This window comes from Lathyrus oleraceus, chromosome 4, assembly GCF_024323335.1.
Source record: "Lathyrus oleraceus cultivar Zhongwan6 chromosome 4, CAAS_Psat_ZW6_1.0, whole genome shotgun sequence".
Classification (NCBI taxonomy): Eukaryota; Viridiplantae; Streptophyta; class Magnoliopsida; order Fabales; family Fabaceae; genus Lathyrus; species Lathyrus oleraceus.
Genome location: NC_066582.1, coordinates 424,616,809 through 424,677,756, shown reverse-complemented (window position 1 = coordinate 424,677,756; position 60,948 = coordinate 424,616,809). Strand labels below are relative to the sequence as shown.

Sequence of the window (60,948 nt, the reverse complement as noted above, 5' to 3'; positions counted from 1 at the left end):
ATTAACCCCGATGTTCATTAACTTAAAAAGGTTCATATTGATCTTTTAATTTTTCAAAATATATCAAGTTAGTCATTTTTATATGATTATTGACGAAAAACTCAAAATTCAGTTGATAAATTTGTCGCTAATTTGACAAAAATGATTAACATACTATGTTTTGAAGAGTTTAGAGAATAATATGGATTTTTTTTAAGTTAAGAGAACAAAATAAAACTCTAAGTTTAGATAATAGACTAAAAAGATATTAAAATTAAATGATCCGTTCCTTCGATTACAATACTAATTGAGGAGGTTTGATACTCAAATTTAACTTAAAAAAACATTCATTCGTTCATTGTTTACCTTTTTTCTTAATTTTTATTTTTTTTAAAATACCATCTCTATCCTCGATTAACAAAGATGACCGAGGGGAAAACTAATTTATGAGACATATTTGGAGTCCCAACAACAAAAACTTATTTTTTTATTTCTTAAAAATGATTTCTTCCCTTTTTATTTTATTTTTTATTTAAAAATTAAATGACTATTCCTTCGATTATACTACTAAGTGAGGAATTTTATACCTAAATTTAACTATAAAAATATCCGTTCATTAAATTTTGCTCTAAACTTATCTTATCTAGAACCACTCAAAACTCGTAAACATAATTTTTTGGGATAGCTTGCAAAACATAATTTTTTTCATGTTTTCTTAATCAATTAAAAAATCATTTAAGATTGTGTGTTGTTATTCTTCCATACATGTATTGAAAAACTAGTTTTACCAATCTTGAACAAAATATTTTTATGTTCTTGCAATCTATCTCACATAATGTTGTTGTTATTGTTGTTTTCACCTCTTGCAAAAACATTGTTATATTTTACAATAACTTCATAATGTTGCCGGTCAAAGAAAATAATCTATAATTTATTACTTTCCTAGGCCAATAACATTGAGAATTTTATCTTTAATAATATGATAATATATTGCAAGCAATGTTGTTGTTTCACAAAATAAGATCTTGAAAAATTTATTTTGAATATAGTCATTTGTTTGAATATTGGAACACACAAATAAATTAGTGAATGATAAAAAAATGAGAAAGAAAACAATATTTTTTACTTTCAATTTTTTACATTCATTGTTTTTTATTTTGCAATTGAAGTAATTTATTACCTCGGTGAATTTAGACACCGAGTGAAAAAGTCCCTATTTTATTTATTTTAAATTATAAAAAGAAATAATCTTTAACCTGGATTTTACTTAAGAACCAAGGGAACAAGTATCCCATTTTTCTCTATAACGAATCTTTATTGTCCATTTATAAAGTTAAAATGCTAAGGATATTGTCATCAACCACAAAAAATCCTATACATTTAATCCGAACGCGAACACCACAATTATATATATTGGGCACTACGTTCTGAAACGCAAACATTGATAATGAAAGCATTTTAATTGAAAACAATGAAACTTAAAGAAATTTAGAAACAATCTATGCGATAAATTACAAAAGTAGAATTTTTTTTAATGCAAGGTTGGTTTTCTTACATAATCTCTTATTTGTCTAACATTTTTTTAGTTTATATTATAAACAAATGCATGCAATATATATATATATATATATATATATATATATATATATATATATATATATATATATATATATATATATATATATATATATATATATATATATATATATATATATATATATATATATATATATATATATATATATATATATATATATCCACCTGGGTATTTTAAAAATCGAGAGGTAAAGTAGCATGTTTTTAAAAAAATACGAATCTGAAGTTGATGGAGATCAAATCCACTATCAGTTTCACATTTTTCCTGTGTTGCAGAAAGACCAAGGGGAAAAGTGACGAGTTTCTACGACATCCTTCGTTACGTCGCCCATAAAAATTAGTTAATAACCCTTTCTCTAATGAGGTAAAATAGGTTTTTTGTAGTAGTGTTGATTTCGAAATTAATATGATAAAATAAAGGCATACCATGATACTCATCGTTAACTTTGATCACTTAATTGAATAACCTGCAAAATATGGTTCCACATTCTCCCCATTTTTTATGATGACAACATATCTGTTAGATAGAATTTCGACGTTGGAAAAGAATATATTATTTTTGACGAAGAATTGAGAATACATAGTCGAAGAAGACTTTTGTTGAAGAAGGTTTGGTTTGGGACTTGGAAATATTCTTGGATTGAGATTCATTTTTCAACGAAGGTGTCCGTTTGGAGTTGGGTTCGACGAGCGTGATTCAAATAAAGGCTCATAACCATTTTTGGCCTTATCCGTTTCTTAAGAAGACACGTGGAAATTAGTGAGTAACGAAGTCCATGCAAGCGAGAACGTGTCATCTTTTGGAGAAGAGATCGTTTGTTACTGTTATTTTCAATTTATTAAAAATAAGGATCTTAGTGATTAGGATTGGGGTGTTCCGTTTTGTATAAAAACTCCCATATTACTCAAACTATATGTGTTTTTGAGAAACCAGTTCTTGAGTGCAATATACGTGTGATCACCATTCTTATACTTTTGTATCAAACCATTTATAATTTTGTTATTTACTTTCTTTGTAAATTTACTTTGAAGTTATTTATATTGCCACTTACATTTATGCGTTTCTTTATAAACGTCAACATTATTTTCAACGAAAAGAGCATTGTCAAAATGTTCATAAGTAATAAAACTTGAAGAGAATTAAAGCACATGTCCTCAGATCAATCTAGTCGATCATGTGAGTTATCAAAAATATAGAATTTGGAAGACTAGCGTTTGTTTACCAATTTTGACGGTAAACAAATTGACACGCTCAGTGAGACCAGTGCTTAAATCTTTGAACTATTTAAAAGTTATTCATTTATAATTTCTCTAACTTCATTGCTTGAGATTAAGAAGTGGTAAAGTAGCCACAAATAACGAAGCAATGCCAAAAAGGAGATACGTAAGAAGGAAGATGAATCCAGCAAATAACAATGGAGAACAACCTCCTCGGTCGGAAGGGGAAGCTACGACTGCAACATCTGTGTCTGAAGCAATTCCATCCATGGCGAGTACGACGATCATACCGTCGAGCACTTACAGTGGACCAATTTTATCTCCTGTGAGGATGCAGGGTCAACCGTTGACCTCTCCTATAGTAGGAATTGGTGCACTCATGTCCTATGTGACTGATTTACAATGCCTTTGAACGGTCGCGAACAGTCATATGGCATGCCAACATCGATGATGGAAAATTTTCACAATGTGAATTCAACATTCGTTGAGCCATTGGTGAACACGTTCTCGCATTTACAAGGGTTTGGGTCAGCTGTTAATAATATGGGTCAAATCAACCAACCGCCAGAGGTGGGATTTTTTGCCCAATAAATGCCCAATTTTACTATAAACCCTACAACAGTTTTAACACAGCAAATGGACGAAAATAACCATGAGATAATCCATATGCTTGCCCAAAAGACGGGTACAATATGCAATCCCTTGATTCAAAATATCACCCAAACAAACCAACAAATGGTAGCGCAAATGATGCGAATTACAGACTTCTTTAGGGTTCCACAAGCGCCTCGACAACTTCGAAGGGAACGGGTAGTATAAAACCATGGAGTAATTCTTGAAGAGGACCCTACCATTAACCAAGCCCATCGAAATGCACCCCGTGCAGACGTGGAAAATCAAGCGGTTGGAGTCTAACCTCCCAGGGTCGAACAACTAGTGTCGAGGGAAAGGGAACCAAGGGTGGTAATGGTTAATAGGAATCAAGACGCAGACGAAATCATACATCAAGTTCGACGCGATGATGTGGCAGGAGATAACAACTTAGCTGTCATGGTCGAAAGGATTATGTAACGAAATGGGGTGAACATTGTCCACCATAGGCTAAACTATAACTCCCCATTGTCAGAGTATATTTTGTAGATCGAATTCCCTAAGGGATTGAAGGTCCCAAAATTCACGAAATTTTCTGGAGACACTAATGAATCTACCGTTGAACATCTGGAAAGGTGCCTAACTGAGGGAGGGGACGTCGCCAATAATGAAAATTTGAGAATAAAATATTTCGCCAGCTCTCTCACTAAGAATGCCTTTACATGGTTCACCATGCTCCCGGGGAAATCGATTCATGATTGAACTCGTCTAGAAAGATTGTTCCGTGAACAATTTTACATGGGACAATCGATGATTAGTCTGAAAGAATTGGCTAGTGTTAAGCGCAAATTTACTAAGCCAATAGATGATTATCTCAATAGATTTCGTTTGCTGAAGGCAAGGTGTTTCACACAAGTGCCTGAGCACGAGTTAGTCGAAATGGCCGCTGGCGGTTTAGATTATTCTAGCGGGAAGAAATTAGATACTCAATACTTAAGGGATATGGCCCTAGAGATTTATCTCTTCATCTCTAAGGGTTATCTAATTCAAATTGGACATATTGCATATACACAAGAAAATATATATCTGGTTCTTGTTTCTACGTAGGGTCTTCTCTCATATCGTGGCGAACTAAGAAGCAAAATATTGTATTACGTTCTTCTTCTAAAGTTGAATATAATGCTTTGGCTGCAAAAATTCTCTTTTGTGACAGCTAAAGCTCCCTTCATATAGCCGCAAATGTAGTTTTCACAAAAGAACTACTCACCTTGAGGTTGATTGTCATATTGTTCGAGAAAAGCTCTTGACACGTGTCATGAAGCTCATTCCTGTCTCCTACAAAAATCAACTTGCTTGGTTTTTTTACCAAATCTTTGTTTTTGAAACTTTTTCGAGCACGCGTGTCCAAGTTGAACTTAATTTAATTAAGTTCAACTTACAGGAAACTCTTAAATGATATAGAAAATAGTTAGTGTTAGGTACAGTTAATTACACTCTTTTTTAGTTATTTAAGAAGATTGCATGTATCCTAAGTAACTATTGAATTACTAACTCTTATATATAAGCTACACTACAACTTAATCAATAGATGGGGATTCACTTTCATTTTGCCATCACTTTCTTCTTCTTTTTTATGCTCAATATCATAAATTCATGCTTTTTCATATCATAATACAATTAGTGTTTATTTATACAAGCTTTTGGACTTGGAATTCTATCATAATACTGTGTCTCGGTTATGTCCTATTTTCTCTCTTTCGTAACGGTAAACAAAACAAAACAAAAGTAACAAAACATTTTCACAAGAATGCATTGAATTACATACCAAAAGTGAACAAAGGTAGTGTAGAGAGACACTTGCACAATAATGCACTAAAATTCATAACAAAGTATAAACCAACTTGTTAAATTCCATAAATGTTACAGAAAGCCAATACACTAATTTTCATAGCATTTTACAAGACTTTTACAATAATGCAAAGAATGCTTGTCAAAGCTTTCAAATATGCAAGTGCCTATACTTAACAATATCATATGCTAAATACAATACTGCTTTGTTCCCATACTTCTGTATAATGAATTATTAACAAATGAGTAATTGACTAATATAAAAATAGTACAAGCTAGAATTATAAAACATTATATGTACGAAAATAGAAAAGGCATTACTTATTAAAAAGAAGAATCAAAAAGCTTCTGATGGGACATAATTGTGATGTATACACTTGAGGACAAATTGCTACGTTTACGACTCCTTATTGGTTACTTCACATAAGTTCCTGTACAAACAAAAGTCACTTTGTATCATTTTCTTTCTTTGTTTATTCCGCATACATCTTGCAAGTTGCACTACTATCTTCTCATCTATTATTATTATTATTATTATTATTATTATTATTATTAACATAATTTCATAGTTCATCCATGACGTAGAGATTGAATAATGTTTTATGTTGGCAGTTCATTGCGTAACACAACCCTATCATTTTATTCGGGTTTGAGACTGATTATATATAACAAAGTTAACATAGGCAGGATTGGATAGAAAAACAAATTCAACTTTCATTTTATAATTTAGAATATTGCGTAATACAACCTCTAACTGTGAACAAGGTCAAGAGGTCGTATATGGCCCTCAACATCTCCATTAACTCAAACTGATGGATAACTCCTTTATCCACATTTAATTCCAACTTCTTACCATCTCTTAAACCAAGCGTTTGACACAAAAAAATCCTAAAAAGACTACTAGAAACCCCTCTACTTGGTTAGAACTAAGTAAAATTTCTTCATATAATAGGAAAGTTGATAAAATCCATCTAGGAAATGAAATTAGTGAACCCAAGAAAATCGACTTTCCTTATCATGACGAACACAACCATCAACCCTAATTCACTCAGTAGCACAACACAAGGTTATATCATGTTCATCATTAAATGACACCAAGGTGTCAAACTTAGTAACATGCCACCTCCGATAACTCTTCACCCTATGTCTGTATAACAAAATTCATTATTAGATTGAATGTTATTATCATATAGATCATGCCTATAAAATTTCATATCAATAAAAAATCATTTGATATATTAAAAAGAATGATAAAAGTTAACGATTTTGATGAAGTTTTGTAAGAAGTTCGTTTTTAGATATCTTGTTGAGATATAAAATAATTTCCGATTGATATTAAATTTTATAAACATGATGTATATCATAATATATATATATATATATATATATATATATATATATATATATATATATATATATATATATATATATATATATATATATATATATATATATATATATATATATATATATATATATATATATATATAAAATATCATGAATAATTGATAACACACTACACATATCTGTTCTTTTTGCAATATCAAAAAAACCTCTATCTGTCCTTCCTTTTTCTTTGATATAAAACTTGGCATTATCATTTTCGAATTTCTTTTGACTTAAATTTATAAATTTCTATTTTTGGTGAAGTAGAGTCTGATTTTACCCAAAACAAGCAAATAATGACGTTTCAATATTTTAATTAAATAAAATGATTTGTTTGTTAATATGGTGGGGTAACCCTCTGTGTTTGCTTCACTCTTAGCTCTTATTTATACGTATTACTACTTTTGGGGATGCATTGTTTCTTCTTTCTTCTGATTCCTTAGCTCTTATTTATTTTTAACCTTCTTTTCCTTTTTTAGACTCAACACTTTATTCCTATCTCTTCTCTCCTTCATTTTCCATTTTGAAGTTGCTTTTGTTGCTGGTATGTTCAAATAAATCACGTATTTTCAATGAGATATAAATCTATAACCTAGGTGTTTATAATAGACCCTTTTCATAGGAACCTATTTCACACAATTTAATTTTCTCATCAAAGTACTTTGACAATTTTGTAACTTTTTTTAGTTGACAACTTTATGATAGAACTTTATTTTCTATTTTTTTCAGCTTTAAGATTTTTGTTTCATTGGTTGGTAAGTGTTTCTAATAATCTTACAATTTTTTCTCAAACAGTTTTTGTAGATCTTAAAAGCTTTTATACTTTCATCCCATTTTCCTTTCAAGGTTTGAAGTTTGTGCTTTTCTTTCTTCTCTTGTAATTCCATTTTCTTTCATATCTTTTTGTTGTTTGTTGTTATTTCAGCAAAGATGGTGAGAGGAAAGACAGAAATGAAGCTTATAGAGAACCCAACAAGTAGACAAGTAACATTTTCAAAGAGAAGAAATGGTTTGATGAAAAAAGCTTTTGAATTATCAATTTTGTGTGATGCTCAAGTTGCTCTTATTGTTTTCTCACAAAGAGGAAGACTTTATGAATTTGCAAGTTCAAGGTATCTATGTCATGCATTTGTTTTATATTTAATATGATTTTCTATATTTAAAACAAACTCTTATATTATATATTTAAGTGTGCTGATAAAAAGAGCTTATAACTTGTCGGTAAATCCTAATTCAATTAAAAAAAAACGATATTTTTATGTAGACGACAACACCAGAATTCAAATCCTAAATTTCGTATGTATGAATTTATAGTAATTCTTAACACTTCGTCAACCAATAAAATAAGAGCTTAAAACTTCTTGTGGCTTCTAATTTAGTAAGCTTTAGGTTTTTTTTTATGTTACAATGGAATCATAGATTTTTCAAACCTAAAGAAAAATGGAATCATAGATATGAGTAATAAAGACAACATCGATTCAATCTCTCTGGACTAAAATTTATAACTATATAATCTTTGTTGTTTAGAAAAATTCATGTGTAGAAATAAAAAAATATGTATCTAAAGCTACTAATTTTTAACCTAAATCCATAGCCAAAATAAAAAATTAACAAAAAAAACATAATAACACCAACACAAAATATATAATCAAAACTATCATATGTTAGAAAATCATTTTTATTTCCTAAGTAGTTTAATGCTTAATCTCACCCAAAATTAAGATTTGATTTCTCTCCTCCAATATCTCATGATTAATATTAAAAATATCTTAATTTGATTTATGTTAAGGATCGTATGCTAGTACTTTTGTTTCATCATTTCTAATATTAATGTGCAGTATTAATATAAAAGAAAATGCAGTGAGATCGCATGTAAATAACACTTTAGGTCACCAAAACATTAACATCCCAAGGCTGTTAAGTAATATATATATATATATATATATATATATATATATATATATATATATATATATATATATATATATATATATATATATATATATATATATATATATATATATATATATATATATATATATATATATATATATATGATTTTATTATCATCATATAATTATTATCATCAAACTTACGCTTATGCGATTATTATCTTTTGTTGTTATCTCTTGTACTTTTGTTGGGTCTGTGTACCGGTAGTAGCTGTAACCTTTTATTCTTTGTGTTAATTTTTAAACATAACTAATATATTAATAATTATTAGTTAATTATTATTTTTCAAGTAGTTATTTTATTGTTGGCTTTGTTACCATAACTTTTCTCCTTATTTGTTATTTAAGACCCCTATTGATGCATTTTATGTAATTTTAACATTGTATTATAAAGATCAATGATACTTTTGGAGTCAGCAGATCATTTGTTTGTATAATTCGAAGTTGTTTTAGCTATTTGGTATATGTTTTAGGTCGGTAGGATGGTTTTGTCCTCTGCCGCAATTGATTTTAGAGGTGTTTGAGATGTTTCATGGTTTATGTCATGGTAAGACAGTGTTTTTCAATTTGGTGTTGATCTGTCTATCTGTGGTCTGAACAATTCGGAAATTGCGGAACACATTCATTTTTTTCGAGAGCAGTTGATGGTTAATCATTGGATGTCTTCGATTATCAGTTTGCCGTGGAAGTGGGTCCATGCCCATTGTCGGAGTTTTGTCGTTTCTTGGTTAGATTGGGAGTTTGACCCGCGTTCGAGTAACTAGGTATTTAGGGTGTGTTGGGTGGCCATCAAGCCTCATTTTGTTTTTGCAGGTGGTTAGGTCCTCCTTCTTCCAAGTTGTTCTTTCTGGAGGTTTGTGGTTAGGTCCTCCTCCTTCCAAGTTGTTCTTTCTGGAGGTTTGTGGTGCATGTGGCTTTAGTATAGATTGGATTGCTGTTTGGTTGGCTTGCTTTTCTTTTGTAGATCGGTATGGTGTTTATTGGCTTGTTATTTTTTGCTCTTTGGTTTTTTTTTTGACTTGGCTTTTTCCTTGGTTTATTGTTCTTGGGTACCTCTGGCGCTCTTTGTTTCTATTTATACCTTTTTATTACTCTTTTTATTATTTAAATATGGTTCCTACTTTGCTAATAATAAAAATATATTTTCGAAATTATTACAAAATGTTGTTCGTAATAATTCTTCTTTTGCATTTACATATTATTTGTTCTCATGGTATTAGTAGACATAGTCTCTGACTTTTTTTCTCTTTTCTCTTCTTTAATTTTTTTCTAACACGTGCCCCACTATTTAGCATCTTTTTTTTCTCTCTGAGCAAATACATATCACATTTTCCTCTTTCTTCATGTTTTTGTTCATGCTATTGCTCTTCTTCACCTCCCTTGTAATGGAACACGACGATGAAACTATAAAAAATGTCGTTCACTTGAAATATCCACACCACCTTGTACCATACCACACACTCCTCTTATCACCAGTGATAACAAAACAACAAACACTTTCAAAACTTATCAGCTGAATAAGTTAAGCCCATATTCCATGCATCTAAGCAATAATCAGAGAATCACAATTGTCTCTTCATTCCCTAATAACAAAAATTACCATTTTTGGTCTTGACCTATAATGGGTCTCATTCGCTCATATTTAGGGTTTTTGACTAAACCCGTCTTCTCATAGTCTTTCGCATATTTTTTGATTTGCTTTTGAAAAATATGGTATTACTTAGGAATTACGACTCTAGTGGTAACGTAGTTGAGCCTGATATCCAGGATGGGAAGTGGGAGTTTTGGCGTTATTGTTGTGATAGTTTGAGGTAAGTAGGTGGCAACATGAGATGAAGATTAGTCTAAATGGAGACGTTTTTTAGTTATGATAGTTATTAGAGTATCTATGATAACTAAGAGGTTTTAGAACAATTCCATGTTATGAATGTTAGAGAGTTAATGTAGTGTGAGGAGGATAAGTCAACGATTGATGCTTATTTAGATAAGTCTGTTTTGTTTGTATCACCTTTAGTTCTTCCTTATTTATTCTTTTTTTAACCCTTAATGTTTTTATGTACTGAGGACGGCTTCTGTGTTAGTGTTATAAAATAAAGTGTTTCTAGAGAAAGTTAGGGCAAAGAAAGGCGAGGAAAAAGTCGCTACTCAAAAAATCAACCCACCTGGTTTGCTGACTCATATTCTAAATAAGGAAACCTGTAGACGGATCTGCAAGACCATTCAGGCTACACCTATCTTTGCTATTAGAGATCCGATTGCAAACACCAGGTCTTTTCTTAGGGCACAGAAACATAAGGCCAACTCGGGGAAGGTTCATATCAATTTGGAAGTGGGTGCCTCTATAGACCTGGAGAAGGGAATTTCCATGGAAGATGGTATTGCAAGCTCTCCCTAAGAAGCAACTTCTATAACCTCTTGTAGAAGTCAAAAGGTGTCCTCCTTATAGGAAAAGGACTTCTAAGACATAGAGTTCATATATGATCACCTTGATGCACCAAATGACCTGTAGAGGATGGGGGAAATGGGCTAGAGGGATTTTTATCAAAAGAATGAGACCTTTTATGCAGAGGGGCGCTCTTTTGGGAAGAACTACTTTGAATAATATGACCTAACAAAGAGGGCATTCGAAAAGTGGAATGTTGATCTGATTAATATGAAGGAAAGGTTTGACCATAATAATACATTTTAGATTCAACAACTGAGAAGATTATTACCCTTGTGAAGTTACATAAGGAGAAAAAGGAGAAGGATGATTCTTATAAGAAGTTAGGTGATTAATTGGGTGAGGTGGGGGAAGAGATAAAATCCTTGAAGGATACACTTGTTGCTCATGTGATCACCAAAATTGTGCTACAAGTCAACTTAGAAGAGTTTCATATAGAGTTTGTATACTACTATAATTATCCATTTGAGAAGGCAAATGCACACGTTCTCCTCTGGTATCCCAACATCGATTTAAGCGAGTTGGTCTATTTAAGGTTGTCCAAGATGAAAAACTTGTAGAAGAAACTAAAAAAGGGGTTATTTTTATGGATAAGGTTCCCCTATAATTTGTGGAGGAAATCCCTCTTACGTGTGCATATCCAATAACCACATGTGCGGGTGGTCCTAATCACAGATCCCTAGTAATTAGGTAGTCAACAACTTCCCTAGTCAAAGTTGAGCGGTTAGTGATTCCCAAGAGTTCCCCAAAATCCAGGCTCATAAGCCTCTATAAACAACTTAACTCTAGGGTTGAGGAACACCTCAAGTACACACAAAATACCACTAAGAACAGAGAGCTTCTCACCTCAAGTGAGTTTTCTCTATCCATAGACAAAAACACGTTGGGACAGGGTTTCTCCCTATCGTGAGCAAGCACTAAACCACCGAAAATCACTAAGGTCTTTGACCACCCTTACTAGCATAGAGGCGCCATGCATTATGTACTTTTTGACAAGTACAGTGGCACCCACCATGGGGCACCAGTAAAACTAACTCATGCCACACCTTCAATTGTCACCTCCATTGTATCACTCGCCAAAACCTTCACTCATAACCCTAACTGTTTCTAGTCAGGGAGGCTAGAAGAGCATAATCTCCCACAGAAAAGTATACTAAAGGTAGCATCAATCCCAATGTCATAACGAATATGTGCGCCATCTTGGACGTATTACACCGTCATAATGAAAACCCAGAGGATAATGTCCTTAACATCCAGCAACACCAGAAGGAAACCATATATGTAGAAGAAATGGAAGTGTTGGACCCCTAGCCACTTTCAGACAAGATATAGGAAACACATGTCCCCAAAGGTTTCAAGTCTCCCTCATTGGTGAAGTTTATTGGGCATAGTGACCCTTACAATAGTGCCACCTCCATAACATCATAAGAGCCCCTGATTCTTTGAATTGCAAGCTCTTGTCTGCAACTTTCAGAGATGAAGCCCTATGATGATACATTTGGCCTACTTCGAGCTTCCATTTCCAGTTACCAGAAGCTGGTGAAGAAACTCATGCGCCACTTTGCATCCAATCAACGTAGGAATATATCCACGACTATCGTGTTTAATATCCGACAAAGTCCCTTAGAGTCATTAAGAGAATACCCCACCCATTTCAATAAGGCCACCATAAGAGTTGTCCATCAAAACCAGTAAATGTTTGTAGGGGAATTTTAGAATGGTCTCAAAGCAGGGCATTTTAATGAATCCCTCACCTAGCAACCAACCTCTCTCCTAGAAAAGGTGGTCACAAGGGTGGAATGCTATATAAAAGGTGAATAGAGGAACACCAATAAGAATGCTCATGAAGTAATGGAGTGTGTTCCTAACTCCTAAGGCACATAACACACATGGAGAATCAACTACACCAAGCCTCTCAAGGGCAAGGCGGCATTTAAGCAAAGCAGAAGGGATGTGGAGAGCTTCACGCCCCTGAACACTCGTCGCGAGCAGATATGGTATGAATTTCTCCACTTACATGATATTCTTATACATATCGTTCCAAAGGAATATGTTATGTGACCTGAGTCTAACAGATGGTGTAAGTTTCGTAGAGGAAATGACACCACACCGAGGAGTGCAACCAACTTAGGAAAGAGATAGGCTACCTGATCCAAGAAGGCCACCTAAAAATATATGTCAAAGGAGACTCCTCTAAGGGGTCGGGCGTAACCGGCTCTCGTGGGCATGATTACACTAGAACCCTCAGACCCATAAAGAGAAAGGAACCATCCAAAGAAGAGAACGACTATACCATATGTCAAACACTTAAAACTATTGTAGGAGGATTTACATGGACAGAGAGACTAGCTCCGTCCAGAAAAGGTATGCCCACCAGGTATTAAATATATAGGATCTTCCCACACAATCAATGAAAGGCGAGATCGAGACGCTAGAGGTCGAGATCTATTTTTCATAGAAGGATGCAACATGTATCAATCCACATAACGACGATCCCATGGACATCACTGTGAGGTGTGACGACAGAGAAATCAAAAGTGTCTTGGTAGATCAAAGGAGCTTTGCATATATCATTTCCTTTCATTCTCCAACGACAAAACATTTTTTTTTCAAAATATGCTAGGAAATTCTCTTGTCACACCTCAATGAACCCTAATTTTTATGAAAAAACAAAACATCTCGATAATAATTGTCACATTGTTGGATAATTACTTAATGTTGGTATTTTTCATCTACTTCCCATTATCTCTTCACCAAATTGCAAATTTATCATCCAAATCTCTACGACCTGCATAGTACTTCACACTATTTTCCCAATCTAGGACTGTTAAATATATATTCCCCAATTTATGAGGCATTAAAAGGATTAATTTTCATATGTTACTTATTTTAAATTAATTCCTTCTTTTGTGGCTCTTAGTTACACCTCATGGTCTTGTATATATATGCCGATGTATTATCCCTTTCTTCATTTCAATAAATGTATTTTTCTCATTAACCATTACAATATATAAGCCTGGATTAACCTTTGAAGTGTGCATATTTTTTCATAACAACTACTAATTTAATTCAAAAATATCTATATTCACTTGTTTTCATAATAGTATAAATTACATATATTTGAACATTGTCAAAATATGATTCAAATATGTAATTTAGGAGTGTTGGTTAATTTGTAAGTAAAAAGTTACATGTGTTCATTATTTAAGAGGAACTAACTAAGTTGATGTCAATTCAATATCTTTAAATGGTTTTATTGATGAAGAAGTTTACGTTGAACAAACTTAAGAATTTATTGTGAAGGTTCACGAAGACAAGGTATTGAACTTTAACAATGCTTTTTATGGCATAAAACAAACTCCAATAACCGGGAACGAGAGAGCAAATGAGCCCTTCAACAAATTTGGTTAATCTAAATACAAAGTTAAACATGGAATCTATGTCAAATGTTTGAATCTAGGAAGTTGAAAAATAGTGTGGTTATACGTGGATGATATACTCATAATTGAGATTTATTGAAAGAGTATTTTTCTGTATAATGTTGTGTGTCTAATGAGATCACAATAGAATATATTTATATTTGTATGAGTTGTATACAGTAAGGAAATACAATAATTATAATTTATTTGAATTGATACACATTGATGATGATTGCTTCTTAACACTCCCTCTTAAGGTGGGTCATATATGTCATATGAGTCAAACTTGTTACAAATGTAACCCACTTGAGAATCCATGAGAGGCTTAGTGAACACATCAACCAATTGGTCTTCATACTTGATGAAATCTATGGTTATTTATTCATAATATACTTTGTCTCTTACTTAATGACAATATATTTCTATTTGTTTGGTTTGTTCATGGAAAACCGAATTGGATGCAATGTGGAGTGCCGTTTGATTTTTGCATGAGTTTTATGGCCTGAAAATCTCCCAACCTGAGCTCTAAGAGTAAATTTTTAAGTCATGCGAGCTTCTTTAAGGTTGCTACCATAAAACAGTGTTCAACTTCAGCATTAGAGTGCAACTGTGTATAGTTTTTTGCTTCTCCATGAGATCATATTTTTTCCAATAAGAATATAATATCCAGAAGTGGATCTTCTATATGATGGTAATCCGGCCCAATCTACATATAAATAACAAGTGCTTTTAGCACCACCCTTATATTCATATAATATTCCTCTTCCTAATGCATTCTTTATATATATATATATATATATATATATATATATATATATATATATATATATATATATATATATATATATATATATATATATATAAGAATCTAAATAACTGTGTTCTAATGACTATCACAAGGAGAGTTCAGAAATCTTCTCACAATGTTCACTGCAAACCTAATATTCGGTTTGGTGACAGTAAGATAATTAAGTTTATCCACAAGACTTTGATATCTTCTCGAGTCTCCCAATGGCCCCCCTGGACCAAAAGAAGATTGACATTGGGATCCATAGGAGTATCAATAGTACGACAATCAAGCATACAAGTTTCATATATGGTGTCTAATTCACACATACGTTGGTTAGTTGTATTTCCTGATGAGGAATGGGAAACTTCAATGCCTAAGAATCATATGAGTGGACCCAAATCTTGTCTGAAAGTTTTTGAAAAGATGTGTTTTGAGTCGTTAGATACCATATGGGTCGTCGCTAGTAATAACAATGTCATTAACATAGACAACAAGAAATATACACCGACCAGTAAAGGAGTGAAGGAAGAAAACATAGTGATTTGATTCACATCTAGTCATACCAAAATGTCTCAAGGAAGATCTGAAGATATCAAACCAAGCTTGTGGGACTGTCTTAAATCATAAAGAGAATGCCAAAACCGAGAAACAAGTTTAGAGTTTTCCAGGAATAGTAAAACCTAGAGGTTAATCCATATACAGTTCCTCCTCCAAATCTCCGTGTAAAAAGGAATTTTTAAAGTCTAATTGATGAAGCAACCAATGGTGAATATCAACCATTTCAAGGAAGAGACAGACTGATTTGATCTTGGGCACCAAAGATAAAGTCCACCAAAATCGAAACCAAATATTTGTGTGTATCCTTTAACTACCAAACGAGCTTTGAAATTATCAATCTGACCGACTGGTTTAACTTTCATTGTATAAACCCATTAGCATACAATATAGTTTTGTCGTGAGGTAAAGAGACAATGTCCCATGTGTTATTTGAATGCAAAGCAGTAATTTCTTCCACCAGTGCCTGACGCCAATTGGGATCAATCATAGCTTTACTGGAAGACTTAGGAATAGACACAGAATCCAAAGCAGAAACAAAAGAAACATAGAAAGTAGAGAGACAAATATAATTTAAAACACAATAATATTTAGGATTAGGATGATGAGACTGAATACCTTTTCGTAATGCTATTGGAAGGTCAAGCTCAGGCGACATAACTGGAGGAGCAGTTGGAGCATGAAATGGTATTGGTGGTGGATCAATATCATCTCTTACTTCCGATAAAGGGTGTGTCTGTTGCTGGTAGACACATGATGGAGGTGTAGGGGTTGCAATAGGTGTGGGGGATGACATAAGGGATATCTGAAACATCAGAAGTATAATTGTTATCAGGTAACCCAGTGGCAGAGGTAAATGGGGAAGTTTTAAAGAACGTGACATCGGAGAAAATAATGTCCCGTTGAATTTCGGGACAAAAACAAAAATATCCTTTTTGAATATGCGAATAGCCTAGAGAAATACATTTTAAAGATTTGGCAGAAAGTTTGTCTTTACCTGGATTGAGGTCATGAACAAATCATGCGCAACCAAAGACACAGAGAGGAATGATATAGAGATCGTGTTGTCCGTTCAAGATAGAGTATGAAATCTAATCTTGAACGATTGGTGAGGGATTCTTTTGACAAGGTAAGAAGATGTGAGAAGAGAATATCCCCAAAACAAGAAGGGACATTGTGATGAAGTAAAAGAGTTCGTACATTTTCAACTAAATGACTATTTTTCCATTCATCGACATTGTTTTGTTATAGTGTGTAGGAACATGAAGATTGATGAATAATCCCCTGTGATTTTATAAAATATTGAAACTGGGATCACATATATTCACGAGAATTATCAGTGCATAAATTTTTAATGGAAGTATCTAAATGGTTTTTAATTTCGACATAAAATTATTGGAATATAAGGAAAATCTCTGAACAATCTTTCATTAAAAATATTCAAGTACATTGTGAAAAAGCATTGATGAAAGTTACAAAGTAATAATATCCCAAAGTTTTCTCGTTACGATTGGAACCCCAAATATCACAATGAACTAAAGAAAAAGGTGACACGACACTTTTATTTACTCATTGATAATAGGTGTGATTAGTATGTTTGCCTAATTAACACGACTAAACTCAAATGACGAAAGCTTAGAAAACATAAGAACTAAAAGAGGCATTTTATTAAGGATGGGGTGACCCAAATATTGATGTGTAAGTATTTGAGAAATAATGGAAGCACATGTCACCGGTGGAGATATACTGTATAATCCTCAAGAATCATTCACTGTTGTCCGTCCTGTACGTCGATCCTGAACATAAACAGAAGTATCAATAAAAAGAACCGAATTATCAAGAGTACGAGTGAGTTTGTTGACGAAAATTAGATTAAAATGTAAACCATGAGTGTAGAGCATAAAATCTAAAGACATGTTTGGAAGTGGGTGTACCTGACCAATGCCTTAAACTTTGTTGTTAATGAACTATTGCATCACTCATAAACGACATTAGGTTTGAAAAATTAGCCTTCAACTAATAAAGCTTACTCAGATACTATTGCATATATTCATATTCTCCAATTTCAAAGAATTGAGATTAATAATGACAACAATATAGAGACAGTGGACATTGACATTGTTCGAGAAAACTTTCTTAACCTTTTTCCAAACCTTATAGCAAATGAAGATATTACGTTTAAAGATTAGGCGCTATGGAAAACCATATATATATATATATATATATATATATATATATATATATATATATATATATATATATATATATATATATATATATATATATATATATCAGTTTTCTTCTGTGATGAAAAGGAAACAATATCCTTGATTATTTGGTCAAGTGATCTTCAAGTCCTTGACCAAGAAACCATAACTTGACGGCGCCGACCCATATGTTATAGTTGGTTTTTTCGGTTAGTTTCTCACACTGGATGAGCGGAAGTTTGGTACAAATGATGGAATCCGTTGCGAATGGATCTCCCATGGCATCTGATGGCTGAAAACCGTGAAAAAAAGGGTTACTTAGTGGTGGGGAGGACAGTGACGGTCGAAACGAACAACGAAACAAGGAGAAAACACGCCGGAAAAATTGATTTGTTGCAGTGCGCGTGGGGCTCACGTGCCGGGACTGTGGCTGCGCGTGAGGGCGCATGCCACGTCAGCTAGAGGTAGGAGTTGTGGCGCTGGGTTTGCCGAAGTGTTACAAACCTAGTGGTGGTGGTGCGACAATGATCGAATGCGCAGTGGCAGAGAATGGAGACCTGCAACATAGCTTTGTATTGTGGGCGACAAGGTTTCTAGGGCACAAAAGAAAGGATCTTGAAACCCTTTACTTCTGATACAGTATTGAAAAAGTATTTTTCTGTATAATCTTGTTTGTCTAATGAGGATATACTAGGGTATACTTACATTCGTATGAGTTGTATACAATAAGGTAATACAATAATTACAATTGATACAAATTGATGATAATTTATTCTTAACCAGAGTAATCATACAAAGAATGAAAACCTCAAACTGCAGATAAGGCATTGAGTTTAACATGAATGGCCTAAACCTCAAACTGCAGATAAGGCATTGAATTTAACATGAATGGCCTAAGAGCCTTGGGGTAGTTTTTTTGGTCTGGATTTATCTGAAACTAAGAAGGGATTGGTAATCCACAAAGGAAGTACATCATTGATTTTCTGAAAATACTTAACATGTTGAACTGCAACACATCATGCACTCTTACCGAAGCAAACTCAAAATTAGGCAAAGTTGAATATGGAAAGCACCTAAATATACAAAAAGATTGTGGAATGCTTGAGATATGCTTACAATTATTAACCTAATATATGTCACAATCTAATTGTGGTAAACAAATTTATGCAGGAACCTAAAATGTCATATGCAAGCAGTTATCACTCGGTGACATATATCTCTCTTACCATAACTAGATTGATAATTTAAACCTAAAATGTTCACATTATGATTACTTATGCACATCATGAATAGAACCTAAAATGCAACTAACTAACAAGTTATTTTAGTTAGTTATGTTATATTACTTGATATCTTGAGCCCTATTAGTGCTTTGTAAACCTAACTCAAGAGCATAAGTACTCACAATGTTATCATGAATAAGAAATACAAAATGCATAATCAAATTCAAAACATCTTTTCTATCTTCAGTTCATGTGTGTTTAACAAGTTGTCATTTTCTTAATTAGTACATTGCTTAATTATGCTAATGCGAGGTGTGTAATCTGTATGTAAGGGAAAGAGTCATTACTTGCTATTCAAGTAACAAATTAACTGTAGCTTGTTATGCACGCCAGAGAGTTAATTTATTATTTCTAACTACCTAACAGTGTGATTAACAACATAACTGAATCCTGAGTGAGTTTTTTACTTTTCAGATTCTCTTCTTTTTACATATCCTATTGATATTTCATTTTCTCACATGTATCCTTGTGAGTTTTTCATTTTCTAACCAATTATTAGCAAATGCCTACTTATATATTTGGACCTTGAATTAATCAATAACATTTGCTTTATTGTTACAGCATTCAAGAAACAATTGAGCGATACCGCAGTCATACAAGGATCCATAATACTCCAACAACATCTGAATCTGCTGAAAATACTCAGGTTTATTTAATTACATATACTCTCCTCCTATTAATTTTTCTAGACCCTCTACTTCAACTTAATAAGAGACTTGAAATTTGTATGAAATTGTCATTAATATTACAGCGTTTGAAGGAAGAAGTAGAAAACATGATGAAAAAGATTGATCTTCTCGAGACTTCAAAACGGTTAAACATCTTGAATTTCTATTCATTTTCACAATTATGTTTACAAATTCAATGTCTAAGATGAAAACATGTCGCGTTTGCAGAAAACTGTTAGGAGGAGGCTTAGGGAGTTGTTCCATTGATGAACTACAAAGGATGGAGCAACAGTTGGACAGGAGCATAACCAAAATTCGAGTTAAAAAGGTTAGAATAATTAAAAAAAAAATCATATAAAGTTTAAAAGTTTATAGATTTTTTTTACTGATGATCTTTATAATTTTAAGGCTGAGGTTTTCGAGGAACAGATTGATCAGCTTAAAGAAAAGGTAAGCTATCTTTATATTATGTATATAGAAAAAACTCCAACCTAGCATTACATTAAAAAAGATTCTGATGTTGAAGAAATTATTTTGAAAACAATTCAGGAAAAAACCCTAGTTGCTGAAAATACCAGACTCTCTGAGAAGGTGAGTTCATTTTCTACTTGATGAATTAATTCTAGTCCTACCCTAATGGAAATATTGAAAATTCAACATTTGATATCAAACATGAAACATTCTCTCTGCAGTATGGTAGTTATTCATCACAGCAAGCAAAAAAAGATGACAGGAAAAATATAGCTGAGGCTGAACCAATTTTAGATGTTGAAACTGAATTATTCATTGGTCTTCCAGCAACAAGAACAAGATGAATTTCTCCAATGTTGAGGATTGATTAATCCCTTTGACTATGCAAAATGAAAATAAGGGTAAGGCAAAGTGTCTCATCAATATTGGATATTGGATTTGTTTCCTTTATTATGCTCTCATCATTCGGATGATAAATAATAATACTGAGTGTGATTTTCTTGATAATATTCTCAAACCTATATATGGATGAAATTCAAGAGATGGTATCATAATGGATAGATTTGATAAGTTTAAATTTAATGACATTGAATCACTTAAATAATTCAATTATTATTATTTTTAAATATATTTTCCATCAAATTCATTCACTGAATATATCTCATATATAAGAGTATCAATGACTTTTAAAAAATAAATTTTAATGAAGGAATATTTTGTAAGTTAACACTATGATAGCTTAGAATTTGATTAACCATGGAGTGTTATATCATTTTTATATTAATTTATTAATATATAAATTTAAAATTTAAAATAATTTTGTTTGGACAACATGATACTCAACCTAAACACAAGTGTATTAAATATTAAAGAACTTATGAAATTATATTTTTTATGGAAAAAGTTGTTTCCAATTTAATGGGTGCTCCCACACCAATGTGAATAATTAGAAATATCTCTAACGTCTAGAGATGTATCTTTGGACATGTTTTTTTCTCACACTTTAGTTGAGTTTGTTAAAGAACTCTTATTTTGTTAAAAATTGGTCCGGAGATGCATTTTCGTATGTATAAATGATTTATTTAGAGATGTATCTCAATAACATAATTTAATTCAATTTTCAGTGAGATTTTCGGAAATGCATCTCCAAAATATGCTCTGTTAGTTCAAACAAAAAACAACCAAGACCAAAGGCAGCATAATGTAAAAACAACATAATTTAACTTCAAAATAAACACTACATCGATAAAAGCTAACATTAGCATAACTTTAACATTACATTTAATTATAAACTGGTGGTTTAGGACATTGCAACATCCTTAGAATATCTTCAGTCGATCTTGTCATCGTTGGATCCACTTCAATCAGACACTTTGTTAGGTAATGGTAAAAGATACTCCACATAATCTTTAAATCATCATCTATCTTCAGTTCAAGCATGGTGAAGTGTATCTTTCATTCGTTGTCAATCGATGGTGAACGCTACTCGAGTTTGACAACTCTGCAATGTTCTGGATATCACAAGAGAGTATTCATTTTGTTTTTCAGATTGATGGGAAATATGTCCTTGTAGACCCAAAATTGAAGTGGAGCTTTTGCGCCATTGAAATACGCAAATAAAATATAGGGATATGTAGTCATTCTGGTTTGTGTAAAAAAATGACTATATATCATCAAAGGGCATTACAGAGATGCACATCAATATAAACCCCATTCTTCGGGTTTTTTAAATAATTTAAAGGTGTGTCTGGAGATGCATCTATGTAAAGTCCTCTAAATTGTTTTTTTATAAGTAGAATGTGTGTTTGAAGATGCGTCTCCGAATCCTCCCAAAACACTATTCATACAAAACCTTAGTATTATGTTGTGTAGAATTTTAGAAACACTAAAATTGTCTAAAAAATATCATCCAATTTTATAACATTATGCGGTGTGTTACATACAAAACAAAATGAGTTACATTGTTAGATTAAAACTAAAATGCATTAAAAGATATGTCAAACAAAATGAGTTACATTGTTAGATTAAAACTAAAATCCATTAAAAGATATGTCATTACCTAAATCTACGGTTGGTTCCTTCTTTGACCTTTATTTATTTATTTCTCTTTCAAAGTCGCTTGACTTGGTGAACTCTTCCATCCTTTCTAAAAAGTGATTCGGTCAAGTTTCAGCGTCTTGTGTGAATTGTGATGTCCACTCCGGTGATTTCTTTGGTATCAGAAATCCCGGTTTCAAATAAATTTGAACAAAATGTTGTTTTCTTGATAGCCAACCAATACACATGATGTGTTATGATAGATTTTGAGATGTCTTACTCCGAAGTGGAAATAATACATTAACCATTTCTGAATAGTAGGTTAGTTAATATTGGGTTTGTTTAATTTTTCTATCATGTGATATAACTAGGTTTAATTAGGATTAATTATGTTTAGTTAATTATAGTTAGATTTTTAGATCTTAGAAACTATTCCTTTGTGTTGATCAAAGTTTACTTTGATTAACCAAATTCTTTGCATTGTGCTCAATTCCCCAAGTTTGTTCAAGTGATCAAAAGACCCTTGATCACTTGATAGGGCAAGTCCGTTGTGTTCAAGTTGCACTAGATCTCAGGAGCTTAAGACCTCAAGATTCAAGATCAAGAGTTCAAGACTTCAAGTCAGTACAAGGCATTCACATTGCATATGGACAATGAATTTCTATTCAAGCACAACAAACGTGTATCAACACTTGTCAATCATGATTAAAGTTGTGTGCCATGAGTATTAAGCAATGAAGAATGATGAGAGGGATTTTTCCTATCCTTGTCTAGAGTACCTTTGAGTACGGGGCATAGGCCCTAGCTACTCAAAGTATTCACCTTCACTTATAGACTTTAGTACAACTCAAATCAAATGATTGTCAAGTTTCTTCTTCACAAGCAATATTGCATCAACAGGACCAATAAAACAAAGAAGTATCAATACTTAACAGCTATGACACAAATTATGTTCCATGAGCCTTAAGCAATGAAGAATGATGAGAGGGATAATTCCTATCCTTATCTAGATTACCTTTGAGTATGGGGCATAGGCCACAGATACTCAAAGTATTCACCTTCGTTCATAGACTTTAGTGTGATTCAAGTCTAACAATTGTTAAGTACTCTTCTACACAGATGTGGGATGCAAATTGAAGATCAAACTTCAACCTTCTAGGGTTTCTCTTCCTCTTTCTTTCTTTGTTTCGGTAAGACTAAAACCATTTTTGTGAATAAACTCAAAAATAATTAACAATACGATTAGAATTGTACGCCACGAGCCTTAAGCAATGAAGAATGATGAAAGAGATCATTCCTATTCTTGTCTAGAGTACCTTTGAGTACGGGGCGTATCCCTAGCTACTCAAAGTATTTGCCTTCATTCATAGACTTTAGTACAATTCTAATCAAGAATTTCTTTTCAGAATAAAAACAAACTCACCTCATCAAACTCATTTTCGCCTTTGGGCATCATTTTCTTTTCAAACATTTTCAGAAAGGATGTGTTACGTCTATTCTACCATGAACAAAAATTAAGCCTCCATGCGTGAGCATACAAGTAATGTTTAACAGCTAGAGTATGATCCAAGCACATCCATTCTACTACAAACAAACAAACACTTAAGTCTCTCATACTCGAACATACAAGCAAGTTGACTGTAGAACACGAATGTTAACACTATTCATTAAAAACAATCAACGCATCCATATTTTCTACCATGAACTACGGAGCTATAATTTCCTTATCGCACTATAAGGATGCCTAGGAGCAGGGTCTCAATCCTCAACGAGGACCCTAATTATTCAAACCTGTTTTCTCCTTTTGCGAGTATTCTTTAGATAATAACACACGTTCTTGCAAAGAACAATCAAAATGGTTCCCGTTGAGTATAACGAAAGTGAGGGATGATAATACATTCCCCTCACATAACTGATTTCGTTACCCTTTGCCTCTTCCCCAGGTTTTATCAATGTTTTTCCTTTCCTTCGGGAATAAATAAAGTTCAATGGTGACTCTGTTTCATCTTTGAGCGTGCAATGAACTCGGGTATATTTTGCGTAGCTTCTACAGATCGACACGTGCATTTACAGGTTGACCTATAGGTCGAAATATACGTCTACAGGTTGACCTATAGATGAATTCTCTTGACTATAGGTCGACACAAGCATTCCATAGGTCGACACCCATGTTGCAGTATTAAAGCATGTAGCCTCTATTTCATGTGTCGACTCTTCAGGTCGACACATAGGGTGCGTATGACAGTCGTAGGTCAACACATGACCTTAGACAGGTCGACCTATGCATCGAATAGGTCAACACATAAATTTCATAGATCGACCTATGCGAAAAATGTTTTTCAAAAATTCATATTCTCTCCAAGTTATTTGCATTCCTTTTTGCCTTCAACCACGCATGCATATAAATACTACATACATGCATCTTTCTATAGTAAGGTTTCTAGAGTGAGTAAACCCTACAAGAATTCAGGATTTCAAAGCATTCTCATCATCTTCAACTTCATCTATCCATACACACAATCAAACTACACATAATCATTTTTTGATTGGGTGCCATCTAGATTAGGGGTGAAAACATCCAATTAGGTTTGTTGTAGCGAGAATATTAGGTTGACAACCTTGAGGAATTCAAATCAGAAAACCGATTTGGGGTTTTCCTTCATAAACTCTTAGGGTTTGAAGGTTTTGGACAAGATTGTGCAATTCAGATCCGATCGAGTGAAAGCCATGGGACAAGGGGGGTCTTGCAAGGGAGTAGCGCGAGATGGTGGATCGTGTTGGAAAATATTGGGTTTCAACAAGTGTGTGCTTAGGATTAATGCAAGAGAGTGCCTTGCAAGGAAGTAGCAAGAACATGTGAATTGAAGCGGCATTGTTGGTTACTTGATCAATCTTTGATCAAGGGTTTTAGAGGTGGTAGGGTCAACATCAAACTTAGGGTTTGTAGAGTTCGATTTCTTCATCTCTTGTATACGCACATTTTTCAAAGTGAGATGTATTAAAATATCTCAATTCAAATTAGAATTGAGGGCACACATAACCATAATGAGGTCAATTGGGGAACTTCCTAAACAAATGCTTGTGTACTCTCTCTCTCTCTCTCTCTCTCTCTCTCTCTCTCTGTCTCTCTTTCTCTTTTATTGTACCGTTTGAAAATTGTCGATTGCATTAATTATTTGGATCATAATTTTGAATGCATTTTGAAATTTCTGTTATTGTGTAAATCACAAACCATTTAGTTATGATTGGATTTCTAAGAACAACAAGCACTACATAAGCTTCTAAACATTGTTGATCGCGCACTAAGTGTTCGGAAAATTGCTTGACTTAATTTTTTGTCTGTTTTGTTCATTGGAGATACATTTTTCCTATTGTATTGTATTCAACTACTTGTGTTTAATTGTTATTTATTTACTTGTGGATTATTATCATTGCATTGATACCTCTACACATATCCGAGCTTTTCGATAGTAGGTTCGGTTATACAATTTTTGATCCGGGAAATTTGAAACTTGTTTCCGCGCTATAAACTTTTCCAAAACAAATTTTGGTTCAAATTTTAACTTGTCATCTATTCACCCCCCCCCCCCCCCCCCCTCTAAATCTTGGCCTATCATCTAACAAGTGGTATCACGAGCTCCAATTTATTTTGTGTTTAATATTTTCTTATTAGATAATGGCTACCGAACCTAAAGGGGCGTACAATAGAGCACCTACTTTTACCATTGAGAATTATGGCTATTGGAAAGCTTGTATGCGTATCCATGTAAACTCCATTGATAAGGGTGTATGGGATGCCATCATCAATGGTCCTAACTAAATTACAATGACCAATGGTGAAGGTGTCACGTACAAAAACAAGAAATTAAATGGGATGATAATGATAGGAAGTTGTGGTGATATGATTGGAAGGCACAAAATATTCTCATATCCACATTAGGTGTTGATGAGTATTATCATGATTCTCTTTATGAAATCGCCAAAGCTATGTGGGACGTATTAGAAGCTTCCCATGAGGGAATTAATGATGTCAAACAAGCTAGAGTCAACACATTGAATCAAGAGTTTGAACTCTTTCATATGAAGCATGGTGAAATCATTGCCGACATGCAAAAGAAAATCATACATCTTATTAACCGGTTGAATTCTCTATGTAAGCCTACTTCCTATGATATTGCTACTAATAAGGTTTTGAGATGTCTTACTATGGAATGGCAAAAGCACATCTCATAAGAACTTATATTGTCATTATTGTTGCAAGAAGGTTCATACTATTGAAAATTGTAAATTTAGGAAAGTTTGTGTTCCTAAAGGAGCTTCTCAATGGTTTCCTAAATGCAACCTTGATTTTACTCACTTAGAAGGACCCAATCCAAATTGGGTACCTATTTCCCTTGTTTAATTCTACAGGTTGAATGTCTTGACTCTACAGAAAATATGTGGTATCTTGATAGTGGATGCTCAAGACATATGACGGATGACATATCTCTATTAATTGACTTTATGGAAAAGAAAAAAGGGTTCGTCACTTATGGAGATGACAACAAGAGAGATATACTTGGAAATGTAGTGTAGGTAATCCCTTATCTACTACTATCTCCAATGTTATGTTAGTTAATGGTTTTAAACATAACCTTCTTAGCATTAGTCAACTTTGTGACAAGGGATTTAAAGTTACTTTTACAAACGCTTGTTTCTTATTTGAACATAATAAGAAGAAGGATTGTATGTTTAAAGGCTTGAGGGTTAATAACACTTATATGCTCAAATTAGATGATGTATCCTTGGTTGGAACTAAGTGTCTTGCTACCATGAGTGAAAACACTTGGTTATGGCATAGACGCCTAACTCATATCAACTTTGATTTACTAAACAAAGTAACCTCAAAAGATTTAGTAATCGGTCTACCAAAAATGAAGTTCACAAGAGACCACCTATATGAAACAGGTAAATGGGAAATAAAACAAGAGTCTCTTTAAAATAATAAAAATATAGTTTCAACCTCGATACCTCTTGAGCTTCTTCATATGGACCTCTTTGGTCCCTCAAGGACCAAAAGCATAAGTGGTAACTATTATGGCTTTGTGATTGTTGATGATTACTCCAGATATTATTGGGTTATGTTTTTGTATAGTAAAGATGAAACATATCTGGCGTTCAAACAATTTGTAAGATTGTTCCAAAATAAGATGAACTTGAAAATTGTTTCCATCTAAAGTGATCATGGAGGAGAATTTGAAAACCTCCTCCTTGAGAAGTACTGTGAAAAACATGGCATTGAGCATAACTTTTATGCTCCTAGAACTCCATAACAAAATGGGGTTGTGGAGAGCAAAAAACATATTTTAGAGGAGTTGGTGAGGACTATGCTTAATGAAGGTAATCTACCAAAGTATTTATGGGTCGATGCCATTAGCACGACGTGTTATGTCTGGAATAGGATTCTAATACATCCTATTTTAGACAAAATTCCCTATGAATTACTTACTCTTGAAGAATCGGTTCACGTTACTTTTGAAAAGTATTTTATGAAAAATATCGGGAAAGGTGTTTCTTTTCATGTTGTAAGTATATCTTCAAAAGATACTCTCAAGGAATCTGATGATGGAACTAATCAACCTAAAGCGGTGGAAAACGAGAAAGTGGAAGATAACGATTGTGAAGAGGAAAAAGTTGAAAGTCCATCTGCAGTGGATGACCTTCCTTTGACTTGACGAACATTCAAATATCACCCTATTGAGAACCTACTTGGAGACATCACCAAAGGCGTGACAATATGCTCCAAGATAAGTAACTTTTGTTATCACTTTGAGTTCATTTCACAGGTTGAACATAAAAATGTTAAAGATGCATTACTTGATGAGCATTGGCTTATGGCCACGTAAGTGTATCCTTATCACGCATTTATCTCTAGTTAATATTTTTTTTATTTTAATGCATCCTTGAACTATATTATGGCTAGCTATTAAATATTATCAAGGATATCTGTCCCATTTACCAAGATCAGATATCACAAGACCACATGCCACCAACATACTCCCGAATCCCAAGAGTTATGCCACCTAACTTCACGTGGAATCTAAGTGTTATAAGTAGATTGTCCCTAAAAAATCAGGCCAATGACCTCGTCTTGCCTCGTATGCGAAAATAATAATCTGCATTGGGATTGTAGGCGACCGATCGAACTTTTAAGTCCCATACCGCACATCATGAGACTTATTGAAGGTTCAAGAAACACAAGAATGGGGGGTTTGATTTGGGTTTTAGATATGACAACTTTTTACAAACCAATCGCAAACCAATGACTAGAACAACAATGACAAAAATACACAAGATTTTTATACTGGTTCACTAAGTTAGTCAAGTGCACTTGTCATAGTGATTTCGCCTTCTCACAAGGTCTTAATCCAATAATCAATCAAATTACAAATTCAAAGATCAATTGTCAATGACTTCTCGAGGCTACAGACTGTCATACCCTAAATTTTACCCTGAGTTTTCACTCGCATCACCAGCATAAATCAATCCATTTTTGTCGTGTATTTCATCAGTTTAAAGCATTCATCAGGGTTCAGGTAAAAAGTCAGGAATTCTGACATTTTATCTGACTTTGATAATACTCATTCAGTCGTCTGTTGATTAAGAAGTCAAAGGACTTGATTTCTCAATCTCGTTGCATCGCTTACTTTTATTGCATCGTATTTTAGAGGTTCGGAATGTGATAATCAAGAATAATTATCGTCGTCTGAATCTTTGTAGGTTTTGTTTGTGCTTGAGAATCAACAGCAAATTGTACAAGAGCGATTCATTTGCATCTGATTGTTTGTTCACGATTATTCAGTCAGTAATTCAGTTCATTTACATGACGCTTGTATTTTTTTACTTGTAATAACATGCATTTTGTTTCACATAGTGCTTGAAATATACTTGAATTAATTTTTTTGAATCTACAGACAGACCGGTCGAATTGTTTCTCAAACTGTACTTCAAATTAGCGGGCGAAAAATTGCAAAAAAGTTGAGCTTTCCGACATCAGTTTTATTAATCTACGTTCAACGTAGTATAATCCGATGTGCTCATTTTAATTTTTCGACTACTTTTTCAGTCGTGTTTTTTCCCGCCTGAGCCTTTTAACCGGTCAAGTTTTATTTCAACATTAAATCAAAACCTGTACATTTCCGAGAAGTACATTTCATGCCGATTATTTTAATACGTTCAGTTTAATTTTTCGAGCACTTTCGCATCCAAATTTCATTCTTTTTTTATCTGATTATTTTTGTTTTTTTTTAGCCAAATTAATTATTAGAATTATTTAGAACTAACTATATTTTTAATGTGACTTTATTTTATGTATTTTGGTTTTATTCTAATTATTAAGCGTTTTTTTTACTTTTTCCTTTAATTTAAGATTTACTTTGGTTTGTTTTTTTAGATATGCCTCTATTACTTTAATTTGAGTTTATATACATACTACTTTCATTAGATATGCTTGTGTTCTACAAGTGACAGTGTCAACAAAACTAACTATAACTCAAATCCAAGTAGCATTGCTAGGATTCAAATATGATTACTAAAATTGGTAGTCTATTGCAAGTCTCACGCAAATGTCAAACTCTCTCAACTTCCTATTAAACCGCCCTCCCTCTGCTACTTCTTGATAGCTGTCTCACTCTCATAAGAAAAAGTATCTCTCTCTCATTATTAAGGAAAAAACACGTCTCTCATCTTCAGAAGAAACAAATTATCACATCTTCTTTTCCTCCATTCCTTGCTCTCTTACCTCAATATCACAAGAAATAAAAAAACCAAAACAAGAAAAGAATTCTAAACAACTACCATCACCTTTGCAAACGCAAATGCTTTGTCCACCACACATAGCTCTAACCACCGTGACCTCCGTCGTGTAGCTTCTCTCTGTTCACGCTCCGACTTGTTGCTGCTTCCGTTGGTGTAGCTATTTCGTGGTAGTTTATTTCTTTTCATTCTCTTGAGTTTAATTTATGTTATTGATGTTTGTTTTAGATTGATCTTGAAGATGCTTGTTGTTTTTTTATTTGTCTTGGAGAGAGGAAGAAAATATGCATGATTTCATTTCAATATATGTTTAAATCTGAGGTGTGTGTTTGAGTTATGAGTTTATGGTTTATGTGTGTACTATAACAATAAGAGTTTGTGTTGTTTATATATTTTTGTTTCTATGTGAGTGTAAATATGCATTAAAAAATTTTGGATTATTTAGGAGATGATTTGGTTTTCTGTTGTGAAATATTTCTACAGATGTAAACTAATAGTTGTGTGTTCTAGTAGCTGGTAATTCCATTCAATTCTTTTTCTTATAAATGCATGCAATTTTTTTTTTAATTTTTGTGTTCCCTATTTTTCAATAATGACTTTTATCAATGGCATTAGAAATTTATTTTAAAACAAACTTTTAATGAACATGATAAAAATCTTTGTCATATTTATATTATTACTTTTTATTTTTTTATTTATTTTATTTTCAAAATAAATGTTTTATTTTATAAATGATAATTTAAACATTAGAAATTAAAGTTTTAATACAAAGTTAAGAAACTTTGGCATCCATTTAACTACTTATTTGCTGTTTGTACTATAAGGGTATTTATATATTACTTTGTTTTTACTTTTATAAATGTATATTTTTATTTTGGTTCATATGTAAATGTGCTTTGTTTGGTTTCCGGTTTCAGACATATATCACGTTCGGCTTTAAATTCATATACATATATGAGTAGGTTATAGTGTCAAATTTCAAGTTATATATATGGTTTATGACTCCATGTTTTAAGTGTATATATACAGTGTCAGTTCAAGATATATATATATATATATATATATATATATATATATATATATATATATATAATATATATATATATATATATATATATATATATATATATATATATATATATATATATATATATATATATGTGTGTGTGTGTGTGTGTGTGTGTGTGCGCGCGCGCGTGTGTTTTAAATGTTTTAGTGTTGAGTCTTTTGGCTTTCTCTTGGGCTTTCTTACAACGAGATTCTTTTATTCTTACAAGTGTCTTTCAACACTTGTATGATTTAGTTATTGTGACCTATCCCCGTTTGATAAGGTGTACCCCCATTCCCCTAAATATGTAATAAGTTTACCGCTTTCATTTACTTTACTGTACCAGTTGATTATTAATAAAAGATTAAAATCAACCCTTTCAGAAAAGAATAAAAAAACAAACACTCGATCCAACGTCGAGTCTTTTTTTTCCTAAATCAAATCTAAATTGATTGCAAAGTCGAGCACTACCCCCCCGCCACATCCAAATTATTTTCATAAGTCAACTTCTGAAACTTGATCCAACGTCAAGTCGTCCCCCTATTTTCAAAAGCTTTTCACAATAAAAATGGAAGAAACTGATTAAGTTTAGACTTTCTCTGTTTCGAATGTTAGGATACTGCTGTAGAGCTCAATGTTCAAACATTCGTCTTCCATATTAAAATACAAAAATTACTAGAATTGGGTCATTTCTCTTATAGAAGAAAAAGATTGATTGGGTATTGTCATACCCCAAAATTTGCCCGTTGGTATTACAAAGCATTTCTCAAGACCCTCCGACTTATTCTGCAAGGCACCGACATCAAGTGAACAAAAGCCCAGCTTACAACAGGCCCAACCCAAAAGGGGCCTAAAATAGCTTGCTCGCTAAGCGAGCAATCTCTTCGCCTAGCGAATGCTTCGTCATGACACTCGCCCAGCGAAGCGTCAGATCCAGGAAAAGGCCCAGACCTAGTTTGCTCGCTAGGCGAGCAATTCCTTCGCCTAGCGAAGCTTGCGAAGTTTGAGATCTTTGGACCTCATTTTAAGCCCATTAGGTCACCACTACCTCTACTATAAATACCTGCTCCTCTGCTACGAAAAAAACACACACAGACGGACGAAGACGGACGGAAACACGCATCCAGAGGGAGAAACACAGAAACCCTGCTGATCCAAAGAATTCAGAAGGCGGAAACCCTGAAGGCCGTTTATTCACTCCGAAGCTACCGCCGTCCAACTCAATCCGGCTCGCCAATTCAAGGTTACGACTTGATTTGCAAACAGGTTAGCCTCACTATTATCGCTTTAGCTTCTTAATTGGCATATGATTATCATTTGGTGTCCGTATTTTGCATGTGGTATCATTTTAGTATCTTAATTTGCATGTGATATCGTTTTGTATTTTCAATTGGCATATGGTACCACTTCATGTTCTTAATTTGTGGATTATAATTGAATTCATAAACATCTTGAAGTCTTGCATGAGAATTTACATGTGTTTGCCTATTGTGAAACTAAACCATATAATTGTATGTTGGATGCCATAAGCCATGCTGCAGGTTGAGGTCATAATGTTCTCAAATTTCAAACCCGTGGCCGCTCGCTAGCTCATCGCTAGGCGAGCCCGCAGCGAGCCTTCGCTGAGCCTTCGCTAGGCGAAGCAGAGGCGACCGGGCCAGGGGCTGCTTTGCTTTTTGCTGCCTATTTCATGTTTACCTAATGATGATTCTGCATTATTTGGCCTAAATTCTGGGCTGCTATATTTATCTTATGATGCAATTTCCAATTGTATTTTATGCTTTAATCCGTGTGTTCATGGTAAAGGTTAGCATACTCCCGAAGAAATAGCCGGTTAGGTACTCCGCTTTACGCATGGGAAGCCTTCATGGAGAGGGATTCTAAATTATTTCACTTTAATGTGAAGATTCATATTGAGTGCCTAATTAATTTTACTATATTAATTTTTAATGTAATGTTGATTTTAATGTATCGATTTAATGCGGTATCATCATAATCACCTAATGGACTTAAAACATGGACTTTAAATAAATGACATCGGACCCCTCTTTATTACCCCACGATTACAATATTACGGTCATGTCCCGCGAATATGGGGATATCCTTAGCAAAGACCCTTCGGTAAAATCATCATAGTCCCTCGGATGTTGCCTTCGAAAATACCATTTTGTCCCTCGATGACCCTTCGGTGTAGCCTACGGTTAAATGATGGTAGTCCCTTCGAATGCTAAGGTATCCTCACAACTGTTGCCTTCAATGACCTATCGATGACCCTACGATGACCCTTATACATCCCAAGGATAAACTACTTGCTTCTCAATAGTAAGGACAGTTTTACCCTCATAAGGATGGGAAATGCCCAGAAAGACCTCGGACAGGTATAACCTTAATTGCTCATTCATAACCTGAAAAATATACTTTTCGCACCTCACACCTTTCAAACGTCTTCTTTTGGAAAATCACCACTTAGCATACATCCGTACTAGGATCATTGCCGAGTTATATTTTTCTAAACTATTTTCTAAATTAAACGAGATAACCACTTTGTATACATTCATGCAAGAATCATTACAAAGTTAAATTCTCATTTTCAAAACATTTTCTACACATTTCTCCACCACTTTTTTTCAAACAAGGAAAACATAAATGATTGAGCAATTAAGAGCCCATGGATAACCATGGATACAAAGGGTGCTAATACCTTCCCTTTGTATAAAGTACCTCCCGAACCTAAGAATTTAAAATTAAGGTCTTTCCTGTTCTTTTCCACCTTTCCTTAAGGGATAAAAGAAAAGTCGGTGGCGACTCTTGCTAACCGCGACATTGCGATTAAAAACACAAAAGGTCCAGTTCACCGTATGACAGAACTGGCGACTCTGCTGGGGACGACAAAGAGAGGTCCATCTTAAAAAAAAAAAAAAAAAATATATATATCATTTATGTTTCCTTCTTTTAAGGGGGGCTTTGAGTGAAAGATCCTACACCCGGATCTAGTGTACCTTAGGTAAGTAGCAATAGCTCATCGCGACTATCCGGCGTATACTGGAATGGTTAAAATGATAGCTACGGTTAATGCGACACTTTGGTTGTCCTGATGTTCCTCCTGTTACTTGAGGAAAAATTTGGCTTCCGCGGGGTGTCATCAAAGCATTAACCAGACCTTTAGAACCCTAATTGACTCATCCTAGCCATTAGAAAGTAGTGAGATAACTGACTTCGGTTCCGACTGAGGTTGGTTGATACTCGATGCTACACTCTTTGAGATTGGACTTTAGGAAAGCTTCGGTCAACCACTTGGTGTTGCACTGAAGTGGACCTAAAGAAAGGTCGATGATCTGAGATCCTTCTAGAACCCGGTTACTATTCTAGGACAGGTTGAACCAACCAAACTTCAGTGGGGAGGGTACTTACCTATGGAACTCAGGCAAGCCTTAAAACCTAGGAATAATTGTTGTGTGACATGCTTGTGCTTGCATAACATCATAACATCATAACATCATAACATCATCATACTAACCATTTCAAGGACTTAGGAGTTTAGCTTTGCTCTGTTAAACAGGTTATGGCTTCCAGGAAGACTATCCGGATCAATCTTGTAGCAATCTCTCCTCAACTCAAGGATTTGGTGTCAGAACTCCCCGATCATGCTCAGTTCAACAAGAAACATGGTCATCTCCTCAACTTAGTTACCACTGGTTTCAAGGAAGATATGATGAGAGTCCTATTCCAGTTCTTCGATCCTAAGCATCATTGCTTCACTTTCCCAGATTATCAGTTGGTGCCCGCATTAGAAGAATTTTCCCAGCTGCTCGGGATACCTATCCTGGATCAAATACCTTTCAGCGGTTTAGAAAAGATGCCAAAGTCTGAAGAAGTTGTCGCAGCTTTACACATGACGAAGTCCGACGTTGAAGCTAATTGGGTAACAAGGAGTGGAGTTAAGGGTTTACTTGCCAAATTTCTGATAAGTAAGGCCCGAGAATTCCTAAAAGTTATGAATGTCCATGCTTTTGAAGATGTTCTAGCATTGCTAATCTATGGTTTGGTGCTATTCCCTAATCCGGACCAATTCATAGATGTGAATGCTATTAAGATATTCCTCACTCATAACCCTGTGCCTACCTTGCTTGGAGATGTCTTGCATTCCCTTCACACTCGTACTATGAAGAAGCAAGGGACTCTCATGTGCTGCGTACCTTTGTTGTCTAGGTGGTTTATTTCGCACCTTCCTCAATCAGTCTTGAAGAATGATCAAAATCTGAAATGGTCCCAAAGGATGATGGCACTCTCCCATTCAGACATCCGGTGGTGTTCTAACCTCAGAGAAAATGTTATCATCATCGACCGTTGTGGAGAATTCCCTAATGTACCCCTCATGGGGATAAGGGGAGGTATTACTTATAATCCTGCCTTAGCCCTACGTCAGCTCGGGCATGCTCGAAGAGACGGTCCACATGAAATGATTATCCAAGGTATAGTGTTTGACTATGACAATGACCCTCAAAATCTCCGTCAAAAGTTTGTACGAGCTTGGGGCATGGTGAAAAGAAGCAATTTAGGCAAGAAAAATTCTATTCCTATGGAGCCTTATCTCAGATGGATACGCGCCAGAGCTCGTGAACTTGTCATGCCATATCTTGCAGTCGGACCATTGATTGTTGAATCAGAGGTCGAAGGAGGTACTTCCCAGATCATTCCTTACCCAGATATGCCTACTGATGTTGAGGAATTGAAAAGATCCTAGACCCAGTTGAGAGAAGAGAGAGATACTTTCGAAGCTCAGTTCAATGCAGAAAGGAAGAAAGTATTAGAGCTCACCAGTCAGCTTAATGAGGAACGAAGACTCAATGCATATCTTCGCCCAAAAAGAAGTCGCCCCTGGGAGACTTGAGATTTCGTTGTATTTTACTATTATTCCTTTTGTAATGAACATTGATTAAAAAAGTAGCAATAAACATTTCTCTCTTGTTGGTGATTTATGCAAAGTTAAATTCCAAAAGTCCTTGAAAACATTTCATGCATTGCATCACATAACATAACATTGCATAACAGGTATTCCAAAGGACCATATTCTCACGGTCTGCCTCTTAAACAGGAAAATGGATCTCGAACAAACTGTCAAAGATCTCCAGACTCAGAACGCTCAGTTCAAGGAGATGATGCTAAGCTTATCCAAGGGGCAGGAGGAACTGAAGGCTCTTTTGGCCGAAAAGAAGAAGGACAAGAAAGCTGTGAGCTTCATTAACCCGGGCAGAAGGCGTAAAGGACAGGCTACGGGAATCAAATTTGGAATCCCGAATGGCCCAGAAGAGGGGGCGGAAAAGGATTCAGAGGAGGAGGACGCTGATTTCTCTAACCCTGAGGATGAGGATGAAGAGTATGAAGATGAACAGTACTCTCCAAGAGATGATAAGTACAAACTGCTGGAAGAACGCATGCTAGCCATGGAGGGTCAGAAGACACCTGGTCTGGATTTCGAAAGTCTGGGTCTGGTCTCCGATGTGACCATTCCCCGCAAATTCAAAATCCCCACTTTCACTAAGTACGATGGTGCATCCTGTCCTCAGATGCATCTAAGGGCCTATGTGAGAAAGATTCAGCCGCATACCACTGATAAGAAACTGTGGATCCACTTCTTCCAAGAAAGTCTGTCTGGCACTCAGTTGGAATGGTATTATCAGCTCGAGAGCTCTGACATCCGCACCTGGACTGATTTAGCAACAGCTTTCTATAAGCAGTACCAGTATAATTCTGAATTAGCGCCTACTCGGCTACAGTTGCAGAATATGGCTATGGGATCTAAAGAAAGCTTCAAAGAGTACGCTCAGAAATGGAGAGATTTGGCTGGCAGGGTCAAACCCCCTATGACTGACCGAGAGTTAGTAGACCTGTTCATGGGTACCCTGACTGGCCCATTCTACAGCCATCTACTGGGGAGTTCTTCATCAGGTTTCACTGAACTTATACTGACAGGTGAACGGGTGGAGAGCGGCATTCGAAGTGGAAAGTTACAGGCAGCTACTTCTACAAGCAGTAAGAAATCCTATCATGGGAAGAATGAATCGAATGCTGTGTATGGTCAGAAGAATCATAATAAGAAAAATGGTGACCATGCCGTTGGAGCAGTGACAATTGCAGCCCCGCCAGCTCAAAACTTCCAGCAAAGACAAGACAGACCAAGAAGGCAGTTTACCAAGCTCAATATGACTTTAGCACAAGCACTGCAAAGCATGCTGAAGGTAAATTTAATCACTCTCAGAGGTCCTCCTGCAAATGTCAACACTGCTTCGCCTCGTTATAATCCCAATGCCAGGTGTGCATATCACTCCGATAGCCCCGGGCACGATACAAACGATTGTTGGCTGTTAAAGAATAAAATTCAGGACATGATCGACGCTGGGGAAATTGAGTTCGAGCCTCCGGAGACTCCTAATGTCATCACCGCTCCTATGCCTAATCATGACAAGGCTGTTAATGCTCTCGATGACAATCCTCTCATCACTACTGTAGCAGACTTAACGTCTCCTCTCCCAATTATAAAGAGGAATTTATTGCAAGCTGGTTTATTTCCAGGTTGTACTGAAGATTGCAATCTCTGCATACTCCGGCCCGAGGACTGTTTGAAATTGAAGAATGGTATTCAACAGCTGATAGACGATCGTACAATTCTCTTTGAAAGGATTTCTAAGACGGAAAACCCTGTTGAAGAAGTATCTGTGATTGCAACGTCCAAGGTTCCAGTGAAGATTACTGCTCCCAGAATACCTGTGAAGATTATTGCTGAACCCAGAGTAGCTCCCCTGATCATTACTGCACCTGGCCCGATCCCGTATTCCTCAAGCAAAGCCATTCCGTGGAATTATGGAGGTGATGTTTACATCCATGGTGTAAAGCAAGTTGGCAATTCTGCTAATCCTAATGATATTGTTGGGACTAGTAAGGTTACTCGAAGCGGAAGGATCTTCTCTCCAGAGATCTCACCTCCAGTTCCCGAAAACCGAGGAAAGGAACCAGTCAACCCTTCTCAGTCAGAGACACCGATCGAAGCTACTACTGAAGACGTTGCCAAACGAGAAATGGAAGAAGTGCTGAAAATCATCCGCAAGAGTGATTTTGATGTGGTAGAACAGTTGGGGCATACCCCTTCCAAAATCTCGATGTTGTCCTTGTTGTTGTCTTCTGAATCTCATGCCAATGCCTTGATAAAATTCCTGAAGACTGCCCATGTACCTCAGGAGACCTCCGTCGATCAGTTCGAAAACTATGTTGCTAACCTGACTGTTGACGACGGCCTAGGTTTTTCCAATGTTGACCTGACACCAGCAGGAAGGAACCACAATAAGGCCCTGCATATTTCTATTGAGTGTAAGGGAATCACTTTGGCTCATGTGTTGATCGATAATGGCTCTTCCTTGAATGTGCTACCGAAAGTCGTGCTCGATAAACTTGACTGTAAAGGCATTGAATTGAATCCTAGTGACATTGTGGTGCGTGCTTACGATGGTGCCAAGAGTGTTGTCCACGGTGAAGTTGTTCTCCCTATCAAGATAGGACCTCAAGTCTTCAACACTACCTTTCATGTAATGAACATTCGCCCCGCCTATTCCTGCTTGCTGGGACGCCCCTGGATTCATGGGGCAGGTGCTGTAGCTTCGTCTCTCCATCAAAAGCTGAGATATCCAGTAGAGGGAAAGATTGTCACTGTGTGTGGGGAAGAAGAATACATTGTCAGTAGTGTGCATACCTTCAGATACGTTGAGATGGATGGTGAATTCTTCGAGACTCCAACTCAGTCATTTGAAGTGGTTCCTCCGCCTAGTCATGTCCTTAAGCCAACTCCCCTTGTGCCCGAGGTTATTCGAGCTCCTCCTGCTATGATTTCTCTGAAAGATGCTCAAGCTGTGGTCGAAGATGGTGGCTGTACTGGCTGGGGTCAACTGATCAATGTACCGTACAAGTCTGACAAAGCTGGTCTGGGATTCAACTCTGGAAAGATGGTCAAAGATCAAATCAATGCTGTAGAAGATGCTGACAGTGATTGCGACCTGGATAGCTGGATCTACCCAACAATTGGCGACGGACTCAATAATTGGAAGGCTGAAGACACTATCCCGATCTCCTTTAGTCAGGAATCCGTATCCACTCTGGATCCTATTGATAATAATTCCGCTACTGTTCATTATGACTTCGAAAATCCGATCTACCAAGCCGAAGATGGAAGTGAGGAAGATTGTGAAGTCCCTGGAGAGCTTGCCAGACTGTTACTGCAAGAGGAAAGGACTATACAGCCGCATGAAGAGTCACTCGAAGTCGTAAATCTAGGTACTGAAGTGGAAAGAAAAGAAGTCAGAATAGGAGCAGGATTGGAAAACAGTGTCAAAGAAAGATTGATTCGGATGTTACATAACTATGTAGAGGTTTTCGCTTGGTCTTATGAAGACATGCCCGGGTTGGATACTGATATAGTGGTGCATCGACTGCCAACGAGGGAAGAATGTCGTCCTGTTAAGCAAAAGGTTCGTCGCATGCGTCTTGAAATGTCCGAGAAAATCAAAGCCGAGGTTATGAAACAGTTCAATGCCGGTTTCTTAGCCGTCACTTCTTACCCTCAATGGGTTGCTAATGTGGTACCAGTACCGAAGAAAGATGGTAAGGTGCGAATGTGCGTAGATTACCGAGACCTGAATAAAGCAAGTCCCAAAGATGACTTTCCACTCCCGCACATTGATGTTCTGGTAGATAACACCGCTCAACACAAAGTATTCTCATTCATGGATGGATTCTCGGGTTATAACCAGATTAAGATGGCACCTGAGGACATGGAGAAAACTACGTTTGTGATGCAATGGGGCACTTTTTGTTACAAAGTAATGCCATTCGGTCTAAAGAACGCCGGGGCAACGTACCAGCGTGCTATGGTGGTTTTGTTCCATGATATGATTCATCATGAGGTAGAAGTATATGTGGATGACATGATAGCTAGATCTCACACTGAAGGAGAACATCTCGATCATTTATACAAACTGTTCGAGAGGTTGAAGAAGTACAAGTTGAGATTGAATCCGAACAAATGCACTTTTGGAGTAAGATCCGGTAAACTCTTGGGCTTTATTGTCAGCGGTAAAGGAATTGAGGTTGACCCGGCTAAAGTGAGAGCTATTCAAGAAATGCCAGTTCCCTATACGGAGAAAGAGGTAAGAGGTTTCTTGGGACGCTTGAACTACATTGCTCGATTTATCTCCCACTTGACCGCTACCTGCAAACCCATCTTCAAATTGCTGAGGAAGAATCAAGAGATGATATGGAATGACGAATGCCAGGAAGCTTTTGACAAAATCAAGAACTACCTCCAGGAACCTCCGATTCTGATACCACCAGTTGAAGGAAGACCTCTAATCATGTATTTGACCGTGTTAGAAAATTCAATGGGGTGCGTATTGGGGCAACATGACGAGTCTGGTCGAAAAGAGCATGCCATATACTACCTGAGCAAAAAGTTTACCGACTGTGAAACAAAATACTCACTGCTCGAGAGAACTTGCTGTGCTTTGGCCTGGGCTGCTCGCCGACTAAGACAGTATATGTTGAATCAGACCACTTTGTTGATTTCTAGGATGGATCCCATCAAATACATGTTCGAGAAGCCTGCCCTCTCCGGAAGAATAGCGAGATGGCAGATGATCTTAACAGAGTACGATATCCAGTACACTACCCAGAAGGCAATCAAAGGAAGCGTGTTGGCTGATCATTTGGCTCATCAAGCGGTGGATGATTACCAATCTATGAATTTTGAGTTCCCAGATGAGGATGTCATGTTTGTTACGGATAATGAAAAACCTAAACCAGATGAAGGACCCGAATGGGGATCCCGATGGACTATGGTCTTTGATGGATCTTCTAATGCATTGGGCCATGGTGTTGGGGTTGTACTCATTTCTCCCGGAGGTTACCATACACCTCTCACGGCTAGACTATGTTTCCATTGTACCAATAATATGGCTGAGTATGAAGCATGTATTTTTGGACTCAAAGCTGCTATAGATTGGCGAATCAAGTTTTTGAGTGTGTACGGAGATTCGGCCTTGGTAATCAGTCAGATCAACGGGGAATGGGATACTAAACATCCAAATCTCATCCCTTATCGAGAGCAGGTGATGACATTAATCCCATACTTTGAAGAGGTAACATTTGAACATATTCCACGAGAGGAGAACCAGTTGGCAGACGCATTAGCTACCATGTCATCTATGTTCAGAGTCAGATGGGGCAGCGAAGCTCCCAGGATTACCATCGGACGGTTAGATGAACCAGCTTACTGTTATGGACTTAACACTGAGAAGGTACAGGAGAAACCTTGGTTCCACGACGTAAGAAGATATTTAGAAGCTCAGGAATACCCTGAAGGGGCATCCATCAAGGACAGAAAATTCCTGAGGAAGTTCTCCGCTAAATTCTTTCTGAGTAACGGAGTGTTATACAAACGTAATCATGATTCGACTCTGCTTCGCTGTGTGGATAAAAAGGAAGCAGAAAGGATTATGGAAGACATGCATGACGGTATTTTTGGGACTCATTCTAATGGACATACGATGGCCAAGAAGATTCTGAGATCAGGGTATTATTGGTCTACCATGGAAGCGGATTGCCACCATCACTCCAGAACCTGTCACAAGTGTCAGATCTATGCGGACAAAGTACATGTGCCTCCTGCTCCATTGAACGTGTTGACAGCTCCTTGGCCCTTTGCAATGTGGGGCATCGATATGATCGGAGAGATTAAACCTACGGCTTCTAATGGACATCGCTTCATCCTCGTCGCTATTGATTACTTCACAAAGTGGGTAGAGGCAGCCTCATTCGCTTCTGTCACCAAGAATGTGGTGGCACGGTTCATCAAGAATAGTCTTATTTGTCGATATGGCATCCCGGAAAGGATTATCACCGACAATGGTACTAATTTGAACAACAAGATGATTACTGAACTCTGCACGCAGTTCAAAATTAAGCATCACAACTCTTCTCCGTACCGACCAAAGATGAACGGCGCCGTAGAGGCTGCTAATAAGAACATCAAGAAGATCATACAAAAGATGACGGTAACGTACAAAGACTGGCATGAGATGTTACCGTTTGCCCTTCACGGTTATCGCACTTCAGTACGCACTTCGACAGGGGCAACTCCTTTCTCTTTAGTCTATGGAACGGAAGCCGTTTTACCAGTGGAAGTCCAGATTCCCTCTCTAAGAATCATGAAAGAGGCGGGCTTAGATGAAGATGAATGGATTCAGACACGACTCGATCAGATAAATTTGATTGATGAAAAGAGACTTGCGGCTGTTTGTCATGGGCAGATATATCAGAAGCGCATGACCCAGGCATTTAACAAAAGAGTCAAGAGACAGGTGTATCAAATTGGTGACTTGGTGATCAAGCGTATCATTCTACCCCAAGGTGATCCCAGAGGCAAATGGACTCCCACATACGAAGGGCCATTTGTAGTTAAGAAGGTATTCTCTGGTGGAGCCATGATACTTGCTACAATGGATGGCGAAGACTTCCCGCATCCCGTGAACGCGGACATAGTTAAAAAATACTACGCATAAAAGAGACCCGCTAGGTCGACGTACCTAGGCAAAAGTAAGGGCATCCCGGCGAACCAAAAGGGTTCGGGCAAAAATTAGGGATAAACATGTAAAAATGTACACCCGGCAAGTCGAAAACCTGAAAAGGCGGCTTGGGCAAAAAAGGGTATCCTGGTGGACTGAAAACCTGAAAAGGCGGTCCAGGCAAAAATTAGGGATTAAAGCGCATGACTATGTCCCGTTCTCAGTCAACTTTCATCCAAGTTCCAGGGACTGACCAAGCCAATCACTTCTATCCGACAGCAGGGGATGAGATGCTTGAAGACATAATGGCGGTAGTAGACTTAAAATCAATAGGACTTTTTCTGCATAGCTGTCTCTTTGTTTTTGACAATTTCCTCTTACTAGGATTTCTGTCTCCTTATACACAATTTGCCTGTTTATAGGCCTTCTTTCAAAAATCAATACAACCCTCTTTCAAAAAAAGATGCTTTGTTTTTTACTTTCTGTTTTGTTTGCGTCAACGCCCATTGATTTAATTTGAATTAATATATGCATTTGAATATGACCAATGTTTACCAAAATACATGCATAGAATAGCAATAGCAATTACTACAAGACTTCGGGATCGAGGATAAGGTCTAATCATGCTTCCAATGAATCCACTACCAATTCTCTTCCCCCAGCAAGCCTGTTTTTCCCCAGAAGAAGTTGGCAGTATTCCCCAACAGAGGTCGGCATCATCAGACAGATGGATCATCTCATCCATCCTTAGCCAGGCTCTGTTGAATATCTCTACCATCAGACAGAAACCGGAACCCCCAGCCGAGAGAGGGTCCTCAACACGAATATCTCCAATCAGTAGATGGGGATTTATTTTCCCCAGTAGAGTCCCCAAGCAGAACTTCTCATACGCATAACTCATTCATTACATCGTTTCACAACATACGCATGCATACAACATTCGCATTTATTTTCGAAAGCATAAAACATCTCATGCATCATGGCATAGCATGAAGCTAACCTTATTTTTCAGGTCAATTATCCTCTTGATGCGGTCAAAACAAAGGTCCATTCAGACGGACAGCTTTGTCAATTACAATCAGAGGTCAACTACATCTTTCAGATAAACTCCATGTCAACATTCATTCTGACATCCTCCTAACGATGGCATCTATAAGCCCATCTCCAGTAAATTATTGCCGATACAACATATACATCAGAGACAGCCTAACGTACGGTTCGCTCTGATTCAGATCCATTCTGACCTTCAACAACTCAGATATGATCCAGCGTATGATCCATTCTGACCTTCAACCGCTCAGATACAGTCTAATGTACGACCAAGTTAGACCTTCATCTTTCTCAGGTGCTACCTTCGGACAGGTACATTCCTGAATGATAGTCTAGTATACGACTATTCCCTTTCTCAGGTGCTACCTTCGGACAGGTACATTCCTGAATGATAGTCTAGTATACGACTATTCCCTTTCTCAGATGCTACCTTCGGACAGGTACATTCCTGAATGATAGTCTAGTATACGACTATTCCCTTTCTCAGGTGCTACCTTCGGACAGGTACATTCCTGAATGATAGTCTAGTATACGACTATTCCCTTTCTCAGGTGCTACCTTCGGACAGGTACATTCCTGAATGGTAGTCTAGTATACGGCTACTCCCTTTCTCAGGTGCTACCTTCGGACAGGTACATTCCTGAATGGTAGTCGAGTATACGGCTACTCCCTTTCTCAGGTGCTACCTTCGGACAGGTACATTCCTGAATGGTAGTCTGGTATACGACTACTCCCTTTTCAGCAGCTTCAGCCTAACGTACGGCTCATTCTGCAACTCAGATACGATCTAGCGTACGATCCATTCTGATCTTTCATCCCCGGCAAAGTCATCTGCCTAATGAACAACTCCCTCTGGTATTCAGACACGGTCTAACGTATGGTCCATTCTGATCCCTTATCCCCAGCAGTATAGCATACTCTGACTCCCCAACGAAGTCAACAGCATAATGGATGGTTCACTATACGGTCTGATGTATGACCCGGTGTGACACCCATGTCTCTAGATATCGTCTAGCGTACGACACAATCTGGAAATCTCCTCAGCAAGTTTCTTGGGTGGCATCTTTAAGCCCATCTCCGTCAAGACAAATGAACAAGTGCAAATTTTTGGGGCATTCTAAGTGTTCAATAATCTTTCACCTCCAGACCACGAACGGCACCTACAATTCTACTCTCTCGGTTCAAGAATATTGAACAGGGGCAGCTGTCATACCCCAAAATTTGCCCGTTGGTATTACAAAGCATTTCTCAAGACCCTCCGACTTATTCTGCAAGGCACCGACATCAAGTGAACAAAAGCCCAGCTTACAACAGGCCCAACCCAAAAGGGGCCCAAAATAGCTTGCTCGCTAAGCGAGCAATCTCTTCGCCTAGCGAATGCTTCGTCATGACACTCGCCCAGCGAAGCGTCAGATCCAGGAAAAGGCCCAGACCTAGTTTGCTCGCTAGGCGAGCAATTCCTTCGCCTAGCGAAGCTTGCGAAGTTTGAGATCTTTGGACCTCATTTTAAGCCCATTAGGTCACCACTACCTCTACTATAAATACCTGCTCCTCTGCTACGAAAAAAACACACACAGACGGACGAAGACGGACGGAAACACGCATCCAGAGGGAGAAACACAGAAACCCTGCTGATCCAAAGAATTCAGAAGACGGAAACCCTGAAGGCCGTTTATTCACTCCGAAGCTACCGCCGTCCAACTCAATCCGGCTCGCCAATTCAAGGTTACGACTTGATTTGCAAACAGGTTAGCCTCACTATTATCGCTTTAGCTTCTTAATTGGCATATGATTATCATTTGGTGTCCGTATTTTGCATGTGGTATCATTTTAGTATCTTAATTTGCATGTGATATCGTTTTGTATTTTCAATTGGCATATGGTACCACTTCATGTTCTTAATTTGTGGATTATAATTGAATTCATAAACATCTTGAAGTCTTGCATGAGAATTTACATGTGTTTGCCTATTGTGAAACTGAACCATATAATTGTATGTTGGATGCCATAAGCCATGCTGCAGGTTGAGGTCATAATGTTCTCAAATTTCAAACCCGTGGCCGCTCGCTAGCTCATCGCTAGGCGAGCCCGCAGCGAGCCTTCGCTGAGCCTTCGCTAGGCGAAGCAGAGGCGACCGGGCCAGGGGCTGCTTTGCTTTTTGCTGCCTATTTCATGTTTACCTAATGATGATTCTGCATTATTTGGCCTAAATTCTGGGCTGCTATATTTATCTTATGATGCAATTTCCAATTGTATTTTATGCTTTAATCCGTGTGTTCATGGTAAAGGTTAGCATACTCCCGAAGAAATAGCCGGTTAGGTACTCCGCTTTACGCATGGGAAGCCTTCATGGAGAGGGATTCTAAATTATTTCACTTTAATGTGAAGATTCATATTGAGTGCCTAATTAATTTTACTATATTAATTTTTAATGTAATGTTGATTTTAATGTATCGATTTAATGCGGTATCATCATAATCACCTAATGGACTTAAAACATGGACTTTAAATAAATGACATCGGACCCCTCTTTATTACCCCACGATTACAATATTACGGTCATGTCCCGCGAATATGGGGATATCCTTAGCAAAGACCCTTCGGTAAAATCATCATAGTCCCTCGGATGTTGCCTTCGAAAATACCATTTTGTCCCTCGATGACCCTTCGGTGTAGCCTACGGTTAAATGATGGTAGTCCCTTCGAATGCTAAGGTATCCTCACAACTGTTGCCTTCAATGACCTATCGATGACCCTACGATGACCCTTATACATCCCAAGGATAAACTACTTGCTTCTCAATAGTAAGGACAGTTTTACCCTCATAAGGATGGGAAATGCCCAGAAAGACCTCGGACAGGTATAACCTTAATTGCTCATTCATAACCTGAAAAATATACTTTTCGCACCTCACACCTTTCAAACGTCTTCTTTTGGAAAATCACCACTTAGCATACATCCGTACTAGGATCATTGCCGAGTTATATTTTTCTAAACTATTTTCTAAATTAAACGAGATAACCACTTTGTATACATTCATGCAAGAATCATTACAAAGTTAAATTCTCATTTTCAAAACATTTTCTACACATTTCTCCACCACTTTTTTTCAAACAAGGAAAACATAAATGATTGAGCAATTAAGAGCCCATGGATAACCATGGATACAAAGGGTGCTAATACCTTCCCTTTGTATAAAGTACCTCCCGAACCTAAGAATTTAAAATTAAGGTCTTTCCTGTTCTTTTCCACCTTTCCTTAAGGGATAAAAGAAAAGTCGGTGGCGACTCTTGCTAACCGCGACATTGCGATTAAAAACACAAAAGGTCCAGTTCACCGTATGACAGGTATCGACCTTCTCTTTCCCGGTTATCTGGACACTGCTGTAGAGCTCTCTGTCTGATTAATCGTCTTCTGTTAATAAACTTTGACCTAATTTGCCACACATTTTCATAAATAAACTTTTGGATGAAAAGAGAGTGATTAGGCTTAGGCCTCTTCCTTTTCGGGCATTCTGGTACTGCAGTAGAGCTCCCTGCTTGGATGCTTGTCTCCGCTTAAAATCAACTCAAACTCATCAAACTTGTTTTCCGCCCTTGTGCGACTCCGAAAACATTTTCAGAAAAGAGTATGCAACATCCATTTTGATGCGAAACAAACAAAGACTTCAGCCTCCAAGAGTGAGCAGCAAGTAAAGGTTTAATCGCTCAAATGTGATCCAAGCATCACTCTCTTTAAAAGCAATCCATCTAGTAGTTCTCTTTGGGTAGAACTACGTATGCCTTGAGTTCTTCATAGCACCTGGAGATACGTAGGAGCAGGATTGCGAAATCTTATCAGGCACATTAACATTAAAAACCCTAAGTCTTTCCTTTCTTTCTTTCTCTTTCCTCACCCGATAAGTAGAAGATTGCAAACGATATCACGCTAACACTCTAACACGAAACTAACTAAATGGGTCCCATCGAGTACGATGGATGTGAGGGGTGCTAATACCTTCCCCTTGCATAACCGACTCCCGAACCCGATTTGGTTGCGACGACCATTTCTTTTTGATTTTTGTGGGTTTTATCGATATTTCCCCTTTCCCTCTTTGGGAATAAATAAAGTTCGGTGGCGACTCTGTTTTATTTATATTTCGAGCGTTCCCTACGCTTGGGTATTTTTCGCGCCGCGACAGCTGGCGACTCTGCCGGGGACTAAAGTTCTCCTAAGCGAGTCAACCCTAATTTAGTTTGTTTTGTGTTTGAGTTCGCTTTTATTTGTTTGCTTGCTTCTTATTTATTTTATCTATATATGCCTTTATTACCTGTATTTGCAATTACTGTATTATTGATATATGGTATCATTGGAACTTTCTGGACTATTGGCATTTGTGTGAGGAAAAGCTTTATACCCAAGCTATGAGAAAAACTTAAGTTAGGATGGTGGTTGTGTAGTATTGACCTGCGAGACATCGGACAGGTTGATGCGAGAACCCCACTCAGATGAGATCCCTTGAAAGTATTATTGTCTTACGATTAGTCGTTTTGGCGGTGATACTTTCAACCTCGATCTATGATTCTGAGGACCTTTTGTAGAACCCTGAACCTATGGCTTTTAGGACCGATGGTTGTGTAGTGTTAACCTATGAGACTTAGGACTCGTTGGGTTAATACGAAGACCTCACTTAGAGTAGATCATTTTTGAGGATATTGTTGTCTTACGAGTAGTCGTTTTGACGATAATATTGTCAGGTGTGATCCATGACTCTGGGAACCGTGTCTAGAACCGTGGAGTCGTTGGTTGTGTAGTATTGACCTACGAGACTTAGGACTCGTTGGGTTAATATAAAGACCTAACCCAGAATAGATCCTTCTTAAGATATTATTGTCTTACGATTAGTCGTTCTGACGATAATATTCTTGAATTGGGTCCATGACTCTAGGAACCTTTTAAACCCTAGAGCCTACCTGTTTGGTTTTCCTATTCCTGGAACCTTTCCTCCATGAAGTAATTAATCAGAATGTTCCAATGATCATCTACCCAACTATACATACATAAAGATAAAACATTTCATAATCATAACACATATGACATGTGCATATTTTCAAGGGACCTAAAGACTCGTTTAATTGCAGGCATTCAGAAGACATGGGTAGCAATCAAAAAAGTACTTATTCATTCAAGTTCAGGAATCCAAAGCTAGGATTGATTAAGGGGTTGATCTCAGATGTGAAAAAAATCAGAAGGAACCACTTTTGTGTTGAGTATGGTGACCTGTTGACTATCATGAACACCGAGGTGGATGCTTGGGCCATTTTCACTTTGGCACAATTCTATGATCCTCCCTTGCGGTGTTTCACATTCCAGGACTTCCAGTTGGCGCCAACATTGGAAGAGTTCTCACATATAGCAAACATTAGTATCAAGGATGAAATCCCTTACACCGGTCTAGGGGAACTTCCTACACATCAACAAATAGGTTCAGTTATACGTCTAGATAAAGCGGAAGTGAAAGTTAATCTTGGACCAAAAGGAGGCACTTCAGGTTTCACTTTGAAGTTCTTAGTGGGAAAAGCTTCAGATTTCAAAAGTAAAGAAGATTGGGTTGCTTTCAATGCTGTGTTAGCCTTGATACTCTATGGGATTGTCTTGTTCCCGAACATTGATGACTTCGTGGACACGACTGCTATACGCATTTTCTTGCTCAAGAATCCCATTCCCACCTTGCTTGCAGATGTTTATCACTCTATCCATTGGAGAAATGAGAAGAAGGGGGGATGATCCAGTGTTGCGCTCCTTTACTGTATAAATGGTTCTTATCTCACTTACCAAGCGAAGGGCCTTTTGTTCAGAACAAGGATAACCTCAAGTGGTCTCAAAAAATCATGTCTCTCACTGCCAATGACATCACCTGGTACTCTCGTGTTTATGATGATGTAGACATAATCGTCAAATGTGGCAACTTCCATAATGTGCCACTCATAGGAACTCGAGGTTGCATCAATTACAATCCTGAGCTTGCTATGCGGCAACTTGGGTTTCCTATGAATGACAAACCAGAAGACAAGTTGTTAGAAGGTTTCTTGCTGGGAGAAGGAGCGAAGGACTTTGATCTGGTGAAGAGGATAGGTCGTGCCTGGACTAAAGTTCGTAGAGAAGGAAAAAGGGAGCGTGGAAAGAAGAATTGTATAGCTAGAGGGCCATATACAAGTTGGGTCTAAGCCAGAGCTTCTCAAGACAAACTACCATACCCTTATGAGCCTCCAATGCATACAAATCCTCCAGAACCTACTCACATCACTATGGAGGAAGCTAAAGAGCTCAAAGTTGTCATCCAAAGTTTGGAAAAAGAGAATGAAGAGCTACGGTTGAACCTTCTCCGAATTACTGAAGAAAGGGATAATCATAAGTGGGAGCTTGGGCGGAAGAAAACACAACTTCAAGCAAATATGGAAAGGACTGATAAGGAGGAATATAAGAGAAAAAGAGTCAAACAGGGGTTAGATCAGGCTGAGAGCTGCTTGAATACCGTCAAAAGCCAACTGAAAGAGGCTGAGAGGGATTGTCGTGAGAAAGAGAAATGGTGGAAGCTCGCCACAAAACAAAAAAAGGAGATAAGAGAGACGCTTGAGGCTGAGATAGCCAACCTCAATGTTTCACTCTTTGAATCAAAAGAAAGGGAAGAACGAGAACGCCGCAGTAAAGAGAGTGATATGGCTGCTACTCAGGTTACACCTGAAATGTGGAATGGAAAGTGCCAGGAAGCTGAAAATGCTAATGAGTGGGAACGATACTGGAAAGGCCGACATGACTCTTTGCTACAAGAAGGTGAAGATTGGATGAACGCAAGGGCAAATGTGAATGCTAGTTTGGCAGCCTTCGAGGAAACCATCCAGTTTTTACATGAACAAAGAAATGAGTATCGAGACAAGTTTGCCAGTTTGATAGACTTCTGTAATGGCATGGCTACAAATGTGCCTTTGATGCTAAGATGTGCTTTGGAAGACATAGACAATGAAAACATCCCTCGTTCAGTGACTGAATTTATTTATCTTTGTGAAGACATGATAAAAAGGTTCAAAGGAGAGTTGGAAGATCTCAACAAATAGAAGCCTGCAGTTTGACCTTTTTTTTTATGTTGTACTTTCCTTTATGTTTGAAAGAATATTTTGTACTCAATCCTTGTACTCTATTTTGAATTGAATGAATGAAGGATTTTTGAGTTTCTTTTGTACAAAAAAGTTTGGTTCCATTCTTGTTTTATTCCCCGTTATCTCTTTGAATGCTTGCTAAGTTACAAGGAATCTAACACGGTTCCCTGAAAATAAAATTGAACATAAGCATAAAAGACATTTTTAAATCCACGTGCATTAACATATGCATCATGCATTTCATTTCTCAAAACAAAAACTCATTCCATTTTTCCTCGTGCCCAGTAGTTCAAGCTGATTCCTCAACGTGCATACGCTACTCGCTCCAACACAAGAAGAATCATGGATGTAGTTAGAGAAGAACAAGTTTCCTTCAGAGAGGAGATGGACTCTGTCAAAAGTAAGATCGAACAGATCTTTGAGGCTATACAAGCTCTGGCTAGAAGAGAAGAAGAGGCTCGTGTTGCCGCTGCTGCAAGGAACGATGCTCTAGTTCAAGGGGTTGCTCTTCAGTCCGGACCTTCAGTTCCTATTCCAAATCCCGTTATCTACGGTTTTCCTCCAGGCTTTGTTCCACCACCTGAAAGAAATCATGTGCCTCCACCTGCGCATACTTCTGGAGTAGCCGATGGAGTCCCTGTGCAAGGACCTCCGATAGTCAATCAAGTAGTCATGCCCCGCACTGATGAGGAGCTCCAAGACGAGTTTGAAATGCAGAATTACAATGGAGCTACTCCAGTGGTCATCCCTACTGCTGCCCAAGATTCTGAGGCTATCTTGATGTGTCGTGCTCTGGCCGAAAAGCTAAGAATCTTGGAAGGACATAACTCAACCCGTTTAAGTGCCTTGGAGATGTGTCTAGTCCCAGACGTGGTGATTCCTCCAAAATTCAAAGCGCCTGAATTTGAAAAATACAAAGGACTCACATGTCCTAACATACATTTGAAAATGTATTGCAGAAAAATAGTTGCCTATGCCAGAGATGATAAGCTCATGATCCATTGCTTTCAGGACAGTCTAACTGGGGCATCTTTGGACTGGTACATGCAGTTGGAATGTAGCAACATCCACACTTGGGATGAGTTGGCTGAAGCATTTACAAAGCAATACAAATATAATACTGACATGGCACCAAACCGTACTCAGCTTCAGAGTATGGCCCAGAAAGACAATGAATCTTTTAAAGAATACGCACAACGCTGGAGAGAATTGGCTGCAAGGGTGCACCCGCCGCTGGTTGATCGTGAATTGATTGACATTTTCATGGGAACCTTGCAGGGCCAATATTATGAAAGATTGATCAGTAGTGTGTCCACAGGATTTTCTGACATGGTGATCGTGGGAGAAAGAGTAGAAGAAGGACTGAAGAGTGGTAAAATCCAGGGAGGTTCCAGCAGTCAACCAATCTTGAAGAAGCCTTTCAACGGATTCAAGAGGAAGGAGGGTGAGACTAGTGCCATTTCTTCTCAGCGGAGGGTACCACCCAGGGCTCCTGCTCCTCTGCCTTATTATCAGTACCCTTACGTAGCGGCTGCCCAATATCCAACCATGCCTTACCGTCCAATTGCTCCTGTTCCTATTCCAGCTCAGGTACCTCACTATCAAGTTCCAGTTCCTCAATATCAAGCTCCACAACCTCAGTTCCAGGCTCCTCCACCTCAACATCAACAGAGAAATCAACAGAATAATCAACCATGTCCAGTTCAACAACAACGGCCAAATCAACAGAGGCCATATCAACAGTACAATAATGTGAACACCACTCCTATCCCAATGACTTACACTCAATTGCTACCGTATCTGATTCAGAATGGGACTGTCGTGCCAAGGGCACTACCTCCAATGCCGAAGCCGCATAAGCCTTGGTATGATGAGAATGCTAGATGTGTCTTTCATGCTAATTCAGAGGGTCATACAACAGAGAACTGCAAAGTGTTCAAGCTCCGGGTCCAAGAGTTGATAGATCAGAAAATATTGTCTTTTGCTGATGTTCCAAATGTGGGGAACAATCCTTTGCCTAAGCATGATGGTTCAGGTGTCAATGCTATAGAAAGTTCAACTGATGATGGATTGATAAAGGATGTGTCTAAGTTGAAGACTCTTTTAACAGTGGTCCATGCTAGATTAATGGAAGCAGAAATGATGAATGGAGTACATGATAATTGTGTGGTGTGTTCGTCCAACCCTGATGAGTGTGTTGAATTCAAAATTTGTCTTCAACGTTTGATGGATCAGAGGGTTATTCAGTTCACCAGAGCAAAGATTGATGAGGATGTTGTTGTGATTGTGCCTATATTTGATCAAGAAAGGCTTCCAAAGCCTTTTGTGGTCCCTTATCAGAGAAATGTTGACCTAGAGCCAGTGAAGAAGATTGAGCCTATGGTTATCCATGTTCCCGCTCCATTCTCATTTGACAGTACCAAAGCCGTGCCTTGGAACTATGAGCCTGTAGTTTATGTGGGTAACAAACCAGTAATCTTGAAAGAGCCAGACGTGACTAACATCGCTGGAGCTAGTGGTGTGACTCGAAGTGGAAGGGTTTTCGCTCCTGAAGTGATCCTAAACAAAGAAAGTGCACCAACAAGTGAACCAACGAAGGGGAAAGAGGTGAATCCTCCAGAAGCTGGAGAAGGCTCATCTAAGAAAGCAGTGACTACTGAGGAGGATAGAGAATTCTTGAAGATCATCAAGAAGAGTGATTACAAGGTCGTAGATCAGCTCAACCAAACTCCTTCAAAAATATCCATTCTTTCTCTACTTATGAGTTCTGAGGCTCATAGGACTGCTCTATTGAAGTTCTTGAACGAAGCTTACGTGGCAGAAGATATCAGTGTTATTCAGTTTGATAATGTGGTTGCTAATCTCAATGCTAGTAGTTGTTTGATGTTCACTGATGATGATTTACCCCCTAATGGGCGAGAACATAATATGGCGCTTCATATCTCCATTCAGTGTACAGATGTTACTTTGGCTCGAGTATTGGTGGATAGAGGTTCATCCTTGAACGTGTTACCTAAGACTACCCTGGCACAATTGAATATTGAAGGGGTGCAGATGAGACCCAGTGCTTTGATAGTTAAAGCTTTTGATGGGTCTAAGCGAACAGTTATTGGGGAGATTGACCTCCCAATCCTGATTGGCCCTCAAACTTTCCGTATTACCTTTCAGGTAATGGATATTAGGCCTGCCTATAGTTGTCTATTAGGTAGACCTTGGATTCATGCTGCTGGAGCTGTCACCTCGACACTTCACCAGAAGCTGAAGTTTGTTACTTCTGGTAAGCTGATATCAGTATCCGGAGAGGAAGATATTTTCGTCAGCCATTTGACTTCTTTCAGATACATTGAAGTAGGTGAAGACATTGTTGAAACTCCTCTCCAAGCCCTTGAAGTGGTCAATGTGGTCCAGACTAAGCCGAAACTTGTTGAAGAACCCAAGGGGGTCATGACCTCGTGGAAGAGTGTGAAAGCTGCAATTGAAGCTGGTTGCCCTGGAAGTTGGGGAACAGTGATTGAACTACCAGAGAAGAAAGACAAGTGTGGATTAGGATATCAGCCGTCTATTGAACTTTTCAAAGATCAGAATATACATCAGGGGAAGGTTCCTAGCATCCAGGAAATATTCTCCAAAGCTGGTTTCCGAAGTGATGATCAAGTGAATGCTCTTGAAGATGAAGATCTAGATTTGTCCAAAATGGTATTTTGTGGACCTCCGGATGCTGCTCTCACTAACTGGAAGGCAACAGATGTTCCGGATATAGTTTCTTGTTCAAAGTAATTTACTGTTTTCTAAAACATCCCATGCCATGCCCAAGGCATATGGATAGCTTTGTAGGGCCCATTTTGTGTTAATAGTTAAGCCTTATCATCAATACAAAGCACATTTTTTGAGATCCCTGTCATTCATCTTTTTAATTTATTTATTTTTTTACAAACAAATAAACAACAACAAAAAATGGCAATTTTTATTTCACATCACTTTCATTTTTCAAAATCTTCCTCTAAAAAGAAAAATCATTTCCATGCAGATCATTAATAACTGGATCCATTGAACACGACAATGCTATAATTCCCTATGACTTCGACCTCCCGATTAACCAAGCTGAAGAGGATGGTAAGGAAGACTGCAAACTCCCAGAAGAGTTGACCAGACTTTTGAAACAAGAGGAAAAGATGATTCAGCCTCATCAGGAACCAGTGGATGTGATCAATCTGGGGACTGAGGAGGATAGAAAGGAAGTCAAGGTTGGAACTGCTTTGAAAAAAAATGTGAAGGAGGAACTAGTCAAGCTACTACATGAATATGTGGATGTGTTTGCTTGGTCATATCAGGATATGCCAGGACTCGACACCGACATAGTTGTGCACAAGCTGCCGTTAAAGCCGGAATGCCCGCCCATCAAGCAGAAGTTGAGAAGAACTCGACCAGACATGGCTGTCAAGATCAGAGAAGAGGTCAAGAAGCAGTTTGATGCAGGTTTTCTAGCTGTTGCAACTTATCCGCAGTGGATTGCTAATATTGTGCCAGTTCCGAAGAAAGATGGAAAAGTTCGAATGTGTGTAGACTACAGAGACCTGAATAGAGCTAGTCCCAAAGATGATTTTCCTTTACCTCACATTGATGTATTGGTAGATAACACAGCTCAGTTCTCTGTATTCTCCTTCATGGACGGATTCTCAGGATATAATCAGATTAAAATGTCTCCCGAAGATATGGAGAAAACAACTTTCATTACACCATGGGGCACTTTCTGTTATAAGGTAATGCCTTTCGGCCTGAAAAATGCTGGGGCAACCTATCAAAGGGCCATGGTAACTCTTTTCCATGATATGATACATAAGGAGATTGAAGTCTATGTGGATGACATGATTGCCAAGTCTCAGACAAAAGAGGAGCATGTTATTCATCTAAAGAAGTTGTTTGTAATATTGAGGAAATACAGACTGCGCTTAAACCCTGCTAAATGCACTTTTGGAGTCAGATCTGGAAAGCTTCTAGGATTCATTGTGAGCCAGAGAGGCATAGAAGTTGATCCCGACAAAGTCAAAGCTATTCAAGAGATGCCAGCTGTAGCACCTCAAATTTGCACCTATCATTGTACATACATTTTCATATTAGGTCATAGCATATCATGGTCAATTGCATAGCATTTGCATAATCCTCAGTTGCCTCAGGTGCAACCAATCAAGGAATTAGGTCAAACTAATCTCCTGATCAGTCAACCAAGCAAGCAAAGGAATTTCTCATTGAACCAAGGCCTTGGGGTTTGTCCAACAAGTTCACATGGCTTGGAGGTCTATTTGAAGTATTTTGGTCAAGGATTGAAGGCTTGGAGATCATCAGTTCATACACAAACAGTCAAAAACCCTAAAAAAGTCAACTGTCAGTCAAAGCAATGGTTGGTGGTCATTCTTGTGGAATTTGGGCACCATGGTCAAAAATCAAGAGTTCATACAACTTGGGACATCATTTGAAGTCAAGTTCTCAAGGAATTAGGGTTTGGAAGTCATCAGTCAATGCATAATCAGTCAGAAACCCTAAAAGTCAACTGTTGGTCAACTGTCCATTTAATCAGTGATTGGATGATTGGAATTGGTTTGTGAGAGTTCATTCATGGCCAAATAATCATCATACATCATGCCAAACACCATCATGGAAGAATTTGAAGCCAGATCATAAATTTCCCAAAGTGGAAACTGGGCCTGTAACTGAAACTTGCCATAAATGGAAAGTCTTGATCCTCAAACTTACATCATGATACAAGCCTCAAATGAATTTTTGCCCAACATGAAAGTTGAAGATCTTGTTCTCCCATTTCCAAAAAGTCCTAGAACTCTCAATTCCCATGTGTGGTTGGCAAGTTATGATCGAATCGATTTCAGAAAATCTTGAACTTCAGAAGGCCATATCTCTCAAACCGTTTGACCAATTTTGGTGGGGTTTTTTCCTACAAGTCACATTTGATCCCCTCTTTCCAAAAATATAAATTTCATGTGCCAAAACTTCACCAATCAAAATGGCATATTTTGACCTTTTTCATTTAAATGTAAGTTTGACCAAGAGTTGACTTTTTGATTTAAACATTTTTTCAACATTTGGCCAATTGGAACAGCTCATAAATGTCATTTAGAATGTGTTTGCAAAGTCAAAATATGCAGCACATGTGAATCATACTTGGTTGCTTGAATTGTAAGAAAGTTACAATTGCACCATACTTGTCCTTGCATCCACCATGCCTTGCCTTGTACCTCAAAAGGACAGCAATTGTGCAGCAATTTTTCTGTCATGGTGAGCCTCACTTGCAGCCTAAAAACCAGTAGTACAAGAAGCCATGCCTTAAGTTGCTTAAATTTTGGAAGGAAAGGACATTGTCACCATGCTACCACATCTTGCAACCTTACTTGTACTGTCCTATAGCAGAACTTTTTCCCCCATTTTTTCCTGTCATATTGCAAGCATCAGAAGAAAAAAGACAACAGGGCAAGAGGCTGAAGTTCATTTTGGCTGTCATAAAAAAGGAAAAACTGCATAACAAGAACCTAGCTCACCCTTGCTGTTGGGAGTCCAGGTTTTTCTGTCCAAACCACATTAGCAACTTCAAGACAGCAGATTTTCCTCACCATTTTCCTGTCCAAAACTAACCCTAAGATTGCAGCCACAAACCACAAGACCATAGACCATTCTTTCACTCAAAACCTAAGCCTTGCCTTGCCAGCCACCATCCAACTGCAGTAAAGTCAATTGCCTACAACAGCACTAAAACCCTGCATTTGACCCTTGGCCTTGGCATCTCATTCACTCTATCCAAACACAAGCAGCATACCACAAAACCCTTGGCATTTTTCTCTTCTAAGAAAGCTGTCACAACACTGCAGCAGAAAAGGAGAAAACTTTGGCAATGGCTCAAAACCAAAAAAACCTGCTACAGCTAGCCAACAATCCAACATAACAAGACTTACCCCACCTTGCATTTTCCTGTCCAAGGCCAGTAGCAGACCAAACAATTGCAAAAACAACCTTCACTCATTTTCCAACAGGATCCTTACTTGCTATCGGCATTTGATTTCCTGTCAAAACATAACATAACTTAACCAACAAACCTCAAACTCACCTTCTTGCCTTGTCAATTTGGCTGTCATGACAGAAGAATAAAAACCAAGTCTTGTAACCCTGCTATACCAATGACAGCAGCATAACCAACAAACTCCAAACCAATCTCATAATCAACATCCATTCTCACTCTTGGCATTGGAAAATTCTGTCCAAAAGGCAACTTCTAACAGCAGCCAAGTTCATCAAACCTTTCATCATTTGCCAAACCTTACCAAAAAAAACCAGTTGCCACAAAAACAACACACTGTAGGCTTCACTCATCCACTTGGCTTTGAAAACCCTTGCAAAAACCTGTCAAACTAAAAAAGACCAAAACACATTGCAGGCAGAACTGGATTGATTTTCATGACTAGGAAAAACCGCTTTGGCCATTCTTCTAAAAGAGACTGCCTTACCAAACAGCACAAAAACAGAACAGCAAAACTTCACTTAACATTGTCTGTCAAAAAAATAAACAAAGAGCAGCAGCAGACCAAAAGGAAACCCCTCTCACTTGCATTTCCAACTCTCAGTCCAAAAGCAACCTAACCATGACTTGCTTGTGACAGGGATCAAGCCCCATTTTCTGTCAAAAACATAACATAACACAACCAACCTCACTTTAGCATTTTTATCAAAACCTGTCAAGCTCCAAAACCACAAGAAAACTGCCAACAGCAGATTTTGGATACCTCCTTTTTCTGTCATTTTGAACATAAAAATTGCAGTCACAAGCCTTGCATTGCTTTGACCATCCACTCATAAAACCAAAACACTAATGGAAAACACATTTTGACAGCAGAAAATTGGTTAACTCACTCACCAAAAAAAACCACATTCAAACTGAACCTAGCCTTGTGTTTTAAAACCTCACCTTGCCTTGCATTTTCAAAAAAAGTCTGTCCAAACACAAAAGAACTCAAGCCTTGCACTTATGTTTGAACCATCCATTCATCACTCTGAAACCCTACTGGCAGCATCCATTGCAACCAACAAACCAACAGAAATCCTTCATTCTAAAAACTGCATCCTTTGGCCATTTCCTAAAACAGTCCAAACTTCCAATAAAAAACCTGGCATTGTGATTTTCCACCATTCAAGCATCATCCTAAATCAATAGCAGCCAACATAATCAACCAAAAAGCCTTGTTTCTCATTCACTCAAAAAACACATTTTGCACTTTTCAAAAACAGTCAACCAAACTCCAAGTAACCAAGCCTGGCTTTCGTTGATTCATCATCAAGGCAACATCATGAACTCTTTGGAACCACATTGCCCCACCTGTAGGAGCCTTTCCTCCACTGTCTTCAACCTTGCCTCAGCCCTGACAGTCCAAGATTGATGCCAAAACAAGCCATCTCAAGCAAAACAACCTTCATCATTCATCATTGGGGAAGTTCTAAAGCATCTGTTCCAGGCTAGAAGGACCAAACAACCACTGTTTCTCATTCTGCTTCAAAATTGGTAAATTTTCAACCTCCCTATTTTGTCAAATTGATGCATGCTTAATGTAGATCTTTTCATGCTGATTTCATGGATGGTTGTAGTTTTAAGAATGGTCAAGTAATGGTTGAGATATTTTGAAATGAACATTAATGATCCAAACTTGTCTTACTTATTTCTCTTTGCCTAGCTTGATTTAATGAAAACCAATGTTGGACTCATGTTGTACGTTGTGTGATGAACACAATAGTATAGCCAATTGCAATTTCTGGACATCTATTGAAAATCACGATTTGGGAGGGATGGAGATGGTCCACTGTTCATTAAAACCCTAATTTCCTAACTTGCCCAGATTTTTCATCTTTTCTCACGTGTAAAACATTTCATTTCACCAGCCAATCAAAACATTTCATTTTATGCCCAAAACGACTGTGTTTTGATTAGTGGATTCAAATATTACAAAAATGCCATTCTTGCTTCATTTATTTCACATTTTTATAACCAACCTTCCAAAATTCATAACTTGCTCATTTTTGATCCAAATTCAATGGGATTTTTTGTGTTGTGTTCATCATGATCTCTACTTTTTTATCATTATTTTTCCAGAATTTTTGGATGAATGGTTTTTAAATGTTGCTAGGGTGTGTGACATGTGACCAAATTTTGTACACTTTGCCAAATCAATTGTGAAATGATGAGAATGTATCCAATGGCTCCCAAATTTTTTGTGCTTAAACTAGATACACTCATGGTGATTTTGGTGTAGAGTTTGTGAATTTATCATTTGTGGTTTGTGAGTTATGATTTTTTGAATTAAGGTGTGACAATTTGTGTCACACCATTGATGTCCAACTTCATGATTTTCATTGCCATGCTTCTTGACCTCCAAATGACTTGATTTTTTGCATGAGCTTACTCTTGTATGTCTAGTTGACTTGTGAATTTTCTTGGATTTATTTGAACTATTTTCCATTTGTTTGAGATTTTTCTTCCCTGCCTAGACAAATGTTGACCTTGTGTGATACATGTTCCCATTTCATTTGTGAAATTCTCATACTTTATTAGATGGACAGGAAATTTTGCATGAGATAACTAGACATCCTCATCTTTGCCATGGTTTTAGTCCCATTCATTTATAATACACCATTCTTGACTTATGATTTTTCTAAGTTGATGCATGTTTGGTTGACTTCATTGAGCATGTTCAAATTGGCTTTGACTTTCTGATTTTCATTGACTGCCTTCCACTTGTCCAAATGGGATGAAATTTGACATGCTTACCATGCTATGTGTTAGGTTTGATCATGATTTATTTGATGATTTTTGGAAAATGTT

The 60,948-nt window shown here is 37.2% G+C and overlaps 2 protein-coding genes across 2 annotated transcripts; both read left to right on the top strand.

Moving 5' to 3' along the window:
• Positions 1-7,032: 7,032 nt before the first annotated feature.
• On the top strand, positions 7,033-20,926 carry LOC127075836 (MADS-box protein SOC1). The gene is made up of 8 exons (XM_051017323.1): positions 7,033-7,162; positions 7,544-7,730; positions 19,829-19,913; positions 20,019-20,080; positions 20,164-20,263; positions 20,344-20,385; positions 20,485-20,526; positions 20,628-20,926. The coding sequence occupies exons 2-8, from the start codon at positions 7,549-7,551 to the stop codon at positions 20,748-20,750; spliced, it is 636 nt and encodes a 211-aa protein (XP_050873280.1). The 5' UTR covers positions 7,033-7,162; positions 7,544-7,548; the 3' UTR covers positions 20,751-20,926.
• Positions 20,927-50,228: 29,302 nt separating this feature from the next.
• Positions 50,229-51,035, top strand: LOC127137802 (stress response protein NST1-like). The gene has a single exon (XM_051064224.1). It carries the CDS (start codon positions 50,229-50,231, stop codon positions 51,033-51,035), a length of 807 nt encoding a protein of 268 aa, XP_050920181.1.
• Positions 51,036-60,948: the final 9,913 nt, after the last annotated feature.

What these genes read in the sequence shown, in the direction of transcription:
- LOC127075836 (XM_051017323.1), top strand. Translation starts at nt 7,549, where the DNA reads ATGGTGAGAGGAAAGACAGAAATGAAGCTTATAGAGAACCCAACAAGT. An exon ending in TATGAATTTGCAAGTTCAAG is followed by an intron (nt 7,731 to 19,828) that starts GTATCTATGTCA and finishes TTATTGTTACAG; the next exon opens with CATTCAAGAAACAATTGAGC. An exon ending in CTTCTCGAGACTTCAAAACG is followed by an intron (nt 20,081 to 20,163) that starts GTTAAACATCTT and finishes TCGCGTTTGCAG; the next exon opens with AAAACTGTTAGGAGGAGGCT.
- LOC127137802 (XM_051064224.1), top strand. Translation starts at nt 50,229, where the DNA reads ATGGAGGAAGCTAAAGAGCTCAAAGTTGTCATCCAAAGTTTGGAAAAA.